This window comes from Hydra vulgaris, chromosome 09, assembly GCF_038396675.1.
Source record: "Hydra vulgaris chromosome 09, alternate assembly HydraT2T_AEP".
Taxonomy (NCBI): domain Eukaryota; kingdom Metazoa; phylum Cnidaria; class Hydrozoa; order Anthoathecata; family Hydridae; genus Hydra; species Hydra vulgaris.
The window spans coordinates 3,457,643-3,529,731 of record NC_088928.1 but is presented as its reverse complement, the minus strand read 5'-3'; the positions used below and the strand labels follow the sequence as shown (position 1 = coordinate 3,529,731).

Below are 72,089 nucleotides of genomic sequence, written 5' to 3'. Positions count from 1 at the left end.
AAAATATGGGACAGAAAACACATAGTTAGAGGCATTTTTTCTAATTGTTCTGAATTTAAAGCACACAAAATCCTGTTTATATTTTAGTTGTTAAACCCACAGGTCTGCTTTGTTGTTTTTGTTTAAAATGATTGACTAAATATTGGAAACACACACAATAATAACAACTGTTTTTAATTTAAATAAGAAATATATCTTTACTGAAATGGGTTTTAACAAGATATCAAACAAAAGAAAATCCCATTTAACCTTAATCTCCAATTGAAAAAACACATTCAGACATGAAATGATTTCCTTTAAAAAAATTACTTTATGGTTGTGTTATAATGTTTATTACTTTTTCTTCAAATTGCTGTTGAGATTTTTTTATTTAGTACTTGAAAAATAAGATATATACTGATAAATTTTTTGTAAACTTATGATATTTTATGAAACTTTAAATAAATTAATATAGTTTATAATATAAACAAAAATTTCAGACAAGAATATTTCTTATCAACAAATGTTATATCAAGTATTTCTAGAATGAAATTCTAGAAATCAATGTTTAACTGTCTAAAAAAAAAAGAGTTATTTAAAAAATCGAATTCAAAGATGCTTGCTGTTATAGTCAATTTCAGTAACTGGAATCCATAACCAGGGTGATCAGGGTTTCTTTTGTACCAAGCCTATTGAGCACTGAAGATTGAATGCAAGGCTTCTGTTGACTGCTCACTAAAAATGCCCAATGCAACCTTTAGAGCAATAAATTAAGGAACATGTTAAAACACTGCATGGGCTTTTAGGGTGACTGAAATTGGGAGTTGAAGATATGAGTTCTTAAAGTGTTTGATATGTTGAACATATGCAGTATTTAATGTCCTTTCAAAACAGCAGCTAACAACATTCTTAAAATGTTGGAATGTTTTCACAAAACCAAGCATATGGTCTTTTCTCTTTTAACAATTCTTTGCAAAACATCCATATTCTTTAAAGGCTTATGACAATCATTCCCAACAAACTTTCCACCATGATAAGGTTGTAATTTCAATTTGACAAGTAATGGCCAATCTTTGCCTTTAGGCCATATCTTTAGCATTGATTTGCGAAGATGATTTACAATTCCAAGGAGAAGAAGAAGTTCCATTGGGGGAATAAACTCAATAACTTGTTTGACATCTTTTTGGTCAAACAATGGGTCATGAACAACATTATGAAAATCCTTTGTGCACATTTTTTCATTCTCTCTCTCAATGAATGCTTTGTATTGCATCCTAATGGATCTGAAGTTTCTTGGAGTTCTCTGTTCTTTGAGGTCACTAGATTTAACATCACACCAACAGCAAGGGTGTTTGCTTGAATGAGACTGAACGCCACAGATGATATTGGCTAACTTCATGTCACATGCAATAAATAAAGACACATCAATTTTCCCAAATAGACAATTTTTTTTTGACATTTTCTTAAGTTTCTGAAACATTTTCAGCAGCAGCAACAAGTAGCTGACGCTTGGCACTTGTTTCTTTCCCATGTTCTACAGCCAGTAAGCTTTTGTCATTTGAGGCTGAACTTGTTTTGACATTTTGACATCCACCATGGAGGTAACACTCAAGCTGAACTTGAAGAAAGATCCTCCACCATCAATACCTAGTTTGATGAGAGGCGGTGAAGTGATTGCTCTAACTCTTAGAATTGAGTTATAAAAATTCCCTAAACTCTTGCAGTGAACAACCTTTGCCAAATAATCAGTTTTTGTTGGCCTTGTAAGTAAGATTTTGGAAACTTTGAATAAACTTTCAACCTTTCGACCAACTATTGTAAAATTTTCCCTAAATTTTGTTTCAACAATTTTTGAATTTGTAGTCTTGTTTAATGTTACAGTCAGTTCTTGCAACTTTTTATTTGAAAGACCAGTATTATTTTGAACTTGAACCATGTCCAAAGTAGTTAGAGAAACTCTTGATATGCACTGAGCTCTGGAGGGACCTGGAGTAATAGTTAAAGCTTTACCACTTTCTCTGCTCAACCTAATTGTGCCCTGTGGAGAGGATACCATTTGAGTTATTACAGAGGACGCAATTTTCTTAGCAGTTCTAGAATCAGTTGCTATCATCTTCTTTAAGTTTTCAAACTTGGTAGCTTGTGAACAATGGTATGTTATTCCTCTTTTGACTACACTGAGACAGTTTGATCATAATTTATCAAAGCTACTTAATGATTCTTTCAAATCTTGATTGGTTGAAAAAGTGAGCTTTGTAGAATGTCCTTTAAGTTGGCCAACCTGGCAAATTAAACATTTACAAGAATCAAAATCCTCTGGTCTGTGGTCTATAATCGCTTTGTCAAAGTCATGTAGCTTGGGAAGAGGTAAGTTTCTATCCCCTTTGCCATGCTTTTGTACCATTGCTCTGCAGGAATTGCAAATGCCTAATGGAACTCTATCATCCTCAAAATCAATGGAGTTTCCAGAAAAAATACCTAGTATTCTTTCCTTAATGAAATCAGAAATATGCCTGTCACATTTTGAAAAACAAAAGAAGCATACAGATTGCCAACAACCTTGATGATTTTGATGTTGTGGCTTTTCCCTGAAAATAAGAAACATTTGTTTTGGCATTTTTAAATAGTAGAAAAACTTGGTCAAAGCAATAAAAGATTTAAGGAGATACTTCAATACAAGAAAAAAAGCACAACAAAGTTATACATATTTGATTTATATAAAAAAACTTGATTTTAACATTAATTTTGAAATTATTTTATAAATTACCAATTAATTTTGGATTTACAATTCTAAAGTAATTTTTAAAATATGAAAAAAGGTTTTTATTATATCCATTATTTGGTCAATCATTTTAAACAAAAACAATGGGGCTCCAAGTGCAATCAGTAGTGCAAAGTGCTACAAAACTTTAAATGTGTTTTTCTCCTTTGGCTATAGAGATTATATTTTAATTTTTACATCTGGTGATACCTGAGACCTTGCAGATTAATGCCCCATTGGTAGTTTTTTTTGTCCTCAAAATTAAGGTTAGGACCATTTTTGGATAGGTGTGCTAATATATTTAAATATAATAAAACACATTACAGCTTATCTCATCAAGAGACAAAGACCTAACTATAAATAATTATTTATAACTAAAACCTTAACTAACCTAACCTAAAACCATAACTAACTTAACATAGTTAAAACCTAAACATAATTAGGTATAATTAAAACCATAATTATTCAAAAATAATTAAAACATAAGCATAATTAAAACCTAAGAATAATTAATTTAATATAATTAAAACCTAAGCATAATTATATAACAGACTAAGCATACCAGCTGCATAGAGTTCATTTAATATTTTTAAATGTTGGTCATTGACTTCTTGAACTACTTCTAAAATTGTTGAAAGACATTTCACTGACCAAATAAGCACCTGATCTGAAAAGAATAACCTCAAATCCAGTAAAATGGTTTTTGCAATTTGCAATAAAATTGGATGAAATAAGAGCTGATACAGATCATCCCCGTCTTTTTCCAATGCAAGTATTGCACATGAAGATACCTCCTATATAATCAACAAAAAAATACTTTTTTTAAAAAAACTTTCTTTTTTTTAGTTAAAAATTCTTCTTAGCTTTTTAAAAGATTCTTATGAAGCTTTCAGAAAGTTTTGTTAAAGTGTTTTATACCACTGAACATAATTTTGTTCAGCTAAAAAATTGATTTTATGTTTTGACAAAAAAGCCGAAAAACAATTTTTTTTGACTTGAAAAGCTATTAAAGCTAAACAATTTTTTTCGTTTTTTTTTTACTTTATTATTATTTTATAATTATGTTATACCTAGTAAGTAACTGGGGCCCCGGCTAAAAATGAAACTTTTTACAAAATTGCAAAATTCTAAGATTTAGCAGGGGTTAATAGCCGGATCTAGGAAAAAATCTACAAAACTTTATATATTATAAATTTATGCATACATTTTTTATTTATTAAGTACTGGCATTTATATATGTGTGTGTGTGTGTTTGTATATATATATATATATATATATATATATATATATATATATATATATATATATATATATATATATATATATATATATATATATATATATATAAGCACTTGTTAAATAGTTTTGAGAGTATAGACGACAGCTCCGGAGAACACTTCAGCAAGACAATAACAGGTATGTTGTCCGGGCCACAAACTGTAGAAGAGTCTTGGCAGGAAATCACTATAGATACAGAAGCTGGAGTGATACGAATGTAGAGCAATGGATCAACCTATTTGTTGGCAATACCAGGTAGAACGCAACTAGTAGAATCACAGATGATATTGGTGAAAAGTTTTTAGCAAACAATTCAGCTTTGTCTTTAGGTGAGGTGACAAAGTCTGAACCATACAAGAGAGGTGGAATTATAGATTTGCCCTTATTATTGATACTATTAAAGATTCTCCAGAAGTCACGAGCGCCTAATTTTTGAGATGAGCATTTGTCGACAGGAAGACAAAAGATTTCTAACCAAGGGCAATCACAAAGAAAATCACGTAAAGAATCCCAGTCAGCTTTACTGTAGTTGTAAGAGGTACGATAATAGGGGGATTCAGGTGATGAAGAAGAATGAGATATTAGTTTTAGAGAGATCAAACTGTGATCAGAAGCACCTAAGGGTAAATGTGGAGAAACTGAGCACTGACTAGGATCAGAAACAAGACATAAGTCAAGTAGAGAAGGTAAATGATTCGGTTTGTCAGGAAAGCGAGTTAGAAAGTTGACTACTTGAGTTAGGGATTGTGAAAGGCAAAAGTTGTGGGCTTTAAAGCCTGCAGAGTCACTGACACTAGAGCCAAGCCATTCAGAGTGGTGAGCATCAGATGCTTCAATTTAAAAATATTTTTAAATTGAAGGATCTGATGGATTTTTGTAGGTAAAAAATTTAAAAAGTTATCCGTTATTTTTCTAAATATGCACTAACCAAACTTTCCTCCTTTCATAACATAACTCTTTCATAACTTTTCAATATGATGCTCCACTATATGAACTTTCAGAGAAATGTTTGAACCAAGATTTCTGAAACTTTGTGAAAACCTTTAAATATAATCAGAGTAGCTTAGATTTAATGTTTTCCCAAAACACCCATGAACAACATCGTTAAAGTCTCTCAAAGCTCTCATTTATTTTCCACCAATAATATTGCTCATCTAGATAGATTTGAAAGTAATCAAGTTTTTTAGAAACTCGTTGGATCCATTTCCTTCTAACCTGTGGTTATCTTGATAAGGTACTCTGACAAGATTAATTGTAGATAGATAACTATTTACAGAATGAAATCCTTGATTAGTGTTCTCAAACAAGTTTTTTTCAATTAGATTGAGAAATTTAGTCTACTATGCCTAGCAAAATATGTAAGCCTGGTATATTGACAATTTCCAAGATCTTCTTTCTTACATTTACATTCAATAAAGGATGATTAACTACGTTACTAAATTTTTTAGCTTTTGCAATGTTTTCTCCAGCAGCTGACTGCTTTCCAATAATCAGGAGAAGAACCTTTAGACTTCTCAAATGAAGTAACCCAGAGAATTAAGTTTTAATTTATCCAACAACATTTTTATGTTTGCATAATTTTCATCAATAGAGGGTAATACTACCAAAACTAAAGTTTTGTGAACACTAGTATACTTGAAATATTTACATCCATACTCATCAGAATATTTCACTCTTTTCTTTTCACTTGAATATGCTTCTAGCTCTGACTTTAATGTAATTGATAAAGTAACCTTTAGATAGCCTTCCCCTTCATCTACCCCAATCTTAACATCAACATTCTCTGGTTCAGGAAATCTGTTGTAAAACTGTTGCAACAAACTCATCAACATTATTGCATATTACACCAGAAATAGTTCTGTCAATACACTAAATAATAACAAAACAACTTTAAGTCCAAGGATGATGATTTATTTTAAATTATCAACTTTCAAATTAATCACAATATAAAACTATTATGGTTTTTTTTTTTTTTTTTTTTTTTTGTTATTCACCTCCTCAAGGCCGATAAAGCCACTACAGATGAGGAGGCTACTTAATAGTGGTTATAACCCTCTCTCAACTCTATAACTCCGAAACACGAACCTTGACAAACAAGGCCGCTGCGCTGAGAAACAAGTTATGCGCTGTACTACCAGGGACGTGGTGGGGATTGAACTCCAAACCTCCCGCTTATGAAGCGAGCGCTTTACCACTACACCACTATCGCATGTAGCATAAAATAATATTTCACTATAATATATTACTTTAATAGAGCTTTTTAGTGAAGCTAAAATCTCTAGTAAAAAAGTGATACAGCTAAATATATATATATATATATATATATATATATATATATATATATATATATATATATATATATATATATATATATATTTAGCTGTATCACTTTTTTATTATCTGCGGTGCCCTGTTTAGACTGAATCAGTATAAGCTTAGCATCAAACAAAGACAATAGATTTTTGTTTTCTTCTGTTAACTTTTTAGAAAAACAAGACTCAACAGATTTTTTTCCTCCATTCACTTGTATAAATCGGGCAATTTCTAACATCTTATAGTCACTAGTAAATTCGATACAAATGTTAAAAAAAATTATTGTTTTTTTTAAAATAATTTATATTTTTTGAATTTTGTAGTAGACAATCTATACCTTGGAGGAAGTTTGCTCTGTAGTTGTTTCAGTTTTGAGTGTGAAAAGGAAGGTGTTTTTGGTTCAACAAGCTTCTTAGGGCCAAAAGTGTTCCATGTTACTATTGCATCATGAGTTACTAAATTGTTAATTGTGGTTGATAAAACTTTTCCGTTCATTACAGGTGAGGTAAATTGTACAATATGCATCAAATTTCTTTGTTTACTTTGTGCACAGATGTTTAATACCTTTTCCTATTTGGTGAAAACATCTTCTACAAAAAACAAGATTTTCATTGGTTGTGGAAAGATTCAAATTACTGTGATTATGATCTCTATATATTATTGCCGAACTTAATCCTGTTAGTGTTAGTAGTGCCCATTTGAGCGTGTTTGACATGGAACCCTTGGTAGCCATTGCAACCGAGGTAGTGGCGAGAAAGAGTGGCAGTACATTTTGATGTAAGAAAACGTGAATGAAAGTGTATGAAAATATCTAACGTACATAAACTTTAAATAAAGTAGTTTAAAAACATACTGTAACATTTATCGAGTTTTACAGTTTGACTTTCATTTGAAAATTGCATTGCATCAAGCTCTCTCTAATTTTGATCTATAGCATTTATTTCCATTTAAAAAAATTATTACAGGGTTAGTTTTTTCAACCAGAGTAGTTGTCCCAAAAAAATCTCTTAACATTTTTATAATTTTTCCTTAGTTATTACTTAGTTTATTGCATTTGGTTTGAATGCATCTTAAATCATTACTTTTTTCATATAGCATATGCAAAAGCAATTTAAAAACTCTTTATGATCTTTAGCTAAGTATGGCGTTTCTTTTCTATTCTTGAGAAATAGTTCCTATATTTTTTAATTGGCTCTTAAATTTCAGTTAATATAAGTTTTTTACTTAGATAATTAAATAAAGTTGCTGTTATTGCTAAAATGTGTTTATAAGTATTGTTAAAGTCTTGTAAGCAACAACAACTACAAGCCAATAGGAAACTAATAAATATTATTACAGCCAATTGTCCTGCTGCAATTACAGAAAGTAAACAACTATAATGGCTGAAGGAAAAATTATTTTAATACGAAAACATCGTTATTTATAAAACTTCTTACTAAGTTTTCTGAAAAAGCTGCCAACAAATGATTTAAATTTGATAGTTTCAGGATGTACAAATGTATTACTTTCAACAAAAAAAAAAAATTTAATAGGACTTGATTTAAGGTCTTAGGTCACTTCAGGGTACCCATCGGTATCTAGAGTTTTTTAAATTGGAACCACTTATTTAGCACTTATTAAAAATTTAGAGAAAATTGAAGAGAAATTTAAAGAACACTTTTGTAAGACTATGATGGAAATGTTAATTGAACCAAACAACAAACAACCAGAACCACAAGTCGTAGTTTAATTGAGAATTGACTTTGGCATCAGAAGCCAGAGTGATTTGGATGTCTAACAATGGTTAAACCTGTTTAACTGGATTGGCAGAAAGAGTATAGCCATTAGATTCGACTCTACCTTATTTTAATTTTAATTTACTTCCCAAGGCCACGAAGGCCATGACAGCCGAGGAGGCTACTTTAGTTGTGGTTACAACCCTCTCTCAACTCTTTAACTCAAAAACAGGAACCTTGACCAACAAGGCCGCTACGCAAAGAAACAAGTTGAGCGCGGTACTACAATAGACATGGTGGGGATCGAACTCTGAACTTCTTGCTTATTAGGCGAGTGCTCTGCCACTACCGCATAATATAATAGCATGATACAATAGGAGTAAAAAGCAAACTATATGAATGTAATCACACCATGCAACCTAATTATTTTTTTCAAACTACACAACCTTATTCTTAACACCATATAACCTTTTCCTTACTAACAACAACATCTATTTAAAGATCTTTTTAAATATACCTTAACAATTTCCTCCTTTGTCTCCAAACCCACACTAATCCGATGTTTGTACAATCAAAACCTCCCTTAGTAGTACTTGATACTACCCAATATCAAGCATCACCTCACTACATAAGCTAACACTTTGCCTAAATACAATCCCCGCGAACTCTTAACATATGAAAAAATAAAACACAAAATATAAAAAATGATTACTATATCCAAAAAAAACTTTTAATATTTTTATTTTAAGTAAATATTTTTTTAAATTTATTTACTTGCATACATCAAAATATATTTTAAAAACAATCAAAACTTTTGCTTCCATAAACATGCCATATAGAGGAAAAAAACATAGAAATTTAACTGGTTATTGTAAACAAAAAAGGATCTTCTATACAAAATATTATGAAATTTAAATCCTTTCCTTGTCCCAACAATCAGAGTAATCGTTAAGATCTTTTAAAATTATACTTTTGAACTTACTTTCTATGTTTTTTTAACGCAGCTAAATATAAAGAAAAAATAAATTTGATGAATAAAGATCATTAATCATCTAAAGTTATTTAAAATTTAGCAATTTAATTATATATATAATATTTCATATTTTAATAATTAATTTTAAAACTGCCTTAACTACACCAAGTAACCCATGAAATTGACAATAATGTCTGAATATTTTTTGGACGTCATCACTTGAACAATAACATCTGAAATTTTAAAATGAAAGTCTGATTGCTTCTGAAAGAGGAATTATACACGAGCAAATCAAACAAAACAAAAAAATACTTGCAATAATCAGTAGGTAATAATATCAATTAAAAAATAATTTTTTTAAATAAAAATGTCACTGTTTACTCGGTGTGGTTAAGGCAATTTTAAAATTTAAATTATTATTAATCAGTCGTATTTAATATATATATAATTTTTTCCAATTTTATTTTCAGTTTATTTTAATCTAACCAACAAGAACAAAAGTTAAAATTAAAAATTAAAATTGTATTATAAAATAAAATACAAAACTACAAAGTGCTTGTTTACAATACAAAATATTTTATGGAGTTTGTAGTCAAACAATGGTTTGGACTGCAAGAAAAAAAACTTATCTAAACAAAACTGGTAAATTGTAAGAACTTGAAAACTAAATTTCAAACCTGAGAAAGAATGACTTCATTAAAATCCTCATTATTAAATGTATATTCTTTAGGACCAGTCCAATTGGCTTGTAAGAAATGCTTCAATGATGCAACACCAACCTCAACAATGGTTTCTTTGCTGTTGCAGAAATAAATATGTAAAATATTTAAAAAAAAAAATATTGAATTACTTTTGATAAGTAATTTATAGTTTTACTAAAATAAAATCAAAAAACATAGCTACAAAAGAGAACTTAATATATATATATTTTTTGTATTTTATTACCAATTTAGAAGAATAAGTATATATAATAAAAATATTACAACAATAATAATTTACTACTTAAATATAGCAAATAATAAATAAAATTCAAATTGAATATAATTCAAAATTTAAATTGAAAATAATGAGCTATGATAAAAAAAATGTAAAAAAATTTACCAAGTTTCTGGATCTTCAAGAGATTTTTTAATCCACTCATTTAAAAGAGTGTTAAAATCTGAAAAGATATTTATAATAATAAATTTTTTTTTGTTTAACAATATTGAAGATAATTATAATTTTCTTCTTTAACTTTAGTTAAAATATATTTTTTATGTTATTTTAAAATTTATAACAAATATGTTTGCAAAAATGATATAAAGAAAATAGTTTTAAAAATAATTTGAAATCAGTTTAAAATTGTATATAAAAAAAAATTGCAATTTTATATGGGCTACACTTTGATTTGACATTTGTAGTCAGGAAAAATTTGACGTTTTTAGTCACTTTTAGACAATTTTAGTCACTTTTAGACGATTTGACGTTTGTAGTCAGGAAAGATAGTTCAAAAATTGCAAGCTTAAATGTGTTTTAGGGACAGCTCGATTAACTTTTTAATGGGTCCCTAATATTTTGAAAAAGAAAATAATCATTTTGTACTATTTATTTATTATTTCAGATTTAATTGCATATAAACTATAGTTTTTTAACAAAAAATAAAAAAAGCGCATTTTACAAGTTTTAAATAATAAAAAAAAAATTTAATATATTTTTAACAAAACAATTATTATTTTATGAAGTTTATATATTGTTTCACTTCTTTTGAGTACCAGGTTGACCCAATATATAGTATATAAAATATTAGATATGATATATATATATACAACTACAAATGAGTGTTTAGATAAGCGCTCTGACCTCAAAATGATTTCAGTACATACTTATCTTATAGCCCGCTGTCACAAAGAAGTGCAAACTTATAACAATAAGCAAAACTAGTAAGTATACGCTTATCTAAACACCCATTTATATACCATAGAATGTAAATATTATGCTGTTTTATTCATTTAATTAATTTAAAAAAAAAAGGTTTAAAGACTTTTTTTTTTAGTATTAGTTGTATTAGGTTAAAAAAAAAAAAGATTTTTTTTTAACTAATTACCTGCCTAAACCAAAACCCCGAGTCAATGTAGCAACACTCCTCACATGTTCCACCTATTTGTTAGTTGATGTAGCAGCCTTCCTTGCATGTCAGGTCAATAAGATAATTTGTAAATATAATTTATGTTCATAAATAAATGTTAAAAGAGCTTTACATGTTATTGAATTAATAAAAAACATAAAATTTTAAAAACATTTGTAAAAAGAATTCTCTTAAAAAAAAACTTCTCCTTTTTTATATTACTATTTTTTTATTTTTTTTTCACAAGAATTTTTTTTTTTTTACAAGAATATTTATTTACAAGAAACTTCTTCCTTTTTTAAAATTAAAAAAAATAATAAATTCTATTTAATAATAATATTTAATAATAAATTCTAGTTTTCACATATTTTAATCTATGATGGAGAGACCTATATTTTTTAAATTAATTAGCAGTTAGAAAATAATAAGTGACAATTTACAATTTACTATTTTACATTCCTTTGAAACTAAATTTTATATTTTTTGATTTAATAAGTATTTTACATTCCTTCAAAACTTATTTTAAATTTTTAATTTTTAAAATCATATTTAAATAAAGTCTTTTACTAAAAAAAAAATTTTTTTGCAACAAAGGCAATTAACTGCAACTGTGAACTTTTTTTAACAAAAAAATTCATAGTTGCAGTTAACTGCCTTTTTTTTTACTTAATACTTTCTGAATAAATGTCATATAAACAATATTGAAAGATAATTTTAATATTCCAAAAAAAAAAAGTTTTTGCTTGATAAAAAAACTGCTGACTGCATTCGCAAACCGCCATTTCATATGTGGAATGCAAGCTGCATAACACTTTTTAACAAGGTCTGTATGTTCTACCTTTTTTTCAGTCAATGCAGAATCACTCCTCACTACCTATTTATAAGTCAATGAATGTAAACAGTAACAAAATAAAAATAAAAACAGAATGTATTAATCTTTATTTAAAAAATAGAAAACATTCTAGTCTATTAAGTTACTCTTTTGTGGTTTTTTAAAAATGATACAATTTTATTAGTTTACTCAATTATATTTATTTTGTTTTTACATAAAGTGTACTTGATTTTGTAATTTTTTAAATAAAGAGTCATTTAATTTGTTTTATATCACAAATGATAAACCTAAGGCCTTTACTATTGGAAAAAATATATATATTTAGGAATTACCATTTTTAACTTACATTACACAGGCAATAATTTTTTTTTTGGCAAAAAGAGGGCAAATAATTACCAAAAATAAATAATTATGCAGAAAACAATTGTTTAGACTTTTAGGTCAGATTTCTATGAATGGGTAATGTGATTAGTATTAAAAGTTTTCACAAAATGTTGTTAATTCTATAATACTTACAATAATAATAAAAAATTGCATCAAAGATGGCCGACTAACAGAGGAAAATAAACTCGCTATCTTGATACTATACATTTAATTTTTTGATAAATGTATAGTATCAATGTTATACCTCTTACATTACCAATATAATTAAATATTTATGATTTCATCAATATTTATAAAAGTTATCAAATTGATAACAATTTTTTTCCACAAGAGCAAGAGCAACTTTAAAAAATTCTTTTAGCATGACAACTTTATGTTTAGCATGACAACTTTATGTTTAGCATGACAACTTTATGTTTAGCATGACAACTTTATGTTTAGCATGATAACTTTATGTTTAGCATGACAACTTTATGTTTAGCATGACAACTTTATGTTTAGCATGACAACTTTATGTTTAGCATGACAACTTTATGTTTAGCATGACAACTTTATGTTTAGCATGACAACTTTATGTTTAGCATGACAACTTTATGTTTAGCATGACAACTTTATGTTTAGCATGACAACTTTAGTTTATTTTAGCTTTATTTTTTCTTCAGGTCGATAAAATGAATTAAAAAGCAATTGCTTTTTTCACATAATTATGTGATGTAACTGTCCTTCGGTTACTAACTGATTGTTAGTTTTAAAAAAGTGAAAGCCATTATGAAACTTAATTTTAAAAACTTGTTATGTAATTTTATAACAATGGAATGTATAAAAAATTTGTTCTTTTGAAAGATAGAATGACTTTAAAATATCTATTCAACAAGTTAACTTTTGTTTGTTGGCAATTAAGTTTAAACCGCTTTTGATAATAAATGAACAAAAATAAAAATTTCAGTCTAAATATCATGCAAATTTAATTTTTGAATGAATGAACTTTTGATCTTTAGCTTGCTATTTTAGTTTACATTAGGAAAACAAAAAAACGAAACGTAAATTTTTTCAGAAAGTTTTGTTTCTTTTTCATACACTTTTTGACTTTAAAATTAATAAAAATAATGATTACAATAACTTAATAAAAGTTTTATATAAATCTAGTTATTTTTAAACTTTAATGTCTTTAATGTTTGAAAAAATCCATAGTAAATGTTACGTATTTATTAAACGTAATTTTTTTAAATTATACTTAAATGAATAAAAAATTATAATATATTTTTTTAAATATATGTTTTTTAATCAAGAAAGTATTTTACCGTAACATATAAAGTTTACTGTAATTATCTCTTTTTTAATTATCTTTAATTTAGAAGGCGCCTTAAAATCACTCTAAAAATTATTAACCTTTAGTAAAAATTAAATGAACAGATTTGTTAACATTTAAATCAAAATTTTAAAATTGAAATAATAGTAAATACGTTTATTAAATGCTAATGTTTTTTATTCAAATATTTATTTGAATACAAGATGTAAAACTATTTTGTTAATTTTACAAATATTACGTGATTTAATATATGTAAATATTATTTAAAAATTGTTTAAAGTATTTAAATATTTAATTACTAATTATTTAAAAAATTAATAACTACTAAAATTAAATATACTAAAATATAGTTAATAAAAGTTTAAACAATTTTCAATAATTATTTAAAAATAGTATGGTAAATACAACAAAAGTGTATATTAAATTCTTAAGTAAAATAGTTTTCTTATCGTAACTCAAGTAACATAGTTACGTCCACCGGTAAATTTATGTATTTAAAGAAATGCTTTATAATCAACTCCTTATCTTTGGATAAAACTTATCAAGATAAACAATCAAAAATGATTATAATGATGATTCAAAAAATGATTAAAAATCATCAACGAAATACCGGTTTTAACTAGAGGAGGAGGAGGAGGGCATGTCCATAACATCACCCCCTCATGTCAACCCCACTCTCCAACATTGCCTGAAAAAAAGCGATACCCCAAATAAAGTCTGGGTTCGTCACAGATTTCTTATGTGTACCACAGTATTTTTCAAGTTGTTTTAATGATTAACTTTAACTAAGGATTCCAAAGCAAATCGCATGTTTTTGTGGCGATACCGAACGCTTACTGGTTGTAGTTCAAAAAACCTACTCAATTCAATTAATATGTCCAAATGATCATGTTTAAAAAGCAGGTGCACTTCTTTCAGGGAAGATGATAAACTTGGAGCCTAATCTTATTTCTATTTTCAGTTACTGAATTGAAGTCCTTAACACCTGGAGACTAATAACATTAGTCAACTAATGACATCTTAGTAGTAGAACTTTTTGACAATTGTTTCTCAACCCTCAGAATTAGGGTCGACATTCAGCTATGTCAAACTAGAAGTGTTTAAGGTCTGCAAAAAATCGCTGACCTTGTATCTATGTTTTATGGTCAAACCCTTGTTTTACTTTTTTTTTGCCGACCTGATGCGGACCTCACACAGATTAGAAAAAATAAGATCGGCAATAATTTGCTGACATTATTTTTAGTAATTCTGAGGGGTGATTTCTACTTCAGTCAAAAGCTGAATTAATCAAGCCTTTTAATGGAAGAGTAGTTTCTTTGTTGAATGACTCATTCAGCAACGTGACTAGGACTTCGTGACAAGACATTTTGTGGGGTCTTTAAACAATGTTTTATGAACATATATTTGATATATCAATAAGTTTTGATAAATTAAAGTTTTATTTAATTTATCAAAACTTATCGATATATATATATATATATATATATATATATATATATATATATATATATATACATATATATATATATATATATATATATATATATATATATATATATATATATATATATATATATATATATATGTACATATATATTTATATATATATATATGTACATATATATGTACATTTTTTTTTTTTTTTTTTTTTGTTATTCACCTCCTCAAGGCCATGAAGGCCACTACAGATGAGGAGGCTACTCAATAGTGGTTATAACCCTCTCTCAACTCTATAACTCCGAAACACGAACCTCGACGAACAAGGCCGCTGCACGGAGAAACAAGTTGGGCGCGGTACTACTAGGGGCGTGGTGGGGATCGAACTCAGAACTTCTCGCTTCTGAAGCGAGCGCTTTACCACTACACCACTATGGCATTATATTTATATATATATATATATATATATATATATATATATATATATATATATATATATATATATAATATATATATATATATATATACAGGCCTTGCTTTAAATAAAAAATGCTTAGTGCATTAGTTTAACGTGATATTTGACGTCATAAAATTCTCTTTATTTTTTTTAAATAAAATTCTCTTTATTTTTACTGTAATAATATTAATTACAGCAAAACAAGTTAAATGTTATTTAACGACTTTTTTGTAATTACTTATAAGGTAATGTTTAATTTTTTTAATTTTTTTTTTTTAATAATAAATAATTAAATTTAATATTGCATTTTTTTAAATGTTTGGTATTAACAAATTTCTTTCTTTTCTCGACATTTGCATAAATGAATTAAATTATGTTAAATTTTTGAACTTTTAAAATATTTATTTCTGAAATTTCTAATGAAATTGCGGCTTAGCAACTACAAATGATTTTTTATTCAAAAAAAAATTAGAGAGTAACATAAAAAAATTACATTAATTTATTTACTTTAATTATTAAAAGTTTAGTTTATTATTTTATTATTAAAATTATATCGCTGTATATATTCTTTATTAAAAAATAATCGCTATTTAACTTGCGCTATAAAAAAAAAAGTTTAACTTATGTTTTCTGCAAGTTATTGATGCAGTTGTTTATTTAAAATTCAATTTTGAGTGAAAAAAAAAATGTTTAGGAAGAAAAACTGAAAAAACAATTGGTATAAAAATGAGCTAATTTTTTTCTAAGAACAAATAAAATTTTAATATTGAATAACATTTAGTAATATTTTTAATTAAACTTGACAGTTAAGTTGAACCCAAGTGTCAACTTTAATTTTAAAAGACTTAAACATATTTTTTAAATCAAAATTAAGTAATATATTTTTAAAATCTAAATTATTTCTAATATAATCTAAATTATATAATTTCTATTTTATATTATTATTATATTTTATATATAAATTATATAATTTCTATTTCTAAATTAAATAATTTCTAATATAATCTAAATTATATAAAATTTAATATATTTTTAAAATCCAAATTAAATTTTTTTTTTTTCAGAATAAAATTATATATTTTTATTAAATTAGTTTTAAATTAAGTCATATAGTTTTTATCAGAATTAAATCATGTTTTTAATGATCATTGCTTCAACCTTAAAAAATAAATCATTACAATAAAATAAAAACAAAATAAAAAATAAACTTTTGATTTTGTTTGAGTTTTTTTCATTAGTAAGTAGCGCTCATATCAAACATAATTGTTGTTCAAACTTTTGTGACAAATATTTTTACATATATATCATTTAAAAGATAATGTGACTTTTTTTTAAATTAAACTATCTTATAGCCTGACTTGCAAAGGAGTGCTGCTACATTGACTGACAAATAGCCTGACTTGCAACGGAGTGCTACTACATCAACTATCTTATAGCCTGACTCGCAAGGGAGTGCTGATACATCAACTGAGGGTTTGGTTGGGGCAGGCAGTATATCAAGTAATAAAAAAAAATTTCGGTCTTGCATTTTAATTTTATTTTTGTGTCAACAAAATATGGAAAAACTTTCTGACAACAAGTTAGGAGTAATATATATATACATATATATATATATATATATATATATATATATATATATATATATATATATATATATATATATATATATATATATATATATATATATATACAACCCGTAGATGTTGTCCGAAAGTTTTTTCCATATTTTGTTGACAAAAAGTAAAAATTAAAATGCAAGACCGGAATTTTTTTTTTTTAATAATGATAGACTGCCTGCCCCAACCAAACCCTCAGTTGATGTAGCAGCACTCCCTTGCGGGTCAGGCTATTTGTCAGTCGATGTAGCAGCGCTCCCTTGCGAGTCAGGCTATTTGTCAGTCGATGTAGCAGCACTCCCTTGCGAGTCAGGCTATAAGATAGTCGATGTAGCAACACTCCGCGCATGATTTACAGTAAAAAAAATAAAAATAAAAACATTTTATTAAAAAAAATAAAAATAAAAACATTTTATTAAAAAAAATAAAAATAAAAACATTTTATTAAAAAAAATAAAAATAAAAACATTTTATTAAAAAAAATAAAAATAAAAACATTGTTTATATTGTTAAAAACATTCACAATGTTTTTAAAACATTCTGGTCAATTAAATTTGCGTTTTTGTGGTTTTTTTAAAAAACGATTTATTTGTAATTAAATTAATGGTTTTTACTTTTGTCCAACATGCAAATGTTGGACGAAAGTCAAAAGTAATTAAAAGTGATGTATGTGTTGGCGTAAGAATCACTTTTTTCCTTCCGCTCTTCCCAAAGCCAACAAACTATAGATCTATATATATATATATATATATATATATATATATATATATATATATATATATATATATATATATATATATATATATATATATATATATATATAATATATATATATAATATATATATATATATATATATATATATATATATATATATATATATATATATATATATATATATATATATATATATATATATATATATATATATAATATATATATATATATATATATATATATATATATATATATATATATATATATATATATATATATATAATATATATATATATATATATATATATATATATATATATATATATATATATATATATATATATATATATATATATATATATATATATATATATATATATATATATATATATATATATATATATATATATATATATATATATATATATATATATATATATATATATATATATATATATATATATATATATATATATATATATATATATATATATATATATATATATATATATATATATATATATATATATATATATATATATATATATATATATATATATATATATATATATATATATATATATATATATATATATATATATATATATATATATATATATATATATATATATATATATATATATATATATATATATATATATATATATATATATATATATATATATATATATATATATATATATATATATATATATATATATATATATATATATATATATATATATATATATATATATATATATATATATATATATATATATATATATATATATATATATATATATATATATATATATATATATATATATATATATATATAATATATATATATATATATATATATATATATATATATATATATATATATATATATATATATATATATATATATATATATATATATATATATATATATATATATAGCCCTAGAAATTCAGGAAAAGAGTGAAAAAAATGAATTTTTTAATGAATTTTTTTACCGATATTTTGCTGCAATAAACCTATTTTCTATCATTCCTGCAAAATCCTTTTTTTCACTCTTTTTCGTGATGGATGCATATCCAAATTTCGAAGGCTGTATGTATATGCTTATATACATACACATATGTACTTTATTGCTAAAATAAACAAGCATATTTTTTTTTTTTTAAATAACCTGAATCTGATGATGCAATGTTTACAATATATTTCAACATGGATCTGCCAAATGTACTATTAAAGCCAATTTTAAGGTCGTTATCTATGAAACAAAAATTTTATTTTTTAAAATATAATAAATTAAATGTTGAAAAATGAAAAATTTTTCAACAATTTACCTTCAAAATATAATTTAAAATACAGCAATTTGTTTCTCTGAACAGCAGCTTTGACAAACAAGGCCGCTGTTAAGAAAAACAAACTGAGGGGCATAATACTAGGATCATAATCGGAATCCAACAATGACTAAAACCCAATAACAACCTAAAATTACTCCCCTGCCTTAAGACTTCAGGTGAAGCAAGGGCTGAAATCATGTATACTAGATGGTGGACAGATGTTAACTGAATCCAGCTACTGTCTAGTAGAAAACCTCCTCCAAGTCAAAAACTTAAAGGGTATATATAGGGCCAATAAAAGGCTGGTGATGCAAATCTGTGTTGCATTGATTCCTGCTAAGATGATGATTGATCTACTTGATTCTACAAACCATCATTTTTTTGTACAATTTTAGTAGCATGGATATGCAACTCCTCATTAGGAGTTGCCATAGTTTCTATGCAACTCCTAATGAGGTTAAATCATTCAAAATTACTATTTATTCAATTTAATAGTTTTGAATCCAGCTGGTAATAAGTTTTTTTAAACTATCAGGTAGTTCTTAGAACGTGGTGAACATGTAATGAATGCTCACTGAGTTTCTCAAAGAGTTACCACATTTTAAAATTACTTTTCATTCGCCAAACATCATCTCTAGCAAAATTTAACAGTCCTACTTGCTCTAAATCTAAAATCTCTGAGAGATTAATTTAAATTTATTTGTTTTATCACGGGAACTCAGCACTGAAAAACCAAACCCAATGACTAAATACCTTAATAGATGCATGCCCATTCTGGACATATACTTATGCACTAAATCATTTATATATCATGTAATCAGTTTAGAATCCTTTCGCTTTTTTTTATAATAGTCATATTATCAAACATCTTGTCACTAATACCAACAACCTTGCTGCCATTTAAGCCTAAAATCTTGCTATATTCAATCTTACCCAAATTCTTACCCAAAATCTTACCCAAATCTTACCCAACTTTACACAGAGAGACCTGTACTCCTTTATTTGTATATTGTTATTGAAAATAGCTTGTGCTCAGTTTCTTCTCAATCTCCTATATGTGTTTCAGACCATGTTATGATCTCTCTAAAACTTTTATCTCATACTTTTTCTAAATCAGATTACTTTTTATCTTATTGATATTTAAACTTGTACTTTAAATTTAATCATTATATTGGCATTTTTTTTTTTTTTCTTTTGATTTTCCTGTCTTATATAAGTTACAAATAAGGAGATTGCTTTTTTGACTTTCATCTTTTGTCTCTGCTGAAAATCCTCATAATCTGGATTCAGCCAGGATTATATCTGGATTAAAGTCAGTCTGACCATGGTTTTCTTTTTGCACAGCTGCAATAAACTTTTCACCAAGCAACTTCTTGAAAAAAAGTTTCATACGATTGCAAATAAATAATGAAAAATAGTATTGTCTGACTTTTCATTATTTTCAGATTAGTAAACCTTTAATTTTTTCTCAGAAGTTAGTTTCTAGTGACTTTTGAAAAAAACTTTCAACAGTGTCTTTAAAAATGCTTTTAACATTCTATCTCTAACATTTACCTAAAAAAATGTAAACTAAATTAGAAATAGCTATAGTCACTGTCCAATCACTAGTATTGGATCTTTTACACCATACTACAAATACTTGCACGAGCCAGTCCTGACTTATCATTCAGTCAAGTCAGATTCTTTTACTATAAATAAGACTTTGATTCAACAAGTATTTCCTCAAACAACAATGATATAAAATTCTCTCATTGTATATAGCTGCAGTATTTTTATAAGTAATTTTTTAATTTTTTTTTTTTTTTTTTTTTGCTCTTTAATGCTCTACTGTCTAGTAACTAAATGGCAGTTAAAAATAAAATTTATTAAATTTGAGGGGGTTATTTAGAGCATATAAACATATCACAACATTTGCTATAATTTACTTTAACAGTATAAAAAAATATTCAAAATTTACCAGATTTTTTTTCTTCAATTCCAGTCATTTTATTTATTATATTAGTGCACTATAAAACAGAAATGAAAAATTATAGATTTACTTGATGATAAATAAACCTAATAATATATCTAACTTATATTTTCATTCAAATGTTTTGTTAATTTTCTTAGAATATTTTATTAAGGCATAGCTGCTATGTGTAAGGCAAAGACCAAAGCCCATGTTGTAAAGCAAATGTAAAATAAAATTATCCTGTATTTTTATGCGAATCCTTATAACTTATTCTACTAACTTGTCAAGTTAAAAGTCATTATGTGAAAATATATTTACCATAATTATAATTTAATCAAGGTGTAAATAATAATACTATCAAGAATGAAAATGCTTTAGTTACTACAAAATTATTTTCTGAAACTTCTAAGATCTTGAATCTAAAGTGAAAAACAAAATAAAAAACAATTTATTTTTTTTACAGTAACTAATTTTAAAGCCTAGAAACTAGTTTTAAAAAGATTTAAAATCATATGCCAAAACAAATGCATTAAATTTTGGCTTTGCTTAAACTAAACACAATTACTATCCTGTAATTTATGTATTGCTGACTCAAATTTCTCCTTTGCTTTCCTATGTAAAAACTAGGTCGCCTTAATTCAAAAACAAATTTTTAAGATTAAAATAATTAAATAAATTTATTTTAACTTTAATTTTAAATTTTTAAATTTAAAACTTTTTAAATTTGTTAAAATTAAATTTAAACAACTTTAAAAAGATTGTTCAATTAATTTTAATTCTTTTTAATGTATTAAAACTTACCATGACAAATTATAATAAATTTATTGCAAAAATAAACAGGTACTTCACAATATACGAAGGATATTAAATACATTCTGAGCGTAAAAAGTTTATTCTTAAAGAGGTTAATATCAGAAAAAGTTTATTTAAAAAGTAAATTATAACTTGTAAACTTTTTCTGGGTTATTTTTATTACAATAAATCATTTAACAATTTATATGATAAACATTAGATGACAATAATTGTCACAATTAGCATTAAAATACCTTGACTCCAGAAATATATACTTTTTATTTACTCTTACCTAGTATATTTAATTTTGCATTTAATTTAAACATTAGAAGTTAGAACATTAGAACATTAGAATTAATTTAAACATTAGAAGAACAATAATTAAACAAAAATTTAGAAAGTTTTAAAAAGATATATTTCAAAATGTGGTCAGCTAAACAGTTATATAAGCTCCATAATATAATTCCTTTTTTGGTTTAGCAAATTCATAGCTTTTATTAGTCAGGAAAAATTATTTGGTACTCTATCTTTTTAATGCTTAATAGTTTTTATTTTTATAAAACAATGAAAAATAGAATTCTAGATTTTATAAATAATTTTTTGTGCCAGATTTAAAATTTAGGGAAGTCTAAGACTTGAAAAAAAAAAACATTAAGAAAATTTAGTTTGAGATTTTAGAGTTTTTAACATCACACCAGGCACGTGACTTAAGTCGCGCGGAAAATGTTAGATAAGATTTTGCTCCATTTTGGTGAACAAGTTTACGTAGTTCAAAGAAATGACGTTTACCAATAAATACCTTTAAGAGTCTAAAGGGTAGAAAAGGGTAGAAAAATTTCTCTAGATTAGAGAAATGACTGTTCATAATAATAGAATTCAAAATATTTCATCTTAAAACCATGAGTTTTAGAATTGATTGTTTCAATAAAATCTAAACAAATGCTTAAAGAAGTGTGCTTCCTACCGTCAATACTATCTAATATCTATCATGTCTATAGAGGTATCTATTTCTGTCTGTAATATAGTTAAAAGTATCTTTGTTGCTGTGTTAGCTTATATTACCTGTAATTTACGATATATTTATATTGTATTTTCTGTCTGAATTTCTAGCACATTGTTTACTCACCCGTAAGTTATTATTTGTATATTGGTGTTCTGTCTGAACTTCTGGCGCGGTGTTCATTTCAATATGTATGTTTGAATTCATTCTAAACCTCTGGCGCAGTGTTCACCCAACCGTAATTCACAATATGTTTTTTTGCGTTCTGTCTGAACCCCCGGCGTGCTTTTTGCTCACCCGCGAGTTACTATATATATATGTTTATATATATATGTTTGTGTTCTGCATAAATCTCCGGTAAAGTGCCAGCTCAGTTGCCAAATAGACCACAATCTTAAAACTAAGACTCGCCTAAAAGTCCAGTATTTCGTTAAAAGTAAACTTTTTCCTTATGCACTTTTAAATTTTCACGTTCATTATTATAAAACACTGCTCACAAGAAGTAAACTCCTTTAACTACTCGTGGTCAGGAATCAGAATCATTGAGATCATCCTGGTATTGGTAACATGTAATCTATAACTACCTTCCCATGTCCTGCTGCCTTGAAAGGTTTGCTTTTTTAGGCAAAAGCTAGGAAAAATCCGATTTTTTTATCTCGAACTTCTTCTTCGGACTCTATTATTGCACTACTTAATAATACCCTAAAGCTGACTGGGATTCTTTTTGTAATTTTCTTTGCGAAGGTCCTTTGGGTAATGATTTTTCTCTTTTCGCTGATAAATACGCCTCCTAGGTAACTTCCTGGATCCAGGCAAGTATGGAAGTATTTATTCAATTTCGTCGGTTTTAAGTCAAGTATCATTCTATTCCATGGTTCTCGCCTTTTTGTGAAGTTATTCTGCTCAAAAAGGTGAAAAAATCTTATTTTTCCATTTATTTCAAAATAGCAACTCTCTTGAGAACAAACCTCTTTTTATTATTACAAGAAATCAATTATTCTCTGTTTTTTAAATCTCATTAATAGCATAACCCTCTCTAGTCTAATAACTCATTTTACAACAAGCAATATGGTTGTTGATCTTTTCTATCTACGGCTGGCTTGCTAACTGCTGCGATTAAAAGATTCTATCATGCATTAGACGAAATAAGAACCATCACTTATGACATATCAAAAGTTTTAGATAAAGTTTGGCATATTAACTTTTTCAATAACCTTTCCTTATATGATGTTTTTAGGAAAGTTTTAGAAACTATCAAATCCTTACTTTCTAGCTGCAGTGTTAAATTCATCCTCAAAGGCCAGTACTTTTCTTCATTTCCAGTAGTTTATGGGGTACCTCAGGATTCTATACTTGATCTTGTTTTGTTTCTTATCTACTCAAATGATTTTCTCATTCTCCTGTCTTTTTTCACTTACTCGTTGAAAAAAAAAAATATTTATACTAGATGAAAAAAGTTATACTATTTCTTTGATTGAAAAAGTAAAACATTTTATTAAAAGAATTCGTTGGAAAATCCATTTTAAACCAAAAACAAACACAGATGTATTTAATAATAACCAAGATAATGATAATTATAGGTTTAAAACAAAAAATACCCCACCTTTTATAGCTGGTTTGGAAAATTTTGAAAATGACCTATTGCATTTGATAAAAACAATAAAGTTTTGCCCTATAAAAAACGAATTTCAAACAGAATTAAAGTTAGATGTTAAGAAAATTAAATCAAATCCTTATATTTTGGTTTTTGCTGATAAAACAAATAACATTTACCAACTCACAATAGAAAACTATGAAAAAATTTTACGCGATAATATTACTAGTTCTTATGAGAAAGCCCCTAAAAATATGAAAAATACAATTAATTTAGAAGCGCAAAGTACTGCTAAAAAAATAAACCTTTATAACAGAATCGAATCAACTGTCCCTGCCGAAGCCTTCGTAACACTATAAGACCATAAACCAAATTTTCAAAACAAACTTTCTTGTAGGTGATTGGTTCCCTCAAAAAGTGAGATTAGACATGTAAACAAAGTTAAATTGGACAAAATTAATAATATTCTTAGAAATATATTAAATTTACAACAGTGGAAAAATACGACTGATATTATAAATTGGTTCTCCATAATCGAAAATAAAAATGACTGTACATTCATTCAATTTGACATTAATGATTTTTACCCCTCAATAATTGCAGATATTTTAGATAAAACAATTGAGTTTGCAAAAAGCCACATAGTTATTCATGAAGAAACAATCTGTATAATAAAGCATTGTAGAAAAACCTTACTTTATTTTAATAAAGAAACTTGGAAATAGAAAAACATACATGACTGCTTTGATGTAACAATGGGCAGTTATGATGGAGTAGAAATTTTTGAATTTAATTTACTATATATTTCAGATTTATTAAGTAAAATAATCAATATAAATAATTTAGGCCTTTATCGCAAAGATGGTTTAATAGTAATGCGTAAAAAATCTGAAAAAAATTAGAAAAGAATTTAAAAAAAATTTTTTAAATATTGGCTTTCAAATCGAAATAAACATAAATTTAAAAATTGTTAATTTTCTTGATGTCACATTTAACCTCTCTGAAAATTCATACATAAGCCTTTTAAAAAACAAAACGGTAAATTATTGTATATTAATATTAACTCAAATCATTCACCCCAAATTCTAAAATAAATCTCGATTTTAATTAATAACAGGCAAGACCAAAACTCCTCTAATGAAAATGTATCAAATTCCTCTAAACAAATATTTGAAGATGCCCTTAAAAAAAGTGGTTTTAAAAATTTTGAACTAAAATTTGACTCTGAAAAAAAGAATACAAAAAAGCGAAATAGAACTAGAAATGTAATTTGGTTCAACCCCCCATATAGCAAAAATGTTTCCACTAACATAGGAAAAGTGTTTTTAAAATTAGTCGATAAGCATTTCCCGCCCTATATAAATAAATTAGATAAAATTTTTAATCGAAATACAATTAAAGTTAGCTACAGTTGCACAAAAAATATGGAAAGAATTATAAAAGATCACAATAATGCTTTCTTGAACAAAAAAAGAAATCCTAAATGAAAAAACTACAAGAAATTGTAATTGTAAACAAAAAAACAACTGTCCAATGAGTGGAATTTGTTTATCCAAAAATGTGGTATATAAATGTGTTGTTTCCTCTTAGAATGTACCGTAATTCGGGGCAACCTCATCAATTTTGGAATTTTTTTTTTCTTTGTAATTGTTTCAGAATGGAAAATTAAAATGAGCCTGTTAGTTTTGTTATAATGCAGTATGCTCCTTAACGTTCTACTTATTTTTTAATTTCCTATCTGAATAATAAAGTTGTTGAAATATCATTATGAAGAGTGACGAAGTTTTCTTGACTTAGGGGTAACTTCGTTATGTGCCGAAATGTTAATTTATTATGAAGTTGGATAGCTATTGTGCAACTTCAGCAGGTTTTAAATTATAATTCAGTATTTATGACACTGCAGAGATATCAAAAATAATAAAAGGTAAGAAAATCTTAATTTACGTTGATTCTGTTGCAATCATAAAAAGTGAAATTAGTTTACAAAATTTTAAGTTTGACAAACAGTCTTATGTGTATTAAATAAAAGGCTCTGGATTTAAAACATTTCTAATTATAATCAGTAAACATACAACAACATTTACAATAACGTATTACAATTACAAGAGCCTCACAAAAGCTTTTACAACCTCCGCATATCCACTGGCGGCATGAAACACATTGTATCCAATCTGGACCTCGATTACCTTTATACTCACATTTACAAATTTCGCACATATTTTTGTCATATACCAACTTTCTAGATGAACCAGGTTGTTGTATATCAGGAAAAAGTGCACTGCCAGGATTAATTCTCTTCCCTCTGAATTGTTTATTTTGCTTCGTTTGACCTCTGTGTTCCTTTAACATGTCGATGATTTTAGCATCAAGTTTCCGACCGATATTTTCAGCATTTTGTTGAGAAGAAACTCCTGGAATAACTCTTAGAACCTGGTCTGGATCAAATAGATACCAACCAGTTTTTCTGAATCCCAATTTTGAGATATTCTTCCCAGTTTCATGCAATATTGAGTAAAGCTTTGTGAGCAGAATAGGAAAATGTTGCTTTGGAATTGTTTCCCTAACACGACTTTCTTTTCTCGATGTTTCTAAAACGCTTTGCCAGTAACTTTTAAGAGGTTTGAAAAAGGCAACGTCTAATGGCTGCATCAGGTGAGTTGAATTTGTGGGAATAGTGGTAAAATAAATACTGTTTTCTCTGCACAGTGATATAACAGTAGATGTAAAATTAGAGGCAAGATTATTTGCGATTACAACTTTTTTTCCAGGAATGTTTTCAACATGGGGAAGGAAAATATGACAAAACCACAATTCAAAGGTACGAAAAATCAAACCACCCAGTTTTTTTCACATCACATCTGGAACCTGCTGGTCCACCATTGCACCAATTTCCATAGAGATTTTCTGCTTTATAGACCACAAAGGGAGGAAGGATGTCACCAGAAGCAGAAATAAAAAATACAAGAAATATTGCTACTCGCTTTGTCCCTCTTAAAGTTACAATTTTCTTAGCACCAGGATTGTTGGTTAAGTTGGTTTTGTCAAAATGAAAAATCTTTTCCGATGGCATGTTTTCTAGCTTCTCCCTAGCGTTTTAAAAAAATTCTGTAACCATTTTAGAAGAAACTGCTGCTCTGAAACGACTGATGATTGTAGCTAAACGTTGTGTGAGATTGTTACGTAACATAAAACTGTTCATAAAATTATCACCAGGCATGTTGTCGGCAAATTTGATTACAGTACAACCTTCTTTATTCAAATAACCTTGAATTATGAGCCGGATATCAATAAACTTTTTCAACTGATAGGACCACGTCAATTCAACCAACGTCTCGACAATAGTTTTCTCTTCAGTAGCGTTCAGAGCAGTAGGATGTCCAACTGTTTTATTATGTCGACCGTGCAACTTGTCTTAAAGAGTTGTACGCGGCACTGAATGTTTCTTGCTGGCAGATGCAACTGACATTCCATTAACAATATCTCGAAGAGCATTCTCAACCTTACTCGGATCATAACGTTGGAAATTCCGTCCTCCGATTACTTTCCTTTTTTTCTTAGACATTTTGTAGATAAACTGGAAAAAAAAATTTTACACTAACGTTTACGCCGTTTATAAAAACCTAAAATGATCTATTTTAGGTTTTTATAAACGGCGCACAGAATAATCTATTACTTTCATTCAATCAATTTGCGATTGAACTTGACTGTTGAACTTTGAAACACTGAATTCAAAAAATATTTTAATTTCACAGCAGCTGACGAAGTTGTACTGCTTGACGAAGTTGCCCCGAATTACGGTACCTGATAAACAATATATTGGCATAACAGAGGGTGAATGGAAAAAACGTTTTGCCAATCATAAGCAATCCTTTAAAAATAAAAAGTACTCGAAAGACACCATGCTGTCAAAATATATATGGGAATAAAAAGTTAAAAATATTGATGATTTTATATTGAATTGGTCCATCCTTAAAACAGCACCTGCATATAACAATACTTCCAAAAAATGCATACTATGTCTACAAGAAATATTAAAAATTATTACACGTGCAAACCAAGAATGTTTATTAAACAAAAAATTGGAATTGATTTCTAAATGCAGACACGAAAATAAGTTTCTCCAAAAGAACTATAAAAATAAGTGAGCTCAAATAATAATTACATTAAACTCCCCCCCCCCCCCCCCATTCATATAAAAAATATTTTTTTAAAAAGACAAAAGTAATCAATTCTAAAGAACTCTTTTATATAATAGCGTCAGCATATTCCACAAATGTATGAAAATTTACCGTAGTAAGACATTTGCGACTTCTTGTAATTTAATTTTTGGAATAAATAGAAGTTTTATTAATTTGATCATTCATTTCTGATGAGACTTTATTGATGAAACACAGTGTTAAATGAAAAAAAATTTTGTTAAGTGATTTTCTCCTACTTTATATCTATATATATATATATATATATATATATATATATATATATATATATATATAGATCTATAGTTTGTTGGCTTTAGGAAGAGCGGAAGGAAAAAAGTGATTCTTACGCCAACACATACGTCACTTTTAATTACTTTTGACTTTCGTCCAACATTTCCGTGTTGGACGAAAGTAAAAACCATTAATTTAATTACAAATTAATCGTTTTTTAAAAAAACCACAAAAACGCAAATTTAATTGACCCGAATGTTTTTAAAAACATTCTGAATGTTTTTATAACATTTTGAATGTTTTTAACAATATAAACAATGTTTTTATTTTTATTTTTTTTAATAAAATGTTTTTATTTTTATTTTTTTTAATAAAATGTTTTATTTTTTATTTTTTTTACTGTAAATCATGCGCGGAGTGTTGCTACATCGACTATCTTATAGCCTGACTCGCAAGGGAGTGCTGCTACATCGACTGACAAATAGCCTGACTCGCAAGGGAGTGCTGCTACATCGACTGACAAATAGCCTGACCCGCAAGGGAGTGCTGCTACATCGACTGAGGGTTTGGTTGGGGCAGGCAGTCTATCATTATTAAAAAAAAAAAATTCCGGTCTTGCATTTTAATTTTTACTTTTTGTCAACAAAATATCGAAAAAACTTTCGGACAACATCTAAGGGTTCTATATATATATATATATATATATATATACAGTGATGGCATAAAGTCTTTGACACACTGTTAGATTTTACACAACTTGTACTTAGTTTGTCTTGGTATATTACTTTTTAAAGCTTTTTCTACGGGAATTTGTTTAAATCTCTAATTGGACATCTCCCGCCTTATTAGCAACGGTTTTCATTCAATTTAACTTGTTAATTTAATTGCGATTGTTGGTTGATTGAGACACCTACCACTATCGTCAAAAATTATATAATGAAAAAACGGCAAAAATTATATAACTATCATATATAATTATGTGATACATCAATATTATCGTATTTTGGGTCAAAAAGTTTAAATTTTCCATTAAAATTATTTTTACGTGTACCTATGACGCGTAAGGCGCGCGCATACGCGTGTAACTGTCTTTTACGCGCATAAAATATAACCTAAATAAAAAAATCGAGTTCCTTGATCCAAAATACCATATAAAAGAATACCACATATTTTTTAATCTAAATATTTCTTGTGCCTAAGGCTCGTACTACTTACGCGTATACGCGTTAGAGACTTTTATCTGATCTAATTTTTCTTTCAAGAAAACAAAAAAAGAAAACCTAATACTAATAAAAAGGCTTTATTTCATTATTACAGCATTAACAAAGATAAAACTTCAGGGGTAAGTGTTTTTCCATTTTCAACCTTGTATTTTTTAAAACAAGTGTTTGATATTACAGGATCACTTCTAATCAACAAGTATTGGTACTGGTTTTTCATAACATTCTTTCTAGATATCTTGGTTGTATGGTTTAATCTAGCTTTGCGAATTTCTTTATTTAGAGCCTCTTGTGACTCTCAGAGAAGTAACCAATTGGCTGTTCTAATGCCTCAGATATCTGCACACCATGTTCCAAGAGTTTATGAACAGTTGGGGGAATCACATACCAGCAATAGTTTTTGAGTATAAGAGCTGTAGTTTCATAGCAATACTGGCCAAAACTTTCAGAGTTCAACTCATAACTCATATGCTTTTTCAGCAGGGGATTTGGCAAACTATTTTTTAATGTCTAATTTATATCCTAAATGTAAAATATATTCAAAACATCTGAGCCAGCAATGCAGAGTAGAAAGACCCAAAGATAAAGCTTTTTCATTGATTGGTTTAGATCTGATCAATGCTGGGTTATTAAGTTCACTGGGCTTAGCTCCGCAAACATTACATGATTGCGAGGACAGAGTGTTAGTGAGGGCATTAACCACTTTACCATCAAACATGGTTAAATCTAGTTTGAACTTAAATGTGATAGTCGTATCCGGTTTGCCTTCCTCTACTTCTAACTTTACTTCAAACTTGACTAGTCTATTTGTTTCTGCTTTTAAAAGTTCATATTCATTTCTTATCAATTCTTCCGTTTCTTTTTGATATTGGAGATGGAGGGGTCTACAGTAATGTGTACTAGAGGGCTTTTTATTTAACCATATATTTTTGTTCATGATGGTTAATTTAAGTAGAACAACAGCTGTCTGGAAAAGACTTTGTTCACTAACTTGGGCTTCACCAATATTTGTATCAGTGTATTTTTGTTTATAGACACTTTGACTGGAGGCACCATCAAAACCACCTTTAAAATGAAGTAGACCTTTAAACCTCCCCCCAATTTCAGCAAACATTCTCATAGAGTCTTGGCATTCCGTAAAAGTTAATATCCTTGTCAGAGTATGATTAAACATACCCTGTAGAGAAGTTGAATCAGATGTTTCTGTCACAATTAAACCCTCAGGATAACATTTGTGTCTCTCATTCTTAATTTCATGAAGTGAAGGATAAATATCTGCATTATGTATTATCGATGAATTTCTAATAATTTGGTACTGTTCATCAGAAAGGTCACACTGAATTTTTAAGCTCAAGGCATCTTCGGTTTTCATTTTTATCGGAAAATTTATCTTTTTGATTTTATCTTTTTCAGAGTTTGTAGCACTTTTCACAAGATCAACGAAGTCTTTTTTGCTAGGATCTCTAGTGGCTTTTTTTATTGAAGCTAATGCCAATGCTTCAGCAGGATGTTCAGCCAATTTGGCAACCTTAAACAAGATAATATTTAATATTTAAGCTTGTAAACTATTTTTTTAACTGGGTTGAATTTAATTTAATTATTAATACCCTAGATCTGCTTCTATCACCTAAATCTTCCCAGTTCTTGCACTTTCTACCTGATGCAACATTTTTTTTGTTAACAGTAATATCTTTGTTCAACCAAGTTCGCTCGTGTTCTAAAAGTCTAGAGAAGGTTCTTGCATACTTCCGCAACTTTGATCGGAATTTACATTTAAATATTATTAGAGTTTTCTTTAGATTTATCATTTCAGGTTTTTCAATACTTTCATAGTATAGACCCTCCAGCCTACAAAACTCACGTAGAAGAGCCTCGAGTAAGTTATCATGATTAATTCTTAACTCTTGAATTATAGAAACTAAATGTATTCTTTTCATGTTGAATGTAAGCAATGAACTATTTTAAGTTATTTTATACACAAGTTTTAATTTTAAAACATGCACTATGCCATCAAACGTTGCATATATTGGTTTTTGAGGTTTGATAATTAGCACCATCTGCATGAGCATGAGTTTTTTTACTAATAGGAACTAAATTTATAATTTGTGTAATGAATGAAAGCAATGAACTAATATTCGCTACTTTATACGGCAAGTTTTAATTAAAAACGAAAAAAAACACACAAAAAAACTGAAGTATTTGAAAGGTCTTATTTTAATTGGGGGAAGTTTGGGCAAATGATTTTTATTTTTTCTGCTTTCATATATACCTACTAATGGGAAAATATTAAAACTACCATGGAATCTAGTGAAATCGTTTAGTTTTTAAACTAAACTCATAATTAAACTAATTTAAAAAAATCAATTTATGACACATTTCTGAGATCTCAGTAATGAAAAACTAAAAACTAAATTTATTGTCAAAAATGTTGTTAGTAGTTGCCAAACATCTTAAACATATGACTTTAAATTAAATTTTGAACTGTTTTTACCCATGTCAACCTTAAAAGAGTGACACAAAAGCTAGATTTTTTTTAACGAGTTTTCCGATAAATAAAATAAAATAAATAAGTCTCGGAAAAAGGCGTATAAATTGGTGAAATCTTGAAAATTGTTCACAAAAAAGTTAATTATTGACTTTTAGTGGTATTTAGTAACATTATAACTAAATTAATTAATTTCCAGCAATAATTTTTTTATGGGGTTTTTTTTGCCGTTTTTTATGGATTTTGACTCACTGTGCGACGCCTGCAAATAGTGGTAATGGCAAAACAAAGTATTTCCTTCAGGGACATTGCTAAAGCATTAAAGGTTAGCTTGAGGCCTGTCACCTACACCATCAAAAGAGAGAGATAGAGACTAGGACAGTAAAAGACAAAAAGCGTTTTGGTTCGGGCAAGTCTGGCTAATCGCTTTGACACGACATCTGATGTAGCCAGTTACATAGGAAAAACGCACAGCATCAATCTGGCTGCAAGAACCGTAAGGAAATGTCTTCAGCAAGCTGGGTTGAATGGAAAAATTGCTGCCAAGAAGCCATTATTGCGGCCTGATAATATTGCGAAGCGACGAGCATTTGCAAGGCAACATAAGAACTGGACTGTTGAACAGTGAAATAAAGTGTTGTGGAGTGATGAGAGTTGTTTTACAGTATTCTGTGGAGCAAAACGAGCGTATGTTAGAAGAAAAGTTGGTGAGAGATTTAGTTCTCAATGTGTTGCACCAACAGTGAAACGTGGTGGAGGTTCCATTATGATTTGGGGTTGCATGTCGGGATTAGGAGTTGGCCGGCTGTATCGTTGTACAGGCACTGTTAACCAAGACAAGTACATAGAAATACTCAAAACACAAGTTAAACCATCTGCCACCAAGCTTTTTGGCAGGAATAAGACATTTGTTTTCCAACAAGACAATGCTTCCTGCCACAAAGCCAAAAAAGTTACTGAATACTTTCGAACCGCACGCATCAATGTGATTGAATGGCCACCACAATGTCCCGACTTGAACCCCATTGAAAATTTGTGGGAGGAACTGTTCACAATGGTCCAGAAAAGCAAGCCCAGCAATTTGGATGAATTGTGGCAACAGTTGGAGTCTGCTTGGCATGCAATCCCAATTGCCACAGTCCAAAAGCTGGTACAGTCAATGCCTAGGCGCATACAGGCAGTCATTGATGCGAGTGGTGGACACACAAAATATTAACATTTTTTTATATTTGTGTTGTTTTTTTACAAATGTTATGCATTTATATCATTTAAGTCATGTTTGTTGCTGTTTGGTGGTGCTTTAACTTTTGCATAATAAAAATAAATGACTTTTTTCTTGTTTTTCTTGAGTGTGGCAAAGACTTATTGCCGCTACTATATATATATATATATATATATATATATATATATATATATATATATATATATATATATATATATATATATATATATATATATAAAATATATATATATATATATATATATATATATATATATATATATATATATATATATATATATATATATATATATCGATTTACCTTGTTTTAATAAAAAGTTAAAAAAAAAAATTTACAATATTCAATATTCGTTTTTAAACCTTTTTAAAACGGTTTACCTAATAAAAAAAGGCATTATTTTACACCGTTTTACGAAAAACTAACCTTTAGAGAGTATAATTAAACCAAAGCGGTGTAAATTTAAACTTTGAGCTTTGTGCTCTAAAAATTCTTATTCGTCCTTGAATTTTTTTCCTTGAACATCAGCTCTATAAATCTTTTATCTTCCAGTAACTTTCAACTCTAATTGTGGTTGCTTGCAGCCTTGTTGGAAGTAAAGATGTTGAAAGAAAATAATAATAATGACTTTCAAAAAACACTGTTTGAGGTTATATTAACATCAAAGCAGTGTATTTTACACCTTTGAAAAGATATATTATTATTTATATATATGTCAGTAAATAATATTTCATAAAAATAGCTTAAGCTGTAGCCCATTTTTTCTTAAGTTAAAAAATGCCTTAAAAATTTTTTTTTTTTGTTAATAATAAATTTTCTCAAAATGGTTGCAAACTTATAATAAATAATAATAAATTTTGTAAAATTTTTTATCCATAGTAAATACCAATTAGCCCCGTGAAAGTTTTACCAACTTTTTTTTTTCATTTTAAAGCTTATATATATAAGCTAGGTTGTATATATACAGTATTGTGAGAAATTTAAGAACCACCAAAAAACAAATCATAATTTATTTTTATCTTTAAATTTTTAGTTACTCGAATATATTTTTCTGGTAAAAAAATAATTGCAATAAATTTTAGAAAATAGACAAACAAAATAAAAAGTAATAATAATGATAAAACTTTTAAACAAATAAAAAAAATGTTTATAGACAATTTTTATTTAAATAAAATTGTGAAAAAGTTAAGAACCACAGAACAAAAAACGGTAGTTTTTACCTAATACTGCGTAATTCTACCATGATTTTTTAAGCATTTTTTATACGATTTGGCATTAAGTCTATTAAATTCTCAAAAATATATTTGGGAACATTTCCAAGTATTGTTGGTAAAATATTGCGCAACTCCTCAAGGCTCCTTGGTGCTTTCTTGGCATTCTCTTTATCAAGCCAATTCCAAAGATTTTCAATGTAGTTTAGATCTGGGCTATTTGGTGGCTAAGTTAGGCGCTTAATATTTTTGCTTTCGAACCATTCCGAGGCAATTTTGGCCCCGTGACATGGTGCATTGTCTTGCTGAAAAATGAACGGAACGCTTTGCTCAAGTGCATCAACTGATGGTAACAAGTTGTTATTTAAAATATCGACGTAATAAATAAAGTTGAGTCGACAATCAAGTAAATTAAACATACTGAAACCATAATGTGTCATGCAGCACCATATTCCAACCGACCCGCTACATTGTTTTGTTCTTTGAACGATACAATCGAGATTATACTTTTCTGAAGGCTGCCTGCGAATCATAACTCGGTTTTTTCGGTTATCAGCGGTCTTGGCATACTCATGCAACGATTAAATGATTCTATAGAAGTATAACCTTTTCCTATTTCTCGAAAAACAACAACAATTTGTGCGTTGACTTCTGCAATCGAGTATCTCATCACTGAACATTACTGTCCTCCATTTTTCTTAAGACCATCCTTTGACATTTGGACAAAATTCTTTTCGCTTTTTTATATGTTGTTTGGTATGTCGCGGTTTTAGAACAGCTTTTTTCCATAACATATTGTTAGCTATTAGTTTCTCACGCACAAGTGATGCCGATGCTTGACGTCCGTTTGAGAGCTTCGATTCCCTTCTTAATTCATGCGAAGGCATGGTTCGATTTTTCTTTGCCAACCTAAATGGCGATCATCATTGGGTGTCGTCAAACGCGGTCTTCCAGAACGATGGCGACCAACGTAAGATTTTGTCTCTTTGAATCTTTTGATGATTGCTAGCACCGAACTATGTGATTGCTTTATTATTTTTCTTATTTCACGAACGGTTTTATCTTCCTGGGGAAAATGCACCATTTTTACACGATTTTCATAGGTAATAGCTTTTCTGTTCATTTTTTCAAAAGAAAAGATTTTTTTTTTGTTTAAAATTAAATCCTTTTTTTTTTTAATACATTTATTGGTTTTTTGTAATGACTAAGGTTATTAATAGAATATTTAAACAAAGAAGATAAAAATAAATTAAAAAAGATGTTTCCGCCGCATTTAGCACAAAAAATTCTTGGTGCACAAAGAATTTTTTGTAAAAAAGTTAAAAACCACATGCGGTTTTAAATTTTTCACAAAAAAAAATATTAAAAAAAATTAACTCATAATATTATATCCTTATTTTTATAGGTTCCATTAGTTTTCAAAAACAAAAAAATTTTTCTTTTTTCTCATGTTCTATTTTTAATGTTTGAAAAAAACTTATTATCTTTAGAATTAAAATTAACCTTATTTGAAAAAAATACTTCTTTTCATTTAGTGGTTCTTAACTTTTTCACAATACTGTAGAGCCTAAAAAAATGGAAACAAGTGAAAAAACCCGACTGGAAAAATATATTGTGAATGGAATATTTTAAATATTTTTGTGTTCACACAACCCAGTAATTCAACATTAATATCCCCTAACGCACATGCGAAATTCCTTACAATAATCCATTAAAAAATGAGTTTTTCAAATGAAGGTTCAACGTAATTTTTAGCACTTTCTGATGAAAGGCTCTAAGATATATTTATTCCGTCAACTTTGCCATCAAGTTTGCGGCACAATACAAGTAAGACGTATTCTTTTATTGAGAATAACTTTATTTACAATAAAAATGGAAATAAATATTAAAAATATAGAAAAAATTATCACAAGCAAACTAGAAGAACAAAAAAAAAGTATACTAGCAGAAACGAAGAGATTACTCAAAGATCATGAAAAAAACTTCACTACAATAATAAGTTCGAACTTCAAAATAATAACAGCAAGGTTAGACAAAATGGACGCTGAAATAAACAATAACAAGTTAAATATCAGAAGAGTTGAAAACGAAGTTGACGAAATAAAAGTCAGCTTAAATTTCCAAGAAGAAAAAACTAGGGATGAATTTATTCTTATAAAAACAAAATATGATAATGAAATTTTGATGTTGAAAAAAAAATCTATTGACTTAGAGAATCGCTCGAGACGTAATAACTTACGTATCGATGGCATAAAAGAAAACCCTGAAGAAAACTGGAGTGATTGTCAGAAGGCTGTAAAAAACATCTTTAAATCAAAACTAAATATATCAAGTGAAGTAGTTGTGGAACGAGCACACCGAGTCGGTGCAGTTAAAGATAATAAAATACCAAGATCAATCGTTTTAAAGCTTTTGAACTATCATGATAAAAATAAGATATTAAGCTCAGTAAATAAACTTAAAGGAACCGGAATTTATATTAATGAAGATTATGCAAAAGAAACGATGTTAGAAAGAAAGAAGCTTTGGGAAGAAGTTAAACGGTTACGAAACGAAGGTAAATTTGCAGTTATTAAATTTGATAAAATTTATTGTAGAGAATTTAGAAAGTAAACGCGCGAAGTTTTATTAAGCGAAGCGCTATTTTAACGATTTTAAATAATGACTAACTTAACAATAGATTTTGAAAAATTACACTTAAATGTTTTCAATTCAGCAAATGTTTTACTTATGATATTTCTGACGCTGATTTGCATTTTTTTAACGAAAACAATTTTAGTTCATCCTTTTTTGAAATAAAAACTTTTAAAAGTGAACTAAAAACCTTAAAGAGTAATTTTACTGTAATTCACATTAACATAAGAAGTATAAATAGCAACATGGATAAGCTAAAACATTTTCTTATCGAATGCGGTTATTTATTCAGTATGATATGCCTAACAGAAACGTGGTGTTCTGACGAATCATGCAGAATAAATTCAAGTTTAGAAATTCCTTACTACAAATTATTATCATCGGAAAGAAAAACTATCAAAAGGGGAGGTGGAATTATAACTTATATTAGGAATGATCAAATTACCAAAATAAGAGATGACCTTTCGATCTCAGATGCCGATAGTGAGGTTTTTACAATTGAAATAACTAGCAACAAATCAAAAAACATACTGGTCTCCACATGTTACCGGCCACCTGAAGGTAATTTATTTAAATTTTCCAATCATTTAAAACAAATTTTTATAAAAAATAACAATCAGCAAAAAAAAATATTCTGTATTGGAGACAAACAAAGATTGTTTACAATATGATAAACATGCCAATACTAAACTTTTTTTTGACGAAATGCTTCAACATTACATCTTCCCAATTATTAACAAACCAACTCGAGTAACTCCAACTTCAATCACTGCAATGGACAATACATTAACTAATTCATTATTTGATACTTCTCTAAAGGCAGGAATAATAAAGGGAGATATATCTGATCATTTTCCTATTTTCTTCTCCTTGACACAAGATATAAAATCTAATAATAGTTGTAAAATTAAAACTTATAAAAGAAAAATCAACAAATTTGCTATTCAACAATTTAAAGACTCGCTGTCGGCAGAAGAGTGGGATAAGGTATACCATGAATGCAATCTTGGGCTTATAACTCTGCTTAAAATAACTTCGAAAAAATTTTCTTAAAAAACTATAATATGCACTTCCCAATTAAAGTAAAATTAATAAAAGAAAAACACTTAAAATGTCCATGGATCACCAAAGGTATTAAAAAATCCTCAAAAAAAAACAAAAAAACTTTATATTAAATACTTAAAAAATAGAAATGAGGCAAACCTAAATGTTTACAAACAGTATAAAAACTTGTTTGAAAAAATTTAAAAAAGTTCAAAGAAAAACTATTACTGAAATAAAATAAAAAACACAAATGGTGGTATTAAGAAAACTTGGGATATCATGAAAGAAATAATTGGGATAAAAGCCTGCAAAATAAATAGATTGCCTACTCAAATTGTCATAGATAATAAAGAGTATGACAATGATAATGCAATTTCAGAACAATTTAATAGTTTTTTTGTCAACATAGGCCCAAATCTAGCTTCAAAAGTCAATTGTCCAAACAACTCATTTGAAACTTATCTAACTAGTGTCAACAACGAATTAATATTTAAAGAACTAAAAAATGATGAACTCGAAAATGCAATAAACTCTCTTAAAACAAACAAGTCTCCAGGTATAGATGACATTTGCAGTAATATCGTCGTCAATGTCTTTTCGGAGATACGCAAACCTATTTTCGAAATATTTAGATCATCAATTATAACAGGAACTGTACCAGATAAATTAAAAGTAGCTAAAATTGTACCTATTTTTAAAACCGGTGAAACATTTCTAATAAACAATTACAGACCAATCTCAATACTTCCTACCTTTTCTAAAATACTTGAAAGAATAATCTACAATAGATTATATGAATACCTAACTCAAAACAAGTTCTTAAATAAAAAACAATTCGGCTTTCAAGCACAGCACTCAACAGAACATGCAATTTTAGATTTAGTTAATAGCATAAGTGATTCTTTTAATAAAAAGCAATTTGTATTAGGAACTTTTATAAACCTATCCAAAGCATTTGACACAATTAATTATGATATCTTACTAAAAAAAATGGAAAAATACGGAATAAAAAATACTAGCCTAGATTGGTTTAAAAGTTATCTGTGCAACAGACAACAATGTGTTATTTCAAACGATAATAAATATTCTAAATTACTAAAAATAAAATGCGGAGATCCCCAAGGTTCCATTCTTGGTCCTCTTTTATTTTTAATTTATATTAACGATCTTCCACAATCACTAAAAAAACTCGATGCAATAATGTTTGCTGATGACACAAATTTATTTTATTCATCAGCATCAATTGAAAATCTCTTTGAATCTGCAAATGATGACCTTGAGAGTCTAAACATTTGGTTTAAAGTAAATAAATTATCTTTAAATCAAGAAAAAACAGAATACATCTTGTTTCATTCCAACCAGCAAAAAACTGACATACCAAGCATGCTACTATTACTAAAAATTGATAATATAAACATCGAAAGAACTGAAACTATTAAATTTCTAGGGAAAATTATTGACGAAACGATTTCTTGGAAAGCCCATATAAAAACATTAAATACAAAAATATCAAAAAGTATCGGCATACTTTACAAAGTCAAAACTATACTTTCCCAGGAAAATCTGAAAATTCTCTACTTTTCTTATATACACAGTTATCTAACATATTCTAATATTGCCTGGGGAAGTACAAATAAATCTAAATTAAGCTCTCTATATACACACCAAAAGCACGCATCAAGATTGATTTATGATAAAAATAAATTCACTCATGCCGATCCTTTACTTAAAAACTTGAATGCTTTGAATACCTATCAAATTAACATCTACGAAAATGTTTTATTTATGCTCAAATATAAGCTCGGACTTGTCCCGTCTCATTTTACTAATAACTTTTTTCAAACCAACGTCAACAGACATATCACACGAGGAACCGGAAACTTTACATTGCCGATAAAAAAAACAAAATTTTCGAGATTTTCAATTGTATACCGTGGCCCCTATTTATACAACAAAATAATACCTCAAAATATAGAACTTACTAAACTGGATAATCTTATTGCCCTGAAGAAAAAACTAAAAGATCTCATAATTAACAAAACCAATTTTATCGATATGTATTAAATATAAAAGAACAATTAATATAATAAAATGTAAAAAGAACAATTTAAGCTATAAAAATAAATAAAAAAGAAATAAAACATAAATAAATTAAAAAAAAAAAAAAATTGTCAGCAACTATACATAATAAAATATTACTGAACAGTAGACCTCAAAAAATTAATGTGTGTCTTTACTCTTTAAATTTTTAGTTTATTTTGTATTTTAAAGGTTCTCGATGAAAAGACTTTTCTTAGTCTTCTGCGAGTTTCCTTACAACTACATAGTACTACTAATATATGTTAATATATATTTTCAACAAATAAAATATATTTTAAACGACAACGACAAGCAAGTCCCTAGTAGCCCTGTGGTGCGACGGACTTGCGTATATTTTTTAAATGCATGGGTTAATAGCCAGCACTTTATATTATAAACCACGAATTTTTAAGTTTATTATTTTAACTCGCATAAGTTAAAATGTCAAACGCGCATGCGTTAACGGTCTTTAGACGTTGTAAATATTTTAGGTGGACATTTATATAAACTGGAGACATGTAAATATTATTTGTTTTTGAAATATAAACTTACCCATGCTGTTAACGAGCCCTGGGGATCCATCGCTTTTTGGTATTTGAGATAACTTGGTGCAAACTAGAAACATTTATATTTTTATACTTATGAAAAAAAAGTTGCTTTACAAAAAATTGCCATGACTGGAGCCTGGAAACAATTTTTATTGTTATCTATTTGGTTGTAACTTTTGTTGCGCTTTAGTCATTATATCATCCAAACCTACGAAAATCATATCATCCAAACCTACATAGAGAAAGGTTGCGTAAGACGAGCAGGTTCCTAAGATGGTATAACCTCTTTTACGAGTAGACTACTGATTTTTTCGCGAACTTTTTTGACGTAGGATATTAAGACAAGTTTGACAGTGTTATTTATTTTAATTTCTTGATTGTATAGTTAATATTGTTTGATTGTTTTACTGTTAAAAATATTTACCATTCCCGTTATAATTTGTTATTATTCAACATTTTGTAATTACGTCAGAACAAAACAAGATCATCAAAAATTTATTATATCCTCAATATTTTATGCTTATCTACTGCTAATTCCTTGGGTTATATGAGATAATAGCTGTTGTCATGCCATTTCAATTGAAATAGTACTTGGTAAAGTTGCTAAAGATGATACGTTTTTAGACGCTCAAGATAAGATGCGGCTTTTTATTAAGAAAAGCGCGTTTTTTAAAGTTGTTCTCCGCGGAACTTTATTTTGGTATTTCAAGAGCGAAAGTTCAAAAAAAATGTTAAGATATAGGAAAGATTGAATTACTATTTACTTAAGTCCTTAAAGATACCATTTTATTTAATTTTTTTGTGTGATTATTTTTTTTTTTATTCTGAGTTTTTTTTTAGTTCCAATAATAAAAGCTTATCTTAACAAACTGGTTTCATTAGATGAGATGATTGGGTGTGTTGAAATTAACGCAATTTTTGGTATAAAGATTTTTTTTTTTAAATGAACTATTCACTTATATTTTTTAAGCGGAAATAGTAAATTGTGATAATCTGCAAAAATAAATATAAATTTTATAATATCTTGGCTTCAAAAAAACAATAAAACATGCTTAAGATACGCAACCTTTCCCTAAATCATATCATCCAAACCTTTGTAAATTTTCAATCAACTAAATATTAAACAATTGTTTTATTATGAGATCGAATTGTAAGAGCTTTATGAGCTTACATTATACACTTTGCTTTTAATATTTTTAATTTTATTTAACCAGACGTCAGTTTTAATTTAATTAAAAGACTTAAGGCGGATTTCCACAAGACGAAAATATTAGCGCGAAGCGAATTTTTTCGTCGATAAGCATGCGCAGATAAAACATTTCTGTTAATTTTGAAAGAAATGTTTTATCTGCGCATGCTTATCGACGAAAAAATTCGCTTCGCGCGAATATTTTTGTCTAGTGGAAATCCGCATTTAACTCTTCTATACAAGTTTTTAAAAAAAGTTGACGTATTATACGGATGAATTAACATCCGTAAAATTACGGATGTTACATCATCCGTATTATACGGATGTTACATCATCCGTATTTATACGGATGTTACATCCTCCGTATAAATACGTATCATCATTATATGTATTTATACGGACGTTACATCATACGGATGATGTAACATCCGTATAAATACGCATGTAAAAACATAAGGATGTTTTTTTGAATACTGAGTAAGAATTTCGAGAATTTTTATAACACCTCGATAAACATAAAAATTTAAAACTTGATATTTAAAAAACCAGATTGTTTTTTTTAGCTAATCATATCCTTGTCTACTATGTATAAATCCTATTCTTTGTCTATGTATAAATCCTATTCTTTGTCTATGTATAAATCCTATTCTTTGTCTATGTATAAATCCTATTCTTTGTCTATGTATAAATCCTATTCTTTGTCTATGTATAAATCCTATTCTTTGTCTATGTATAAATCCTATTCTTTGTCTATGTATAAATCCTATTCTTTGTCTATGTATAAATCCTATTCTTTGTCTATGTATAAATCCTATTCTTTGTCTATGTATAAATCCTATTCTTTGTCTATGTATAAATCCTATTCTTTGTCTATGTATAAATCCTATTCTTTGTCTATGTATAAATCCTATTCTTTGTCTATGTATAAATCCTATTCTTTGTCTATGTATAAATCCTATTCTTTGTCTATGTATAAATCCTATTTTTGCGCAGGTTATTGAAGGTGGCACACAACTGAAAGCATGATTTTTTTTAATTATTGTAAATTTTAATATTTTTTTTTGAGGAAAACAAACTTGTATAAAAATTAAATAAAAAAAAGCATATAAATTTTTTTTGGCTAAAATAGCATTGTAAAAGCTGTGTTTTAAGCAAAACTTCAAAACTGGATAAATTGATTTTGAATTTATACTTCAAACCAAATTTTTGTACATAGTTTTCAAAGCATATTTTATCCTGCTTGACCGTGGAAATTTTTGTTATTCAAGTTATTTTTAAAAATATTACATTTATATAAAATATAAATAATTTTAACACTTTAAATTACAATATTTCATTTTTTAGTGTTTTCCATTAAAAATCTGAGGGTTAAAATAAGTATTATATTGTAATAAACAAGTCCTGAAAATTTTATAATTAGCCAGAGTTCGATTAATGAGAAAATGTGCTTCAAAGTTTCAAAAAAGACATATCGCTAAAAAAGCAAAAATAATAAGAAAAAAACTAAAAAAAGTACATAAAAGTTATCAAAATCCACCAGAAATGTAACTATTACTTGTGTCTTTTACTTGTGAATCATCCATGAAATTTTTTTTAACTGCTCTCAGTTTTTTTCTTTGCATTTTACTTTTAACCGTTGACTTGACTTCATATGTCGAATTCTGGTTTTGTCAATTTTGCATGATAAAGTTAATGTGACAATTCCATTCAGGCCAAATTACTTTAAAACTTCTAGCAAACCATTAGCACCATCATTATAATGAGGTACTGCTGAGTATGTTCCCATTTCGATTGTAGACTTACTAACAAATGTGTGCTTTGGTATGCGACACCATATAATTGAATTTAAAGTTTCATTGGCATTTTGTGTTGTACCGAACCGTGTTGCTCTTTGAGAATTGAAAAGTTAGTAAAAAAAAAAACATTTTCAGAGTCAAATGTATTCGAACAGTTTAATTTTTCTTTAACTCGAACAGCAACTAGTTGTTTGATTTGTGCTAGGTGATGAATTGTACTAGGTGATGAATTGTACTAGGTGATGAATTGTACTAGGTGATGAATTGTACTAGGTGATGAATTGTACTAGGTGATGAATTGTACTAGGTGATGAATTGTACTAGGTGATGATTTGTACTAGGTGATGAATTGTACTAGGTGATGAATTGTACTAGGTGATGAATTGTACTAGGTGATGAATTGTACTAGGTGATGAATTGTACTAGGTGATGAATTGTACTAGGTGATGAATTGTACTAGGTGATGAATTGTACTAGGTGATGAAATGCTAGATTTTTTATTTGCAACAACACCATTCTATTTTCGTTTTATTTTTCTAGATAAATTTCTTTTACTTATATTTCCTTGTTTATTCATTCAAAAACAATTTTATTTCAACTAAATTAAAATCAATTTTAATATAACTTGATACAAAATGAGGAAAGAGTTTCAACCTAAGAGACTAACATTACTAGTCAAAAAACACTCCTGTTCTTAAATTAGGTTTTGAAGTATGACTTTTAAAACGGAAAACTAACAAGAGTCTGCATGTAACACATTAAAATCAAGTTTTGTGACGATATTTTCCTGTTTTGAATTCATAAAAACTCAAGAATTTGGAAGTTGCTAAGGCATTATTAGGGAATTTTTTTAAGACTTATCTACTAAAATGCTATTAAATTAACTTTTAATGTTATTTTTAAGATTAATTTTTTTATTATATGTTGGAGGAATGATTATAGAACCAAAATACCAAAAAACCCTAAATTCGATTTTTTTCAAAAAACTGACTTTTTTTTTGGTTGTGTGCCACTTTAAGAAAAGAAAAAAAAAAAGAAATTAAATAGGTATTTTAAAATTTTTTTTGTAGTGATTCCACTCGCAAGAAAAAAAGATTTTATTGTTTAATAGATTGAACATTTAAAATTTATAATACTAGGGTGGAATTTGATAAATATTCTTTCGTTAGTTTTACGAAATAATCAATTTTAACAAAAAGTTATTGACTTAGAAATAGCGATTTTGACTTTCAAAATCGCTATTTTACTCGCAGTTGTGTAGCTGTTTTGATTCTATTATGAAAATAATAAAAAGTTATATGTTCATCAGAGATGATGTTTATAAAAACAATCTATAAATAAAGACGGTATGATATTTAACCAATCAAAATGCACGCCTGAAAATCGGATCAATAAAACCAGCAGCTGATATAAATTGCGTTGAATTCAAACAAAAAAATATACGCTTTTTTCTTTGCTTTCTTTTTAAATACCAATTTAGTTGAAAAAGTTATTTTATTCAATTTACTTCAAATACTTTAATTTATATACACATGTAATATATTTGTTTTCTGATTTTAAATGTTGTATATTTAACTTTTAAGTTTTAAAAAATGAATAAAATCAGTTTTTTAAATGGAATTTTTTTGCCTCACAGCGAATGTTTTGTTCATATTGATGATCGCGGTTTTCAAATGGCTGATGGAGTTTATGAAGTAATTGCACTAAAAAATAACAAACTAATTGACTTAGATTGGCATATAGAAAGACTTTTTCGCTCTCTTAGCGAAATAGAAATTAAATTTAGTTATAGCAAAAAGCAGCTACAAGAAATTATTGGAGAATTATTTAAACAGAACAATCTAAACGAAGGCTCTGTCTATTTGCAAATTACTAGAGGCTGTGCGCCGAGACAACAAACTTTCCCGGAAAATTATGTTCCAACTGTCATCGCGACGGTTTCCTCTCTTCCAATAATTAAAGCTGAAAGTTTAGAAGAAGGTTTTACTGCAATTACGCATCAAGATATCAGATGGCAAAGGTGCGATATTAAATCAACATCTTTACTAGCAAGCTCTTGGATAAAAAACAAAGCGATTTCTTTAGGTGCTGATGATGCAATTTTGATTAGAGATGAATATGTTTCTGAAGCAACATTTTCAAATGTTTTCATAGTTGATAAAAATGATAACTTAATTACTAGAAATGCTGACAACTTTATTTTATGTGGAATTACTAGAAACAGAATAATCGATTTAGCAAAAAAGAACAATATTCTTGTGATAGAAAAAAAATTTAGTGTCCACGAAATGTTACAAGCAAGTGAAGTATTTTTAACAAGTACCACATTATCAGTAAGACCATTTTCTAAGATTGATGGACATATTATTGGTGAAGGAAAAACTGGAAAAATTACCTTAAAACTTCTCTCTCTATATAAACAATTCAGCAGTTAAAATAAGATTAAACAACAAAAGTACTATAACTTTAAATAAAATTAAACAGTCAAGACAGATAAGTTGTTAACAATAACTCGTGAACTTTAAAAAGTGCAGTGCGTTAAATATAGATGTCATCGGAAACAGTTTTCGTGACTTCCCTCTCAGAATTACTTTACTTTTTCCAAATTTGCGTTTTTAAATTATTTCTAAATTTAAAAGGTTCCCACGTTTTCAAGAGAGTTTTATATTATTAAGTGAATCAATTTTTATCGTACATTAACAAGTGAATCGATTTTTTATCGTGCAAGATAAAATAATGATCTCCAAAATTGTTTTTAGCAGCAACTGCATAATTACTAAATTATATCAAAATATAAACAATAAATCTAATATAATTTAAAAAGTGTTGGTGCAGGACTGTGAAAAAAAACAACTGTAAAAGGTTTAGAAAATTAAAAAAATCACTTTATATATAAGAAGCCGGTCCAAGTAACTAAAAAAGAAGCAAATTTCTAATCTGTCAACCAGTAAAAAATGAAACCAACAACAAAAAAAGAATATGGTATTGAGGACCTTGTGCCTCTTAAACAGCCATCTAAATGCTGTGTGGGTACAGTGTTTAAGCTGTTAGTGGTGCACACATGTTGGTTGTGTAAAAAAAAATGCCAAGGTTTTATATTATAAATGTTTGTTTCTTTAAATCAAAATGATGATTAATCAGTAATATAAGTATATGATCTGTTGTTATAGACAACTTTACTATAATGTTTTTACTTCATTTTATTGTTCATTGTTGTAAAGTTTTTTTTGCTGAATGAGATAAGTTGTATAAGGCTTACCTGTTACTTAACTTACCCTGTTATAGGTATATTGAAAACCAATTATGAACTTTTAAAAATGTCATTTTTAGATAGTCTAAGGTCTCGTTAAACTCTTTCCATAAAAAAATAGAATAAAACAGTAAAGGCTGAAAAGAAGCAAAAAAAATTATTATAAAAGAAACAAATTTCCTGTTCTACTCTACATCTGAGTGATAAATGATGAATCCAAAGTTTAAGGCAACTTTTCTTTACTTTATTTGCCACTCTTGAAAAGTAACTATCTCTTAGTACAAAAATTTTCCAAGTGGGCATAGAACCTAAAAAAGACGTCTTTTGAACGTTCAAAATACGTCCATAACGTTTAAAAGACGTTTAAAAGACGTTTGAAACGCTCAAAAAGATATTTAAAACGTTCAAGAGACGTTTATAAAATGTTTTTTTTACGTCCCGTGCCATTGGGTAACTGAGAACACAAATTTCTCTTTTTTAGTCGATAAATCTGATATCATTAAGTGATTTTCAGCGAGCTCTGTTTACACGCTTTCAAACTTTATAACTTTTTTATTAGACCTAAAAAGGTGTTGAAGCTTTTAACTTTAATGAGACCTAAAGTACTGAAGCTTTCAACTGTATTAAGACCTAAAGTACTGAAGTTTTTAACTGTATTATTGTCCTTACTATTATAAAACAAACTATTTTATTTAACCTTCTCACTTAGATATTAAAGAAAAACAAGATTATCTTTATGATTTTAACCAAGAATACTCATTTTTAACCAATAGTAAGATGCATACCTGATATTTAGTCTGTAAAAAATACCCATCCCAACATAATTAGTAATGGTTGGATGCATTTATTAGTAATCCTTGAATAATATGTAATAATTTTTTTTGGGTGGTTTTTAAGGTGTTACCAAAAGTCCTTACAGCCTTATCACAGTGCACCGTAGAGAAGCATTCAATGAAGAAGCTCACGCATCCTTCCTTACAAACATAGCTTATTAGGCTAGAACCTCGGACCTTTTAGTTCTGAGCCAGAATTCTAACCACTGCGCCACGGCTTCAAAAATTAGTAATGGAAATTGGGATCCACATCTATCTATGGTTAACATAGATAGATGCAGATCCCAATTTCCATTACTTATTGCTCTTAAATAAAGCAGCATTAATTGTATTATTTTTAAGTTGACACTTCAGAAGGAAATTAACTTTGTACATTATTAATTAACATAAGTCTAATAGCCTTGAATAACATTTTGGAACAATGAATATTGGTTATCCAAAGTCCATTAAGTCCATTAGGCCATCCATTAAGTCATTAAATTTCGAATTTTCTTAGTATACTTATGTAGCACTAATAAAATCTAAAATGTCCTTCTCTTCTTCTCTGGTTTATGAAGCATGAAATGGCTGACATTATTTTGTTGTACTAGCCATATGCAATGATATCAGACTCAATAAGACTTAATATGAATTAAGTGCGATATTAGTCATTTATTTCATATGCGCTTGCTAACTTCAACAAATTTATTTTCTGCTTTAAGTAGTTTTTGTATACATTTTTTGTGAGCAATGTGGTTTGTTTCAGATCCGTTAAAAGTTTCTTTAGTGAATGCACATGCGTATTAAACATATTTCTTTGAATATTCTTTGGTACAACAAAATTTTTATTGTTAAAGTTTAATGTTGGAACACCATTTTCAAGTTTCTTCATTCATTAAAGAAGTGGCTGAAAAAATACCAAATCAAGATACATAACTCATCAAACCTTGATAAATCTTTGTATATTAGTTGTAACATAGTTTACAACACCTCAGCTCGAAAAAAAAAAAGAATCTTTGTCTTTAATGTGTAAAAAAATACTTTCTTCATTCTTTTCTTAGGCTGCTTGATGCATTTATAAATGTTGGAGGAAGCAAATAAAAGTCTGAAAATCATTTATACATTTTGGTGGAAGCAAATAAATGAGTAAAATAGGGTAATACTTGTTTTGTTTGAGGTTAAAATTTTAATGTATTTTAATTTTAAGGCGCATAGCCTACTACTGTGATCAAAAAGTAAGGTGAATTTTTTTATAAAATGAAAAATCTTTATTTATTCTTCCAAATCTGTATCTTCCCCCTCAAAATAATCCCCCCCGGCCCCAATGCACTTTTGCCAACGTTTTTCCCAGTCTTCGAAGCATGCCGAAAAGTCCTCGGTAGGGATAGCCTTCAATGCGCGTGCCGATTCACGTTGGATCTCTTCAATGGACTCAAAACGATTTCCCCGGAGTGGTCTCTTGAGCTTTGGGAACAGCCAGAAGTCACACGGTGCTAAGTCGGGCGAATACGGTGGTTGTGGAGCAACATGGGTAGAGTTTTTGGCGAAAAACTCACGAAGAACCAGTGCTGTGTGCGAAGGCGCATTATTGTGGTGCAAAATCCAAGAGTTATTGGCCCATAATTCCGGTCTCTTTTTGCGAATAGCTTCACGGAAACGTCGCATAACGCTTAAATAATATTCCTTGTTGACAGTTTGGCAAGTTGGAAGGAATTCGTAGTGCACGACACCACAATAATCAAAGAAAACAGTCAACATGACTTTGATTTTTGAGCGACTTTGACGTGGTTACTTTGGTCTCGGCTCGCCTTTTTCACAGTATTCACTCGATTGGTCGGTTGTTTTAGGGTCGTATGCGTAGACCCAAGTCTCATCGCCTAAAATAATTTGTTTGTTGACGTCTTGATAGTCAGAAAACATTGCTTCACACGTTTTAACGCGACGCTCTTTTTCAAAGAAATTGAGAAATTTCGGCACCAAACGTGATTTGAGTCTTCTGAGGCCCAAATGATTCTTCAAAATCGCTTGCACCGACCCAAATGATATTCCAACCATGTCAACAAGGTCTCGAATGGTTAACCGACGATTTACGAGCACCAATTCTTTGATTTTGTTGATGTGGCGATCATCAATCGAAGTCGATGGTCGTCCGGAGCGTTCCAAGTCATCAACACGTTCTCAGCCTTCTTTGAAGTCTTTGTACCACTTGTAAACATTTTTTTGAGACATAGTCTCTTCACCGAAGGCCTTTTGCAACATTCGATACGTTTCAGCAGCAGAAATATCATTCCGCAAACAAAATTTAATAGCACTTCTTTGCTCAACAAAATTAGACATCGTGAAAATCGCCGAATGCACTTTTGGTACTTCAGAAACAAGCGTAAACAAAAAAAAATAATTATGAGTTTGACATGTAATTTGGCGCAAATGTTAATGACATTCCTACCAACTTAAAAATAAAAAAGATTGGACGATTCGAATAAGGCGGGAAGTTTAAATTAAAAATTCACCTTACTTTTTGATCACAGTAGTAAGTTATGTTTTAATAGTACTTAAATGACGGGTGATAACTACAAAATAAGAATAATTCTAACCCTCAGAAATCAAACCGCAAAAGTCAAAAAAAGAAAAGTACTTCTATGTGAAACTCTCTGTTTACAAACTTATCATATGTTTTTGTTTTCATCAGCTAATTCAATGGTGCTTAAAATGCCATCAAAACAAAATATACTAGTGCCGCTGGATGACCCAAAATTACTCTGGAAAATGTTTTGTTTTGGATGACGAAAGTTACTTTCCCCTCTCCAAAACGCTAGTTCCAGGAAATGATTGATATTATGCGAACAAAAGTTCTTCAACACCTACAAAAGTAAAATACAAATATAAACACAAGTTTGAGCAGAAAGTGATGCTGTACATTGCCATATCTGAGAGGGGAATTTCCAAGCCATTATCTAAGTCAAGTGGTTTAGCTATTAATCAGGAAGTATACCAAAATCAATGTTTGAAGAAAATATTGATTCCATTTTTTCAAAAATATCATTCAGATAACAATTACTTGATTTTGCCGGATAAAGCATCATCACATTATGCCAAAAAAACGCAAGTGTTCTTGGAAAGCCAAAACATATGTACCAAAAAACTGCAATCCGACAAACTTGCCTCAGTGTCTCCCAATTGAAGATTTCTTTGGATATTTGAGTTCGTCAGTATAAAAAAACAACTGAAAAGCTAAGAATGGCAAACAATTGATTACCCGAATCAAAAGATACATTCGTCAAATCTATCTAAATACTCCTGTTCCAACATCATGACAAAACTACGTCGAACTGCTGACGATGTTCATTAATTTTTTACGTCGAACTGCTGATATTAGAATGTTCATTAATTTTTTCTTAAAGATAAGAGATGTACCTTCAATTAAAATAAATATAATTTTCAATTTTTAAACATATGTTTTTATTATAGCCCGATATGAAAATTTTCATTTTTTAGTTATTTTATTATTTTATTATTTAGTTAGTTAACATTTCAATTAATTTACATGCATTTATTTAACTAATAAAACTAAAAAACCAACGTAAATTTTCAAGTAGTATATATATAAATGTAAATTGGAGTGGTAGAGTAAATCTGAATCAACTTAACCACATGAAGAATGTTAACAAATCTATATTGTGCATATATGATTGGCCACATATATACATAAATGTGGCCAATCATCAGAGGTTTATTTTATGCACATGAGATTATGATACATAGAGTAATGCGTTAGTAAAATGACAGTCCCTCTGAGAAAAATATTTCATAGCACACTCCGAGAGAGTTCTGTCCCAAACGCCTGGAAATTGCTACTATCACTACTCTGCACAAAACCAGAAGTTGATTAAATCCAGCCAACTACAACTCAATATCACTCACGTCGCACAAAGTCACGTCTGTATTGCGCAAAGGCACGTCTGCAACGCAAAAAATCTTGCAAAGAATTATACGGGACACAGTTTTAAGTTATATTTACTGCCATGAGCCATGGTGCCTAGTTTCAAAACAAAAACACAAACTTGTTAGGAATAAATCTTGCATCACTAACCTTTTGAATTCCATGGGTATTATTTCTTCAACTTCGGCATAAGCAATAATTTTTAGGATGAAATTGTTCAAGGCGTAAAACATAGTATAAATACAAATAGAAGGAACAAGAAGAAGAAATCCAAGAGAAAAAAGAGATCCAGGGTTCGATGCGAGCTCTAGGCACATTTTGCGCCATCGATAATGACAGAGGCGTGAACTTCCTAGTTAAACGCTCTTCTGCGGTGCTCTGTAACAAGATCGTTAAGTCTTCTTTGGGTACCTTAAACCAAAAAGGAAAAAAAATAGTTTGTCGTATCATATGTTTTAATTTTAAATATATAGATAAAATAATTAGTATAATAAAAAAAGTTATTAAAATACATGCATAATTCTGAAGCTTTCCTTTTAAACTAACTTCGAAATACCTAAAGAAATTTTATAAATCATATATTTGTTTAAAATAAAAATTGAAGCAATAACAAGGGATCCTTTCTAAGATCGCCAAGCTAATATGGAAAAACTTTCACTAGTTTGGTAATTTTATCAGTAACAACCGGCAATACTTCAGAAGAAAAAAGATCTATGTCATTCATCAATAGTTTTTACCTCAATTTGGTCTTAAACTCATTAAGCGTTGTAATTGTTTTAAGTTCATTAGTTAATATTTTATTCCATAATTTTGGACCTCTAGTAGAAACTGAAAATTCATTTGCCGCAAAACCACTTGAATAAGTAATATATTATAAGTAAATAATCAATACATATTACTAGTAATATATTATAAGTAGAAATACGTAGTAAATAAGTAATACATTTTAGGAGGTATATTATTATTAATTTTGAACATAAAAAAAAGAAGACGATAAATATTTATTTGGTATTGATTCATTATAGTTGACTTAAAAAATAATGAATGTGATACACGGGGCACATTGACAATCATTCTGATGGCATGTTTTTTTTATTAAATAGTTATTTTATTTTATTTTTCTTTGTACTCCACCAAGCAATGTTTGCTTAATTAAGATGTTAAGAACTTGTTAAGAGCTTCATAAAAGATCCTCATGATCTTTGAGAGGTCCCGCAGTTGTTAACGGTATAACAATAATAATGTAATGTAAATTGTAAAATATATCTGGTTATGGTAACTATTTTTAAACGGCGAAATATAATTTAAAAAAAACAGGTGACAATGAATGAACAAGAAACATAAAAGTTTTAAGCAAATTTAATTTAAAAACGGTTTTTCTTTACAAAGTAGGTCAATGTTATTTGGGATTTTATCTTTAAGATAATGTATGTGATCTCTCCACATAACATTTTCGACAAGATGTACGCCGTATATTTTCAATATGACTATTCTTTTCATGTCATAATTGGCAATACATAGTTTTAATAGTTTTAAATTTTTGTTTCATGAAAACGATGGAAAAAGTATATTTCGTTTTGGTTTTATTTAGAGATTTTGTTTGCATTAAACCAAAATGAACAACAAAAAGTGCAGAGTGATGCATATAGGTAACAACAACACCCCAAAAAATTACTTTTTTATGGGGTGTGTACCAAAAAAGCATTTACCAAAAAAGCATTTTTCAGCATCACCACCACGTCAAATAGTTAGTGGATACACACACTTCCGAAATTGTATTTGAAGTTATTAACACTGGACAAAGTACGGAAAAAAATTAAAAACAGTCTATAACAAATCGCATTTAAAATTTGAAACCCCAGTCTGTAATAATTATACAAAGTTGGCCACAAAACGGAATGAACTTAACTATGAGCTACAAAAGTGCCTCACATTCTAAAACAATTCTGTTATTAAGATCGCTCACAATTCTAATTTAGACACGTTAGCAGCCAGAGGAACTCGTTTTGTTTGTATACAACAATTTCAAATCCAAAATAAAAGTGACTTAACTTGAATGTCAAACAATTGACAGTAAAACCTAAGTATGGTCAACGTAAATGCTTTCAAAGAAAAATAACTGATAGCTGTATATTATATCACTAATAAAGTAGCGAATTTTTCACTAATAGAGTAGCGAATTTTTGGAACAATCTTCGGAATAATGTTTTTTTACAAACTTGGACTAACCTTTTCAAAATTCATTACAATAGGTTATTGGAAAAAAAAATTAACTATTAAATAATTTGTTCAATAAAATTACCAACTTAAACTACGAATAGTAGGGCTTGCTACAGAAGTAACCTCCTTGCAGTAAATATATAAGATTTGCGAGGGTAATATGGTCATCGGCTTAATACGCTCACTTTCTTAAAACTTAAAAAGTACAGCGTTTTTTCCAAGGATAGCGTCAATTGATATCAGTTTATCAAATATAATAAGGTCTTACTGGCATTGCTTAACCAACGCTATTTTTTTATTATGGTTTTTTTTATCATGCGTAAACAAAGTGAGTATTACCAACCTCTTAATATGGTCACTAAATTGACCATATTTTCAGTATGGAATTAGTTAGCAAGGTTTTATGATTTTTTTGTTAGGGCTTTATGATTTTCTTTTAACTGGGCCTAATACAATTTTTTTAAATTGGACTGGATGCTATTTTTTCAAATTATGGATTTTTATATCAAGAAAGGATTAAGGAAATTTCAAGAGAATATGCAAGCTGCTTTTTATGTGACTTTAAATGGAAAGAAGGTGAACACCGCGCATATTAAACAACTGGGAAGTGTTGGTTATCCTATTAAACCAAAATTCTTGAGATCATCTGTATAACATTATTGTCAACAAAGTTAGGTTAATAAGATTGACTGATTAATAGGATTTAGGATAGGATAACAAAGTTAGATTAATAGGATAACTGGTTAATAGGATTTATGAAACGTAATGGAGATATTTCTTTGAGAAAGAGTATAAAATTAAATCATGCTAGAGCACAGAAACTCAGCATATATGCGGTGAAAGTTTTTTTTGAAAAATTGAAAAAATAGTAGAGAAGCCGGCTCTGCATTGTAAACCAGCTCAACTTTACAACATTAATGATAAGGACTGTCAAATAATACTTCACAATAATACGTCAACAAGATTTAGCACAAAAAGGTGTAAATTGAGTCTATACTAGCTTTGGTACATGCTGAAAATGTAACCATTGTTTCCTGTGAATATGCAATGGGTAACAGCATACCACCCATTATCCTCTTCAAAGGTAAAAGATTGAAACAATTGAAACACTTGATCAGGGTAATGTTCTCTAAGTATATTCTTTTAGCACCAGACACCCCATCAAGCTCAAAATACTTTGCATCTGGCGAAAAGAAGACATATACAAGCAACCATCACTTGGTGATGAATGATGAAAACATGACTTGGAATCATCATACCATTCAAATAAGCACTAAAATTTCAAAAAAAAAAAGATTTTTATATAAAGCACGACACTACCTCAATATGAAAGTTTTAATTAAGCTTTATTATTCATTTATAGACAGCTATTTAAATTATGCTAAAATTGCCTGGGGTAGTACAGAAAAAAAGTAAGTTGCAACGTTTTTATTGCCGTCAGAAACATGCAATCCGTTTAACCTGCTTTGTAAATCGCTTTTGATGAGAACTTAAAATATATTCGAGCTAAATATTTATAATGTTTTATAATTTGTATACATGTAGAAAAATGATTTGTCCGTATCTGTCTTCAAAGATACTTTTACTCCGAAACCTATCAATAAATACAATTTGAGAAATACTGATTTTTTAAGTGAACCTTTTTGTCAAACGATACAAACTTTAATCAACTTTGTATTGCCTAATGGGTAGTTCAAAATCAAAATTTGACAAAACAATTTTATTCCAAAGGTGTGGTACCTTTGGAATAAAATTGTTTTGTCAAATTTTGATTTTGAACTACCAGTTACTTTTCGCCTTTTTAAAAGTAAGTTAAAAACCCTAATTTTTTCATTAGATGACCCTAATTTTTTCATTAGTATTAAAAATCCTAATTTTTTCATTAGTATGATGTTTTTATTAATAATATGAATTAATAACTTTGGCTTTACTTATTTACATTTATAAAAAATTTATTCTTATCTATTTTGTTGATTTTCATACTTTTTACTTAACATTTTATTATATTTTGGTACGTATACGTTTATATAAGATATTGGTGAGTAGATCTGCCTTACCTCTCTTGATTATAGACTCTTTTATGATTATATACTATATACTTTGGAAATTTTATCAAAAATTGGTGAAAGTTTATTGTTTTTTATTTTTGGCAATATGTAGTTGTAATACGACAAACAAATGTAAAAAAAAAAAAGAAGAAGAAAAAAAAAATCGCAGTTATGGTATTACTTAATTTTAAAAGAAGACAGTGTAGCAGAGATGCGGCTCTGCAATTGCTATGTTACCATTATTATTAAATCTATTCAGGTTTTTTAATAATATCTTAATACTTAATGAAATAGTTTGCTCGCGTTCAAATTTCTAAAATTTAAAAAGTATGACTCTAATTATGGTCTCCTGAACATTAGAGAAGCTTTTGAAAAAAAAGAAAAAACCTTCAGTATCCAATGAGAACAAAAATATAACAATCTGTGTAAGGCGTCAAAAAACGTAAAAAATATAAAATATTTTATTTTTTTTTCATTTCCTTTTGCTGCACTATATATAAAATTTATTTAACTTATTTCAGAATTCTTTTATCATCTAACTTATAAACGTATGTTATAGTTTTATAAAACATGAGTAAAGTTATAAAGATTAGAGTTTTCAAAGTTTACTATGTAAGTCTACTTTGTTACTATGCAAGTCTACTATGTTTTTGGTTCTAATATCGTTATAGTTCTCTCGTTGTATTTTGTTCTGTTATTTTTGAATAACTTATATTGCTTACATCATTAATCGTATTTTTTGGGGTGGTCAAAAGTTCATTTTCCATTAAATCTTCTAATTCATTCATCCACTCTGCATTTAATTCACTTTCTATATATCTGACTGTATTTGTTATAGCAACGCATCTTCGTAACCCTTCGTACCCAGCTTTTTTTTCAAGTCGTAGTAGTTTTAATATAGAGATATTCAACACTTCTTCTCGTTGCCTTTCTTTTGATTCCATAAACGTATTATTACCTGGCTAATGAGATAAAAAGTTAATTTTTTTTATTTATCTTTTGTTTCTTTTATAAACCAAAATTTATTACAAATAACTTTTATAAATAACTTTGAATATATCTTTTGCAAATATTTCTTGTAAATAACTCTTTTAAATGTTTTTTTATAAACATCTATATATAACTCTAAACTTTTGTTTGGCATTTTAACAAACTCATTTAAGCTCAACTCTATATTCAGTTTACAAATTAATGACTTCATTGTATAAAGACAAAGTAATAATTTTATCAAATACAAAAACTTAAAATTCTTTTATGTTTTGTAAAAAATTTTATGACTTTATTTATTTAGCAACTAAAATAGTTATTTATAAATTAAGTTTTGAAACTTCCTATTTTGAAGCTTACAAATTTTGAAACACAAACTTTTAAAGATTATAGAGTTAAAAAAAAAGTTGTGCTCTAATTTAATCTTAATCTAAATTAATCTAAGTGCCTAATTTAAAAAACCACAAATGCTAGGGTGTCTACATTTGAAAAATCACAAATACAAGGATGTCTACATTCTCCTAATCTAATGTTGTATTAAAAACGTATGAACTTTAATTTAAAGTAAAATTTTTGTTTTTTTAAGGAAAATTTTTTTATTAATAAACCACTAAAAGTATAATATAAATATCACCACTAGAATTCTCCTCCATCTCTTGTTTCTAAGTTACATTAATGACTTTTCGAAACTTATACATATCACCTGTACTTATGGGTTATAAAAAAATCTCTATGCTTAAATCCTCTTTACATTATACTCCCCCTATTTTTATATTCTCAAAACTGTTTGTTTGAATCTGAAATGTGTTTGTCAAACCTCGGATTTTTTGATTTTTAAGAAAGCGCTCTTTCCACTGCCCCACGGCTGTTTATCTCTGGTAAAACTGTGCATCAAAAAGTTTCTTATCCAATACTTCGTATATATATATATATATATATATATATATATATATATATATATATATATATATATATATATATATATATATATAATTTACTTTATTTATAAAAAACTTTTTATAATCTATGATGATAAATTTCAGGTTGCTAGCTCAGTTCTTCTTCTTTTTTTAAGTAGCAAAATTTAAAAGCTAAATTGTTAGTTTTCACTGTTTGGTTTTACCAATGTTATGGTAAATGTAAAAATTGATTATTTTCAAAACCCTAACTTTTACTTCAGAATAAAATATGGCATAAGAAGTTATAGGAGAAGGTAAAAAATGGAGAGGCTGACCTGAAATATCTTATCTCTAACAAAAACTTTGTTTTTTATTATGTAGATTATAGAGTTGATTTATTAACAACTTATGAATTATTTAATGCATTTTTGTTGACTCTCAAGCTGCTTTGATTACCAAAGAATGATTTTTGAATGTTCAGTATATGAAAGATTTTCGTCGTGTAAAATAAATCGTGGTTTTTTTTTTAGTTAGTTGCAAACTGGCTTCAATGAAGCAATAAAAAATCTAAGGAACTGATTTCTTTCAGCACAAAAAGTTGCATGCCCTCAAAGGGTTAACCCGTAACTGAAAACGCATAAGTTTTGCATTTTCTAATGTTAAAAAGATATCCTTACACCCTTTCTCTACAGCAATGTTCAGAAACATTGTTGTAGAGAACTTTTTTAAAATAATATTGTAGTCAAGAAAAGTCAAGACGGTAATTAAATATTTCAAATAAATAATCTAACAAAAAAGTTACAAAATTTAAAAAAAAATTATGAAACCTAAAAAATATATAGTTAATATATATTAGTATATTACAACGCATATATATATATATATACATATATATATATATATATATATATATATATATATATATATATATATATATATATATATATATATATATATATATATATATATATATATATACATATATACATATATATGTATATACACATACATATTTACTATATATATATATGTATATATATATATATATATACATATATATGTATATTTATATATATGTATATATATGTGTATACACATATACGCGTGCGTGCGTGTGTGTGTGTGTGAGTGTGTGTGTGTGTGTGTGTGTGTGTGTGTGTGTGTTTATTGTAATATAAATACAGTTAATGATTGTTCAAACAATAAGCAATTAAATGTTTTTTAAATCATTTACGTGTTGTTTCAGTGTATATGAAAATTGACTTTTGTAGACTTTGTTATTATTATTGTAGTCACCAGGTTCAACTTGTATTATTGTAGAAAAGTTCGAATATGATGGCATAGATGACGTAGAATAATAATCAGAGGTTTTACTTTGATCTCGCACTTCTACTGAATAACAGCTTTCATTTTCAATATTTTCAAACTTTTTTGAACAAATATCACCTAAACAATCTGCTCCACGCAATTCTGTTTTACTTTCTTTAACTTTTATGTTAGTTTCATTAAGATTTTCAGCGTGTCCAAGTACACAATTGCTTTTAGTTTTTATTGACGCCTCACTAGTAGATAAATTGGATTCTACCTGGGAAAATGATGGTTCTTTGCATGGAAACGAGCTTTCATCGTAACTTTTTGTGTAACGTAGAGCGCGCTGAAATACAGAAGTCCCGGTTACACGAACAACATCAGAAGATTCAGATGTCTGTCTTTCTTTAACTCGCCGGTTTTGCCATTTTTTACTTTTTTTTATAATTGCTGGGGTATCAACCATATGTTTATCCACTTTTGAGGAAACAAATTCCGGTAAATCTAGATGGGAAGAATTAGTTTTCTCAGAATCTAGCGCGCTAGTTTTTGCAAAACGTTTACGTATTATTTTTGGAGAACTTTGAAAAAATGAAAGAGAAGGAGATCTGGGTCGGCTTTCAATCTCACAATTATCGCTATGTTTTAGATTACTTTTAGTCTTAATTCTAATTGATTTTTTTTCTCGAACACTAAGTGGGTCAATTACTGCAGCTTGAAACGTCTTAGGTAGATTTGAACGTAACTTATTTTCAATATTTTTTTTTGTTTCATCACTGGTCAAAGTAGAAGAACTTAAAGTTGACATAGTTGAATGAAAATTGCTAGCGTTCACTTCGTTTACCTCATCTTTTATCTTAAATGAATTAGAAATTAAATTCTCACTTAATGATATTTTTCGCCCGTCTGTGCCATATTTTAGAGGTTGAAAAATTATATTGCTTTGGTCGTTATTAGTTGTCTGACTCGAACTTCCTTGAATGCAATACATGTTGTCAGACTTATGATACGAGTTTTTTCGAACTGCAAAATATTGTTCTGTTTTAATAACTTTAATTTTTCTACAATTTAATTCAACCATTGATGTTGCTTTTAAAAAACTACTTGAACTCCAAGACTGTCTACGTAAAGTTGGGCTTTGAAGTAATTTTTCATCATTACAGTTATTTATAGTTAATGATTGGCTTCGTGGGCGATATAAGTTTTGCTCGTTTTGAAAGTCATTACTTTTGTCCATAACTACATATTTTGCTCTTGATTCATTAATTTGTCTTAATTCATCATCGTTTAGTTTGACGCAGCTGTCATTTACTTGAACGTGAATTTCGGGAATTACTGAATGAACATTTATTTTATTTACGTTTAATTGAAGCTCACTAAAAGAACGTTTTAAAATGCAATTTTGTAAGTTGTTATATTCATTATGGTTGATAGCTTCTGTATTACAATTGACAGTGTCATTAACTTCCAAGGATCGGCTTGTGGATGTTTCCGCAGAAATCTTTTTATCATTGTGATTTAGCTGCAACGAGGAAGTATTTTTAACAGAACATTTTCTAAAATTATCAGCTTGAAATAAACTAGTATCAAAAGAACTATTCAAAACATCTGGCAATGGTTTAACCGTGAGCCGATTGCAAGGAGATGAGGTAGAAAGCTTTTTTTTTAACTTCAATTGGTCATCAAATAATGACTGACTACGAGTTCGGTTGCATAACTCACCCGTAGGGGTAGAATACAAGTTTGAATTAGTTAATGAATAACTGCGACCAATGTTAGAAATTTTTCTTTTAATTGGCACAAATATTTCAGGATGTAACAAGCTTATGTTGTTTGTTGGTATAAACGATTTCGGAAGTCTATGTGAACTTCCCTCATTTTGTACAGTATTTAGTTTCAGTCTTTCATTTAGGCAAACTAAATCGTATGAATCTTCTAGAGCAGATAATTGATTTAATGAAAAACTTCGTCTTTTCATTTTATCTGAAGAACTGCCTTCTTTATAGTAAGTTGAACTTTTGTTACAGTACCCATTGCTGTTTTTTTTTGAATCTGAATTTTTCAGATTGTTTGAAATTCCGCCTCTTTTATTTTTTTCGTTTTGATTATTTGGGATGAGCTTGATCCGTAAAAAATTAATTAAACTTTTATGTGTTTCGTTTTTATTGTTTGGTGGTGGGTTACTCCATCCAGGTATGAAGTTTTCTGGTACTTTATTATCAATGTAATCTTGAACAGATTTTATACTGCGAGAGTTTTTATTCTGAACCAGTGGCATGATTATCCATTAATCTATATAAAATAGTTCAAACTATTAGTATCTCAAAAAATATACAGTGATTAAGATAATCGATGCAAAATATATACGATGATTAGCATATGGTTTACAGGAATAAAACGGTATAAAATAACATACGGTTTTTATGTAATAACATACAGTCTACATACAATAACATACAGTCTACATACAATAACATACAGTCTACATACAATATATATACAATAACATAGGGTCTACAAACATTAACATACGGTCTACATACAATGTTATATATGGTCTACAAGAATCTTTATAAAATAATAACCTCTATAAAGAGTTTTATAACAAAGCTATAATTTTTGTTAGTATCGTAAAAGTGTTATATATTATATGTTTACTAGATATCTAACTGTCGTAAATCGGTATCAAAAAAATTTAAACCAGTCATTAAAGGGGTGGGGTGGGGGGTTAGTGGGGAGCAAAACCATTACGCGATTTATCAAAACAACAAACAGTTTCAATATATGTATATATATAAATTTCAAGATTAATTTTGTGGTTTATTATAATAAATCCATCCACAAATATTTAACGATTTTTATGTTTATTTTTGTTATTAATTACCCTCTGCAGTAATGCTGAGAGGTATCATAACGAAAATGCAAAGTAATTAGTTTTAAAACTTACATTTGTTTAATGGATTATTTAAAGCTGTCTTGATTATTAATTAAGCTCTCAGTAAAAAACTTAGAGGTTCTTTCTAAAAATGATTTATTACTAATTATGTTTATGTCTAAATACATTTTTGGTACAAATAAAGCTCTGCAAACAATTCGTACAGTAGTTACACTTTTTAGGCAAGAAAAACTATTGTGGAGCTTGATTATTATAGTCTCATGTTTTTAGATAACTCAAATCTGTCTATCAAACTATTGTTATAAACCTTCTACAATACAGTAAAAGAAATTAATTTATATTAGGAATTACTCATATGTATTTAGTTACTCTTAATATATCATTAAAAAAAAGATAATTAAGTATTGAAATATACATATCAGAAACAGACAAAGATACAACTATGAACACTTTTATTTTAAAAAACGACTTTTTCAAATATTAACAACAAATCAAGAAAAATTGACGAATAATAAAATGAATAACAATAATTTTATATGATAATTTTTATTTCACAATTTTTGTGTTATACTCTCATTTTATATTTAGTATACTAAATATAAAATGAGAGTATAACATAGTATGACTTTTGTCTTCATGATCAACAACATGCACTAGTTCTTCATGCATCTAGTTCTTTAAAAAAACGTTTTTTCACTAAATAAACTTATTAACTGCAAAATCAAATATAAAAAGAATAAAAAGAACATTTAGAAGATGTCGAGTAAAAAGAGGATTCAGAAATCATCTTTTCCTCGACATCTTGTGAAATGTTTGTTCTATTTGTAATAAATATTCTTTTTAACTAATCTAGCATTTAGTTATAACTAAATTATTGTTATTGCAGTTATAGCTGGAATAACAATAATTTTGATTAGTTTGTTCCATTTTAAGTAATGTTTCTCTCTAGTAATGTTTCTCTCTAGTAATGTTTCTCTCTAGTAATGTTTCTCTCTAGTAATGTTTCTCTCTAGTAATGTTTCTCTCTAGTAATGTTTCTCTCTAGTAATGTTTCTCTCAATAATGTTTCTCTCTAGTAATGACTAAGTAATGTCTCTTTTTCATGACACGACATGACTTTCTGAAAATTAGGTTTAACTCCATAATAAATTGACAACAAAAATAAACACAAAATTTGATTAGAAATTTATTTAATCTTATATTGTTTTCAAAAAATTTATCGAGTATTACTTGGTTGCAACACTTAAATAAAAAATTGACCGATAGTTCTGAGCAAAGTTGACAAATAAGTCGACACTTGAAATGGTAAATTAAGCATTTCCTCAAGGATTGTAAAATAATCTAAACTACCAAAAGCAAAAATCTTTCATAAGTTATTGGTTCTAATATAATACTTTTTGAGCTCATTAAACTAGACATTTTTGTGACTCCCTCTTTCAATTTCATTTCAGGTAGTCATTTTTGAATCTCCCTTTTTCTATTTCATTTCAGGTAGTCATTTTTGAATCTCCCTTTTTCTATTTCATTTCAGGTAGTCATTTTTGAATCTCCCTTTTTCTATTTCATTTCAGGTAGTCATTTTTGAATCTCCCTTTTTCAGTATACTTTTTTTCTTGATTACAAAAAAAGTTGATTTGTAATCCAGTCTATTTTGGAGATCAACATTATTGATGGTATTTGTTTATATACCTAAAGGTATATAAAATACGTTACCTTAAATATAACAAGTCTCGCGCAAGTTTACTCTTTTTTGCGCAGCCACATTAGTATTAAATTTTTACGCAAAATTTCGATATGCTGATAAGCTAATTTCTTTTGTAAGAAATTTATAATATTTTGTTTGAAGCATGTTTTACGCTGAATTATCAGTTATATTTTGAGTATTCAGTGAATGGTGTAGCCTATTAAGAGTATTTCGACTTTTGAATATGCTGTCCGCAAACTACATACATAAAGAACAAACCTTTCGGAACTCTTGTGAAACTTTTAAGTCAACCAATTGTGTTAAGAATAAAAGTTAGAAACAAAGTGAATGCCACAGAGCGTGATTTTAATTTCGAAAGAACTCTTAACAAACGATGAAAAAAATCTGGAGCAGCTCAGTTTCAAACAAAACTTCATTTTTAATAAACAAAACAAAAGATACAAATACCATCATTAATGTTAATATTTTATAATACAAAAATGTTTCAATCTTATGTAAATTTTTGGTGTATATATATATAAAGGACCATTGTCTACATAGTCTATATAGACAGTCTATAGTTTCTGCCTTCAATGTAAATATTTTGCAATAAATAACAACAATCAAATAACAATGTTATGTTTAAATTGGTTTGACTAACATAAAACGTTCTTTAAATTTATCGCCATTTCAAAAGTGACCAATTTTAAAAGTGATTGAGATTTTTTGTTGTTTAGAAATTGTGTAAAATTTGCAAACTACTTGTTTCAAGAGGAAATCTTCTTGCTTCTGGGGAAGTGTTGGATTTGTTAGACTTTTTTAATTTAAAATGAGTATAAAGTAAAGTAATGCTAGGCAGCACTCTCTAAAACTTAACGCCCTCCTTCTTAACTCCTTCAAACTTAATTTTTTTTTATAAGTGCTATTATAAAGATTCTCACTTATATATAAAAGTTATACAACAACTAAAAACTTTTAGCCGTCTTGTTCGTGTTTATTTAACAAGTACTATTTGAAGGTATCGTGTTTTTGTTGGTGAAAATGATTTTGATTGGATAACAAGTTTAATTTAATTTAATGTTTAAAAGAAGATTTCTAAGAAATAATTTTATTACGTAATTGCTAGTTATTACAAATATGGTTTTTAAATCTGTAGATTGCACAAATTTTGAATTGACTAATTTTGCTAATAATAGTATTACTACGATTGGTTGAACTTTTTGAATAGCAAGAGTTAGAAATATTAAAAAGTTGCGTGATATTGTGCTGTAATTATCATAGTTCAAAAGTATAAAAACATTCAATTTTGTCAAAAGACAAGAGATAGTCTATAGTTTATTTTTGCATGAAATTCAAGTATATTAGATATTTAGCTTAAAAATGCAAAGAAACTATATTGATACCAATAGCTTAGCAAAATATTGAGTCTTGAAATGTTGTAGCATTCCCACAAAATGACAAAATACTGCAGAGGTGAAGTTTTGTAAAAATATATTCATGCTAAAATGTAAGTACAACATGATCCTAATAAAGTTAAAGAAAATTTGGCATTGAAAAACATTGCAAGTAATATTAAGAAAAAAATTTAGTCGTGTATGGCCATAATATAGAAAGTATAAGTATTGAAATAGTAAATATTAAAATATAGTATACGATCAGAAGAGAGTTGGTTGTGTTTACGTCAAAAGCAATTGCGTTCAACCACCACAATAACTTGTGGTGGTTGAACGCAACAAAAAAAACTCCAGTAGCAGGATTATGAAAAAACCAGTATTGAAGAAAAACCAGTGAACAATAATGATGAAACAAATTTTTTTCTCATTATTTATTAATTTTAATGACCTTTAAAATTTGGATAAATAGTGGAGATGTTTTATTATTGGTATAAATAAATAAGGGATGGGCAAAAAAAACATGTTTTTTAAGTTAATATTTTTTTTAGTAAAATATTATAATTTATACTGTTAAAACTGTTTTTTCTTTTCAAGTATGGCATTAATTCCATTAAATATAAACCCATTAAATCATGGAATTATCTTCCCTCTGAAATCAAGACAACGTATCTCAAAAAAGGAAGTAGAGCTTTCTTCATCAACAAAGTCAAGGAATTTATCCAAGATAAAATAATAAGTGAAGCTTCTGTTGTCTATCTCATTAACTGTTTTTCATGTCGTTTTGACCTTATTCTTTGTACCTGTAAAATTCAAGTTGTCTTTGCCTCTTTTCTTAAATGCTATTGCTGATGTTCTTGTTACTTTATTGTTATCCTTCTATTTAAAAGTCTGTTATTTATTATTTTTAGCTTCTTTTTTTTGAGCCTTTTTTCTTATTATTATTTTTAGTGTTTTTTTGTTGTTTTTGTTTTTTATTATATAATATTATTTTCATTATTATTATTATTACTATTGTTGTTGTTATTATTATTATTATTATTATTATTATTATTATTATTATTATTATTATTATTATTATTATTATTATTATTATTATTATTATACTACCTGATATTATTTATGTACTAGTAATATGTTATACAATTTTTCAAATTTATAATGAATATTTGTAGGTCGTCACATTTTTGTCAGTTAAATAACTGTTTGTGACTGATCCTAACTTTGTATTTACTTTATAAAGTGAAATAAATGATTGATTGATTTATAAAAAGTTATAAAAATTTGCTTCAAATTCATCAGCTAGTAAACGTTAATGTTAAAAAACACATTTTCAACCTAAATGTAATTCTGTTTTTTAAATATTACACAGACTGGAGTTTAATTTTTATGATTATATATTTTATAACTACTTTGTAGTGAGATTTTGGGGCAAAGCTATTTGAACAAATAGAAATGGCTTTTATGATTAATTTCCAGCTCTTTTAAAAAAAAAGTAATAACACAATCCCACTCTTTTTTTAATCCATCATTTTTGTGACTAGTAAGAAACAGATAATAAACAATGCTTTAATAAACACACCTAATATTAGTTTAAAAATTGTTTTTAGGTGATATGATTCAAAAAAAAAAATGTTTCAAAAGAGCTATCATTATGTATTATGTTATTTAGCTATCTTTTTTCCGGTTGGAAAAAGACAGCTAGACGACAAAAAAAAGTACGTACTAATACTAAAATATTACTGCGTATTTCATACGTCTTAAATGCGTCTGTTACCCATAAGGTAGCAACTAGCTAGCTCATTTCCCACCAGCTTGTCTCAAATAGGCTTAAAAGAAGCCTTAAAAAGTATGAATAAGTATGTGCTTTCACCGGTATACCTTTGGTGTTGCATACAGTCCTCAAAAAACAGGTTTATATCCTCATCATGTAAATAGAAAATGAAAAAAATTATCTGCTGTTAGGACATCCCTAATACATATCATTTTATCAATTTTAAAGCAATACAATGATAAGCGATAAGTTTTCAGTTGGTGCAATGTCGTGTCTCACTCATTTAAAACCAAAAACTGCTTTATCTAAGGTTGTTGAAAACTACGGCCTATGTATAGAAACACAAGAACAACACTAATAAACAAGTGACGCCTGCTCCACCTCCAGAGAATGAATAAGATAAATCTTTTCAAGAGGGGAGTATGTAAATGATGTTCCTTATGTAAGTCCAATAGTTATGAAATAATCAAGTTGAAATACAAAAATAAGAATACAATAAAAAGTTGCCGTAAAAGCAACTAAGTGCAACTATCCAATATAATTTTGTGGAAAATCTTGAATGCAATAAAACCATCAAGTCGAAAAAGCTTAGCTGAATTAGATGGCGTCACTGCTTTAGATATTAATGGTATTCAAACGTTAGAGAAATTAGCACGAAGAGAGATTTAGTTCCAAATCTCTCCATGCTGCCTTTAAAAAATGAAAAAATATTATCTGAAGTACGTTATTTGAAAATAAGTTCTCAAATTGATTGTAGTACCAATGACTAAAACATTTCTTCTTATAGCTTAAAACATGCTTTATCAGATCCTTTACAAAAAAATCTTCAATCTGACTCAGAGATATCAAAAACCGAGGTTATCAAAGAATTTACTGATTACCGAAAAAAGCTACTGAGATTATCAAAGAAATTTTAAGTTCTGATGATGCCCAGTCTATGATTTAGAAGTTGCTGTCAAGGATGTATATACCAAATTAAGATATTCTAAATTCAAATTAAAATATACTTATTTTTGAACTTAAAAAGATATTTCAACCTTAAAAAGATATTTCAAAGATATTTCAACCGATCTTGGTATATAAAACCGATCTGTGCTATATAAAACCGATCTTAATCTATATAAAACCGATCTGTGCTATATAAAACCGATCTTGGTATATAAAACCGATCTGTGCTATAAAAAACATCTTATGAGAAAATTTAGCAGAAAAAGATCGAAGCTTTTAAGCAGTTAAACAATGAATCTGGCCTAAAGATTTTTATCATTGTATTTATCCGTTTTTGAAAGAAAGAAACGAGTCTTCTCTCTGGTTTTAGAAAGAAAGAAACAAGTTTACATGTGTATATAGTCTTCAAAATAATAGCAGAAAAGTTATGCGTTTTTTACTTAACTTCAATGTATAGGTGTTATCAGGAATTTGGTGATGTTGTTGGAGGAATTCAGATTAGATTAACGCATATCAAGAAGATGTTTACCAAATCTGATAATTCAGGCTGCTATTAGAGAAATCAACTGAAGCAATAAACAAATAAGTAAGAGAAATATAAAAGTAGATATTAATGTAATAGGGATGCATGTGCAAAAACAATCTTAAGGAGTCGCGTTGGTTCTAGTAATAATCTTTTGACTGCTGAAGATTGACAGAAAAAAACTGATTATTGACAAACAAAAGGAATGTCTTTTTACACCCGTGCTCACATACGTTTAATCTAACTAGATTAAACTAAAAATACGAAAAAAAGAAACTTTTGCTAAATCAGGAATTGAAAAAACTAAGCTCAAAACAAACAAACAAAAAAGAACTAAAATCAAAAACAAAACAACTTTAATAATCTTTTGTGAAATATTATGGAGATAAGTATTCTGAAGATAAGTATTGTAGCAATAAACAGTGTGGGAAATAAAGAAATCTGGCCAAATAAATCTTGTTACAATGGTAGTATTAGTGGAATCTCTTTTTATAATTCTACGAACAAAACGCATTCAAAATAGCAATAAAGTTCTTCTATATTGAATAATATTTAATCCAAACTTAATCTAATTTATATGATAATTATCTGATTTCAGGACATTCTTCAGAATTTAAGTGAAAGTCTAAGCCTTATTTTATTATTGATAAAATATGTTGTAAATTAAACTAAATTAATTTATGATCTTTATTTTGAGAGATTAACATTAAAAAATAAAAACATTTTACTATTATATCGAACGAAGCAAGTTTTAGAAACTTGCAATCAGCGGATTTTAGGAAAAACATGTTAAAGTTAATTTAGAATTTAATCTTTCTTTTTAATGCTTAACTTTATTATTTTGAATACAGATTTTTGATCAAAAACAAAAAAAAAAGAGCTAATAATAGTTGTTTTTCTAGTAAGTTTGAAAAAATCCAACATAAATGTAAAATATAAAACGTGAGTTGATACCTTGTAGTGCAAGTTTGAAAAAAACCTGAATAAAGCATGAATGAATAATAAAAAATCAAGCATGAATGAATAATAAAAAATCAAGCATGAATGAATAATAACTTGTAGTAAAAGTTTGAAAAAAACCTGTCGTGAAAGTTTAAAAAAATTGGAGTATAAAATAATAAAACATGAGTTGATACCTTATAATGAAAGAATTTGTAAATAACTTTTACCAGGTACCAGTAGATACAACGTTTATTGTTGCTTAAAGCTCGAATAATATTAAGCTTAAATAATATAAAGCTGTTTATTAAATTCATACTAGGAAATATAATATATTATTGAAGTTATTATTCAATGACTTTTGACTTGGGTATTTTGAAAAATTTGGGTATTAAGTCTGTTTTATAAAATCGTTAATACATTTAGCTACTTAAAAATGTTGCATTATTAATTAGCCAAAAACTGATAAAGACTGATTTTCAGTTACAAAAAAATAAAAAGCTCTTCTCCAGAAGTTAAATATTTACATCTTTATAAGTATTAACTTTTTTCAACCTCTATTAGTATCATCCACTTCCGCTTTTAATCGATCCGCCAATCTAGGTAAGTGATATAAAATTTTGATTGGTTGAGAAAAGTTTTGTCGGAAAAAAAAACTTTTTTAAATCAATTTTTAAGTAATAAAATTTGAAAATAAAATTTCATTTAAATAAAAATGAAATTTTTTTTTCATTTTTATTTAGATTTTTTGTGGTATAAAACTTTGCAACACCCAAACATCTTATTAGTAACATGATGGTTATCTAATTTGATTGTCAAAATTGAGTATGTGCAAGTCCAAAAAAAGAAACAATATCTGGCAGGAACATCAAAAGGAAGTATGAAAAATTGAAAAAATAAGATAAATAGAAAAAACGAAAAGGCAAATATATGACATCAATTACAAACTCAGAAGTTTTTAAACCCAATAAATCCACTAAAAATAAACCAAAAAAAGCATACCTAGGCAATACCATATTTAATGTTAAAGATAAATCATAAATTTAAATTTCTTTGTTATAAATCTGATCACAGGGGCGTTGTAATATGTAAAAGATAGTATAAAAAGTTTACAGTTCGTTTTAAAAGATTTTTTAATTGTAAAGCAATTTAATATTTTCAGGAGCATTTATAAGGCCTAAAAACACTCTAAAATTCTATCAGAAAAATTGATGATAAAAAAAAAAGTATTATGTGAAAACAATAATAATAAAAATAATAACTTTTACGGAGTATAATACAGTACATGTGCTTTTTATATAGATTAAAATAAAAGTTAAGAATAATTTGTCATAATACATACATAAACTCCATAAAACATAGTAAGCAGTTCATTAAAATAAACAAAGTACAATTCATAAAAATAAACTTCGCCTCTTAAACTAAAGCAATATATGCTACTTACATTTTATTTGTGATTATTTTGTTTTTTTATTTCTGTTTATTTGTTTTTATTCTTTTTTATTATTTTTAAATTCGTTATCAATCGTTTAACAAATGCTTTGAGCAAACTTGTTAAGAAGAACATTAATCTTTCCAAATCTCCTTTTTTATATACGTAGTGAATTTCTAAAGCATTTTTATTGTTTGGGATAAATCTGGGTCAATTAAAAGATAAATCTATCAACTATACTAATGAATGTCACTAATTTGAGTATTCTAAAGCATGCATTGTATGAAAGTTTAAAAAATATTGTTGTGGTACAAAGAAAGATTCTTAAATCAGACTAATTTTAGCACATCTTCCCGAACATATTCAACCGTTGACCAATTAATTTAATGTCAAAGCTGATGTTTAATATATATATATATATATATATATATATATATATATATATATATATATATATATATATATATATATATATATATATATATATATATATATATATATATATATGTTTTCGTTTAAAGGGTATGACTTGCAACTTTATTAATTTATAAACAAAAATTAATGCAGAGTTTTATTGAAAAGTATGTTTTTGTGATTGCCTAGTTTAAATGCCGCA

At 27.7% G+C, this 72,089-nt stretch overlaps 4 protein-coding genes across 4 annotated transcripts in view; 2 read left to right on the top strand and 2 right to left on the bottom strand.

Annotated features, from left to right (window-relative positions):
- The window catches only part of LOC100209167 (tetratricopeptide repeat protein 27), a 64,461-nt gene extending 43,223 nt beyond the window's left edge, over positions 1-21,238 (bottom strand). The window contains exons 1-5 of the mRNA XM_065804511.1: positions 21,169-21,238; positions 19,052-19,135; positions 10,121-10,178; positions 9,697-9,817; positions 3,303-3,534 (exon numbers count right to left, since the gene is read on the bottom strand). Of these exons, the coding sequence (XP_065660583.1) occupies positions 3,303-3,534; positions 9,697-9,817; positions 10,121-10,178; positions 19,052-19,135; positions 21,169-21,196 (523 nt within the window). The 5' untranslated portion in view covers positions 21,197-21,238. The remainder of the gene's footprint in view (positions 1-3,302; positions 3,535-9,696; positions 9,818-10,120; positions 10,179-19,051; positions 19,136-21,168) is intronic.
- A 17,233-nt stretch (positions 21,239-38,471) lies between these two features.
- Positions 38,472-42,442, top strand: LOC136085183 (uncharacterized). The gene is made up of 4 exons (XM_065806471.1): positions 38,472-38,753; positions 39,075-39,846; positions 42,278-42,358; positions 42,408-42,442. Exons 1-4 carry the CDS (start codon positions 38,472-38,474, stop codon positions 42,440-42,442), a joined length of 1,170 nt encoding a protein of 389 aa, XP_065662543.1.
- Positions 42,443-46,014: 3,572 nt separating this feature from the next.
- LOC101235691 (D-alanine aminotransferase) lies at positions 46,015-46,857 on the top strand. The gene has a single exon (XM_065806470.1). It carries the CDS (start codon positions 46,015-46,017, stop codon positions 46,855-46,857), a length of 843 nt encoding a protein of 280 aa, XP_065662542.1.
- Positions 46,858-59,653: 12,796 nt separating this feature from the next.
- On the bottom strand, positions 59,654-71,641 carry LOC100207201 (putative uncharacterized protein DDB_G0282499). Its single transcript, XM_065804509.1, has 2 exons — positions 71,486-71,641; positions 59,654-62,178 (listed from the first exon to the last, which is right to left on the bottom strand). Exon 2 carries the CDS (start codon positions 62,162-62,164, stop codon positions 59,789-59,791), a length of 2,376 nt encoding a protein of 791 aa, XP_065660581.1. The 5' UTR covers positions 62,165-62,178; positions 71,486-71,641; the 3' UTR covers positions 59,654-59,788.
- Positions 71,642-72,089: the final 448 nt, after the last annotated feature.

Excerpts from the sequence above, each read along its gene's own strand:
- LOC100207201 (XM_065804509.1), bottom strand. The coding sequence starts at position 62,164 with ATGCCACTGGTTCAGAATAAAAACTCTCGCAGTATAAAATCTGTTCAA.
- LOC101235691 (XM_065806470.1), top strand. The coding sequence starts at position 46,015 with ATGAATAAAATCAGTTTTTTAAATGGAATTTTTTTGCCTCACAGCGAA.
- LOC136085183 (XM_065806471.1), top strand. The coding sequence starts at position 38,472 with ATGCTTCAACATTACATCTTCCCAATTATTAACAAACCAACTCGAGTA. Across the intron at positions 38,754-39,074 it reads CGGCAGAAGAGTGGGATAAG|AAAACTTGGGATATCATGAA; the intron begins GTATACCATGAA and ends GGTGGTATTAAG. Across the intron at positions 42,359-42,407 it reads TGAAATTAACGCAATTTTTG|CGGAAATAGTAAATTGTGAT; the intron begins GTATAAAGATTT and ends ATATTTTTTAAG.